The sequence below is a fragment of the Peromyscus maniculatus genome, chromosome 16 (genome assembly GCF_049852395.1).
Source record: "Peromyscus maniculatus bairdii isolate BWxNUB_F1_BW_parent chromosome 16, HU_Pman_BW_mat_3.1, whole genome shotgun sequence".
Taxonomy (NCBI): domain Eukaryota; kingdom Metazoa; phylum Chordata; class Mammalia; order Rodentia; family Cricetidae; genus Peromyscus; species Peromyscus maniculatus.
Window position 1 is genome coordinate 64,194,351 of NC_134867.1, and position 57,621 is coordinate 64,251,971.

Sequence of the window (57,621 nt, forward strand, 5' to 3'; positions counted from 1 at the left end):
GGAATTGAACTCAGAAACTTTGGAAGAACAAGCAGTGCTCTTAACCTCTGAGCCACCTCTCCAGCGCCCTGCCTATTTCTAAAGGGTAAGTACCCCATTAAGGACAATCTTGGGCACTCAGCACAACATCACTGTGAGGAGACTCATCATCTGATGGCTGCATTCAAGACCACAGTATAGAGACTGAAGACCCGTGTGTGGAAGAATCCATGTTCAGAGAGCACGCTCTTTAGTCTGCCACTGACATGAGATTCTCGGACAAGATCAGTGACAAGGTCAGACAGCAAGTGCAAATAGATCAGCTGTTACTTCGAGTGGGAGGGAGAGGCGCAGGGTCTGTGAGACGGGAGGGGACACAGGGACAGGAAGGTGCAGGGTCTGAGATGGTAGGACATGGGGACAGGAAGGTGCAGGGTCTGTGAGATGATAGGACATGGGGACAGGAAGGTGCAGGGTCTGAGATGGTAGGACATGGGGACAGGAAGGTGCAGGGTCTGAGATGGTAGGACATGGGGACAGGAAGGTGCAGGGTCTAAGATGGTAGGACATGGGGACAGGAAGGTGCAGGGTCTGTGAGATGGTAGGACATGGGGACAGGAAGGTGCAGGGATCTCTGAGGATGGTAGGTTGGGGGCGGGGCCAGGATACAGATACTCTATGTCTTGATTGTTTGGGTTCTGAAATGGTCCTGAAGTGAATGCATTTAGCGGGATGTAAATTATGTCAGGAAATCTGATATTAAAATGTAAGGCTCCCCTCTCCCAAGCCTTGCCAGTGAAGGGAGTGAGGCTGAGTTTGGCTCTGAGGCTGGGGAGGGGTGAGAGCTTTGGACTATAGATCTGCTGTGAGGCCTCCATCAGGAAGGCTGCAGAGAGTCTGGTCAAGTGGCTCCACTGTCTTCTTACCTTCCAGCCCTAAATGCCACCACTTAGGGCCCAGGCTGGCAGCTCTTTGTCAGAAAAGCATGAGAACCTGTCAGAGTCCCCAAAAAAGTGCCCACACCAGGAATCTCTCACAGGGAAGGAGGGCAGACATTGGAAATCAGAGGACTAAGATGCTAACTGCATTTGCAGTACCCGTGAAAGCATCACTCCAACCTTGGCTGTCACAGCATATTCTAAAAGGCCTCCATGCATCCATGGTGGTGTCAGCTTGAATCCATAGCTAACTACACTTCCCAAAAGTCATTTCTGAGGGTCCAGATAGCCATGCATTATGGGGAGACACCACCGTCTAACGGCACTCCCAGCTGCATGTGCAGTCTAGATCTTCTCTGGTACTCCATATACCCATGACCCACCCTGAGAACTCAAAAGAATTCCCGAAGCCTGAAACCAAACTCACTGCTCCCTCCCCAAGTGAGTTCTGGAAGGTGAGGTGTGCCTGGCTCAGCAGTAGGTGACTCTTGACTGTCTAGAAAGACACCTCAGAGTCACCCTTGAAGTCTTGGCTTTACGTCAGTTGCAGCAGCAGATCCTCCAAGCTTCCACTCAAGATTTTAACGCAAACGCTCCATAAGCCCAGGACCTTCTCTCTCCCTTCTACACCAGCCATCTAGACACGGTCCTCGCCTGCCAAGTGCACGCTCTGCTCCAACCCTGTCCTCCATAGTCAGTCTACACTCCTCAGAGAAGGGAGGTGAGTGGTTTAGTGGTATTTGGATCATGTGTACGTTTTGCCTTGGGGCCACCCTGATGCCTCAGAATGGAACCCTGCAGGATCACCAGGATTCATAGGGTTCACAGGGGAATGGCCATGCTCATAGCTCCACGTCCCGGAAGTTTCTTCCCTCCCTGTTGTTTTTAACCAGTCGTCCTGGCAACCATGCTACCCCTTGGGTGTGCTTAGCCCCCCAGACATGCGGCTGGCTCCTCCCCTCCCTTGGCCGTTTCTGATTGCCCTTCTGGCGAGAGCTTGTGTTCCCAGAGATTCCTCTGTAGCCTTTGTTCCACCTCAGATCTGTCTGAACGAGTGAGGTCCAGCCCAGAAGGACCAGGGCCTGTCTTGTTCCCCGCTGTCTCTCTCTTGTTTGGGGCTGGGCCAAGCAAGTAACAGGCACTGTTGGATCTGTTCAGCTTGAAAGAATAAGGGAAGCCGTGGTTGACGTGAAAAACTAGAGTGTGGGTTTTCATGACGCTTATCTCATTTCTGCAGCAATCTGTAGACCCGATCTTGTGTCAATCTTGAGTCGATGCAGAGATAGGGAAGGCAGCATCAACCTGAGGCAAACAAATTTTGTGATTTGTCATCCTCAAAGGGAAAGAGGTTTTGATTTGAAAAAGAAATGCCATAGATGGTCTTTTTGTTTGTTTGTTTGTTTGTTGTTTTTCGAGACAGGGTTTCTCTGGGTAGCTTTGGTGCCTGTCCTGGATCTCGTTCTGTTGGAGACCAGGCTGGCCTTGAACTCACAGAGATCTGCCTGGTTCTGCCTCCTGGGTGCTGGGATTAAAGGTGCGCACCCCAGCCACCCGGCCACAGAAGGTCTTTATACATAAGCAGTAGAGTTTCCAAGTGGAGGCAACTTCCTTCTTAACCTCTCCTTGCTGGAGACCCAGCTCATTTGCCACCATACTAAGGACCCTGTAGGCACAGCAAGTATCTTGTTAAACACAGCTTCTAAGCTTGGCAAAATCCAGAAGGCCATTCCAGCCCTTAGATATAGCTGAGAATATTAGTGGGTCATGTCCTAGTGGGTCGTGTATCAGTTTACAATTCCTTTGAAAGTGGACCCCTCTCTCTCTCTCTCTCTCTCTCTTACTACACTCATGTGGTACAGAATTAGTTACTTTTCTCATTTCTGTGACTAAACACGAGCAACTTGATAAGAAGCCACTTGAAAGAAGAAGGGCTAATTTGGAGTGACGGATTGAAGGTTCATCGTAGAGGGGAAGATGTAACGACAGGTGTGGCCCACAGCTGTGTCAGGGTGACCTTGTTCACATCTCAAATCTGGAAGCAGAGAGTGGCAAATCCTGTTGTTCGCTTTGCTGTCTCATGTTTCCCTTTTTATTTGGCCTCTGACCCCAGCACGTGGATAGAGTCACTGACATTCAGAGTGAGTCTTCTCTCTTCAGTTAAAGTTCTCTGGAAACCCAGCAGTCTCTCCTAGGCAAGTCCAAATGTAGGCAAGATGAGCCATCACGGGCACAAACTTAAGAAGCAGAACTAGATGCAAAATGGAGGCCTAAGAGATGAGATGCAGGGGTGGGGGGTTGTTTGGGTGAGGGACACAAGATCCACGGGGTGTTCACTGGAATGAAAGGAGAGAGCTCTAACACTGAGGCATAGACCAGCATGGGAATCTTATCTCTATGATGTATTGACTTCTTTGAGCCTCTGTTTTTCTCTTCTGGGATATGAACGAATGTGGCTACTTTAAAAGCACAAATTAGACACCTACCAGATAAAAAGAATCAGAGGAGGGGCTGGAGAGATGGCTCAGGGGTTAGGAGCACTGGCTGCTCTTCCAGAGGACCTGGGTTCAATTCCCAGCACCCACATGGCAGCTGACAACTGTCTTTAATTCCAGTTCCAGGAGATCCGACATCCTCACACCAATGTGCATAAAATAAAGTTAAATAAATTATTTTAAAAAAAGAATCAGAGGAGAAGCAGGACAGCTCATGTCTAAGTCATATTAAAGTATTGATACCACAGACCAGAGTTTTTATGGATCTAACTTGTCAGAAATATTGCTAAATGATCCCACTAAACAGCTACAGTTCTGGCCATTCCAGACTGTACTGCTAACGTGACAACATTTTCGGGGAGCCATCTCTTTAGAAAGTTGATGGGGGAAAAAATGTGAAATTCAGACATAAGGTGTGTAAGCATGTCTCCATGAACTTTACACTATGCCCAACCCAAAGAATCCCCTAAGAAGAAGATGTGGGTATGGGGGACCAGAAAAGGAAGGAAAGAACAGAACTGCTCCAAGAGGCAAAGCGGCCGAGACAGCAGACCTCAGAGTTCTAGTTTGGTTGTGTGGCGTTGCTGGGGGAGAGGGAAGGAGATGAGTCCATTCGTTGCCTTCATCTGAGTTTCTCCAGGGAGTCGGTACCTACGGCGTCTACGCAGAGACTCCACGCTCCCCTCCCCCAACGTCTTCTGTGTATTCAGTGAACAAGATTAACACCAGGGCCTTCCTTGTCTGGGGCAAGAATTGCCTCCCGACCACTGCTGCTGCTGAGGGCCACTTTCTACTCAGTGTGACGAAATGGAGAATGTAAGACATGTGGGCGGAAGTGCAGCCTGGGTTCCTCAAAAGATTGCTCATCTGTGGCTGAAGAGAGCAGAGGGTCTCACACTGACCGATGAGGCTTTCTCACCGTAACCCAAAGGGACCCTACAGCTCCCGTTCTCTCCACAGAAGACCCTACACTCCCATTGTACCCACGGGAACTCCACAGTTCCCATTCTGTCCACAGAGGACCCTAGAGTTCCTATTCCACTGACTGAAGACCACTCCAAAGGCTGGTGTGGCCCCGGGACACTAGAGTTCCCAGAAATCCCTGCTTCTTCATGAGGACCACACCTATAAAACAGAAGCGGGGGTCCTAGGTTTCAGCTAAGGCTGCACAGTCTCAAGGCCTAACTAGCCCAACTACTTCTTGAATCTGGCCTGTCAGAGGCACCTCATCTTGTACCCAGTGAAAGTGGTGTCTCTTATTTGGAGAAGGCAGCAATCACTCACAAGTGTGGGGCCATGAATCTCCTCTTTTTTATTCTCCAGCAGTCATTGAAATTGAGGTCAACCTCCTCCTGTTAGCAAAGCCCTCGACAGTGGAGGCTGCTCTTCCAAACAGGGGCTTCACCTGGAAGTCCACACCTTAGACCTCCCACCAGTGGGAGTGGGACCCAGAAGGTTCAGGATGCTTAATTTTTAAACAAGCTTTCCCACATGATTCTGATGTTAGCTCAATTTAAGGTTTTTTTTCCCCCCTTCTTAAAATTTAAGTCTCAGTTTGACCATTGGCCTACTTATACACAATTAATGTATACTATATTTAAGATGCTGGAAGCTTGGGCTGGAGAGATGGCTCAGTGGTTAAGAGCACTGGCTGCTCTTCCAGGGGTCCTGAGTTCAATTCCAGCACCCATATGGTGGCTCACAACCATCTGAAATGAGATCTGGTGCCCTCTTCTGGCCTGCAGGCAAACACAGAACACTGTATACATAATAAAAATAAATAAATCTTTCAAAAAAAGAAAAAAAAGATGTTGGAAGCTCACCGATATCTCCAACAGATCTAAAGCAACCACTTACTGCCTAAAAGCATAGATCACACCCTAGCAGTTCTCATTTCCAGTTCTTCCCTCCCGTGGCTTTTTTCAGACCTCCCTCCTCAGAACTTCTGTGCGATTATTTTCATGTTTACTTCTGTAAGCTATAAACTTCATTAAAATTTTAACTTCAAGCAATTATTTTTAAAGAATTAATCGTAAGAAAAAACAATTTTGGTACGCATTTTGTTTTTACTATTTCCAAAGCTTTTCATATTTTTGTACATCTACATCTTCATCTGGTGTGATCTTCCTAAAGTCTAAAGACAAGAACTTCACACTTCTTGCAGTGTGCCTGCCGGCAGTGAGTTACACTGTAGTTTGCTCTGTTTTCTGTTTGTCTGAAAGGATGATCTGAAAAGTGTGTTGTTTCGCTTTCCACTTTGAAAATACACTTGGAGTAGATACACAACTCCAGATGAACAGTTTATTTTTTTCTTTCTATAATTTATTATTTGAAAGATGTGTTTGCGTGCCTATATGTGATTGTGTGCATGTAAGTCCCGGTGTCCTTAGAGTTCAGTAGGGGAGCTTGGGTCCTCAGGAGCTGAGGTTACAGGCAGGTGTGAGTGTCCCTTCTAAGAGTCCTGGGAATGGAACTCCAGTCCTTTCCAAGGACATAAAGGTTCTTAGCTGCTGAGCCACGCCTCTAGCCCTTCCTCCTGTGCTTGAAGATGAATATTTGAATGCTTGTCTTCCTGGGTGTTTGTCTGTTTTCCATCTCTGATGCGTCCTGTGTTTTCTCTTTACCTTTGAGTTTTATGACGTGTCTAGCTTTTCTGGTGTGGTGGTTTTGTCCGGGTTGTACACATCTTTGCTAATCTTGCTGTCTTGACTTCCATTGTAACTGTCTTAGTTACTCTCTCAACATTTCTTCCGTCCTGTTCTTTCTCCTCTTCTGGGGCTCTGACTGTGGGTCTGTTTGATCCTTGCCACAGTCCTTGGATGCTCTACTGTGTGAGCCACCATGTGAGTGCTGGGAATTGAACTCAGGACCTGTGGATGGGCAGCTAGTGCTCTTAACCCTGGCTGTCTCACCAGCCCTTCCTCTACTGTGTGAAGGTTCCTTCATTCTCATTTACTTCATGTGTCATTTTATATGGCTTCTGTTGACCGGCCTTCAAGTTCATCTTTCTTCACAGAAGTGTCCACTGGTGAGTGTGCCAAGGAATTCTTTGTACCTATTTTTTAATTTTTATAAACCTTATTATGAAAAATCATTGCAAATAAATAAAAACATCACAAACCAAAATTAACCAGACTCAAAATCTGCACAACTCAGTGAACTTCTTTTTTTTTTTTTTTTTTTTTTGGTTTTTCGAGACAGGGTTTCTCTGTGTAGCTTTGCGCCTTTCCTGGAACTCACTTGGTAGCCCAGGCTGGCCTCGAACTCACAGAGATCCGCCTGGCTCTGCCTCCCGAGTGCTGGGATTAAAGGCGTGCGCCACCACCGCCCGGCTCTCAGTGAACTTCTATACAGTTAGAAATGACATTCAGAACAGGAACATTAAATTTTACACTTTCAGTATTGAATATATTTTATGTACTTATTCACCACCAACACCAAAATTCCACAACAGAATTAGAAAGGCAATTGGCTTTATATACCTTTTCATAAATCATGTCTATCACCTAAAAAGAAATCAAATTCCTTTTCTCTAGCATCATATTTTAATATACATTTCTCTTTGTGGTGTAATATCTCTACCTCTGCCTGAATTTCCAGTCTGTTCATGTATGCTATCAACATTTTTCCTAGATATTTTAACATATAGAATAAATGTTTTATACATTAGAATGTGTATCACATATAATTAGTATATATTATAGGTTACTTTAAACTCTATCATATAGTTCCAACATCTGGGGCAAATCTAAGTCTGAGGCTGGGGACGGCTTTATGCTCTGGCTTTCTTCAGTGAGCGAGTGTGACCTGGAAGCACAGCCAGATAAGCCCTTCCCTCCCCTAACTTGCTTTTGGTCATGGTGTTCGTCACAGCAACAGAAGGAAACTCAAACCCTTTTACGATGAATTTGTTTCTGATTGGCTTTGCTTTGCTTTCTTCACTATCATTTTTTAGAAATTATATGTAAAAATGTATTCGTTAACCATAACAAAAATACCCAGGGCAAATCAACCTTCAATGGGAAAAGCTTTGATTTAGCCTATGGTTTCGGCAGCTTCCGTTCAGGGCTGATTGGATGTAATGCCTCAGGCCTGTAGTGAACCAGTTCTATGTGGTGGGAGTGTAAGGCAGGGAAGAGCAAGAGGAAAAAGGAGAAGAGAGATTCAAGCCCCCACGGTGACCTAAAAGGATTCCACCATGTCTCAGCTCCTAAAGGTTCCGCCAGCTCCCGTTGGTGCCACTCAGGGGCCAATCTCATGGGCCTGTGGGGACTATTTCAGGTCCAAACCACAGCCTTAGACAAGTACCTTCACAATTACAGTTTATGATTTGTGGATGAATGGAGAGCTAAGTGGCTGTCTGCGTCGTCAGGAGTGGAGTTAGATCTGGGGTTGTCAGTCACACCTTCCTCCCACCAGTCTTTCTAGCCCCCTGGGGAGAGAAGGCTTCAGTTCATGCTGGACTGAACGGCAGGGGTTCCCCTCCTACCCACTCTGCCTTCTTCCCTCGGCTGTTCTAGGTTCTCTTGCACCAGACATCAGCTCTCTGCTGGTTCTGCACTTTCCCAGACCTGGCTGCTGCTGCTGCTTGTCCTGTTACTCCCTGATAAGCTCATGGCGTCGGAAGGAGCCATTTCTGCTGTCCCACATCTTTCACAAACCTCGGAGGACTCTTCTATGGCATGCTCACATCTCCTTCCTGTGCCCATCTTGGGTGGGAGAAAGTGTCCCTCCGAAGCTGTCTGTCAGCAGCAGAGTCCGAATTCCTCTTCTCTCAGCAAAGGGCAACATTTATAGCTGTCCCCTGGGGCCACTGGTCACCACCCACAAACAAGCCTGTGCAGCTGAAGAGGCGGAGTTCTAGGTTCTTGCACCTCCTCAAACTCTCTTGCCACCCCTGGGGACCATTCATTGAAAACAGTGTCAGTGAGAGTTGTTTCGGGTCCGAGGCCCCTCACTGGGAGCAGAGGCAACCCAGGTTTGGCTTCTAATGAGTCTTTGCATGTTGTGGAATAATCTTTTTGTACACTATGAAGATTTGTCCCTCATTTTGGTTTAATAAAGAGCTGAATGGCCAATAGCTAGGCAGCATTTCCATGCACAGAGGATGCTGGGGAGAAGGAAGGCAGAGTCGTCTGCCAGGTATGCGGAGCAAGCAGCATGAGCTTTATAAAGTAAAGGTAATGGAGCCACATAAAAGAATGTAGATTAAAAGACATGGACTCTAGCCGGGCGGTGGTGGCGCATGCCTTTAATCCCAGCACTCGGGAGGCAGAGCCAGGTGGATCTCTGTGAGTTCAAGGCCAGCTTGGGCTACAGAGTGAGTTTCAGGAAAGGCGCAAAGCTACACAGAGAAACCCTGTCTCAAAATCAAACAAACAAACAAAAAGACATGGACTCATTTAAGTTATAAGAACTAGTCAGAAACAAGCCTAAGCTATCAGCTGATCTTTTATAATAAATAAAAAATCTTTGTGTGGTGACTTGGGAGCTGGCAGGTGGGACAGAAAAATCTGCCTACATTCATGTCTTGGTTGCTGTGTTCCCATCCATGTTCAGCAGGCATCTGCTCTCCTTGGTGCTGTCAAATCTGGAACCAGTTGGACATCCCAGCCCCACGGCAGGCTCTCCTCTCCCTCCCCAACCCCCCGTGGTCCCTCTGGTATTCTAAGATTCTGATGTCTTTGCTCTCTCTCACCCCATGCTCTGGAGGGGGTGGTGCAGGAGAAGTTATAGGGTTGCAGACCACCCCCTTTCTTGTTAGGAGGAGCAAGGCTGTTTTGCTACTTCCTACAGAGTAAGAGAAAGCAGAAGCCTGGGTTTATAGTTAATCCTGAGCATATGTGGGCTTCCAGGTTTCCAATGTGGCCCTTCATGTAAACTACTTCCATCATGTGGATCTGCCTCTTTTCCCTCATTTGAGGTGGCAAGATCACCAAGAGGGTGGAAGCGACAACTGACCATGCTAAAGTTTAAGGGAGTCAGCACAGGCTGTGGGGTGGACAGAGTGGGCACATGGGGGAGGTCTGAGAACAGGAAACACTGGAAAGGAGTCCAGAGAACAGGGAACGCCCTGTAGATGCTAAGATCACAGTGAGGGCAGAGACATTGAGTCCAGGTGTGTCCTCGAGGAGCTGGGAGCTGGAGGCATGTTCTTAGGGCATAAGGACCAGAGGACCTGGTTTGAATGGGACAGAGCTTTATGTGTCTCCCAGGAAGTTTGGGGCACTAGGACTCTGTGCCCAGCCTCCTGGCAAAGCCTTCGGTGCAGGGCGGCATTGAGCTATCTTCTCGCCCATGGGGAACTTTAGCTGGGGTCATGAGAATCAAAGTGGAGAGGCAATGAAGGCCACGTTCCCTCCCACATCAGGCTAGATCAGGAAGCCACACTGCTCTCAGGTAGCACACAGAGACTCCCCTAAAGGCCACTCAGCCTGGGGACCCGAAACTGAGACACCTGTAAGGGGCCCCCTGGAACGAGTGGGGCTTCCCCAGAGGCAGGAGAAGTAGCGTGTTCAGAGCAGGGGACAAGCACAGAGTACACCAGGCTCCACCTGGAGCCAGGAGGAGTTGAGCATTGCTAGTGCCACAGCCCCAAGCTAACTGTCACTTGCTCTCTCCTGGGAACATGCAGAAGGTTAAATGTCCAGCCCCACAATGTTCCATTTAATATACATTTTCTAGCCCTCCCCTGATGATTGGAATCGTAAAAAATTAATTATTTGTGCATTGATGTTTTGCCTGTTATGTGTATCTGCATGAAGGTGTCAGATCCCCTGGAACTAGAGTTAGAGAGTTGTGAGCTGCTGTGTGGGTGCTGGGAATGGCACCCAGGTCCTCTGGAAGAACAGCCAGGACTCTTAACCACAGAGCCATCTCTCTACTCCCAATTGTTAGAATTTACCCTGCTAGCTACTTGGCTGACCCTGGTCATTCCCATTATCCCTGGGCCACTGGGGTTTTGGCCTGTGTATGGACCCTAGATAAGTACAGTCTCCTTCATGGGCCCAAGTCATCTGCAGCACCCAAGACACCCAGGACTCTCAGAAGGCATGGTCCTGGGAACCTGCCACATCCTGGAGAAATCTTAGGACCATGCCCTAGTACAGGAGGACTCATGCGATCTTAAACACAGGTCCACTCGAAGTCCTCATGGTGGCATTGTGGGAACACGGTCCACAGGATTCTATTGTTTTTCCCTTTCAGGTTCTGTACCAGCATTTCTGCAGCAAATGCCATGCACAAAACTCTTGCTGCCAGGACCATCACACACGGGTTCCACTACCAGGAAGAGTTTTCCCTCAACGTCAAGTTCACAGCACCCGATCTTTTTAAAAAGGTTTATTATTTGTGTGCATGTACTTATGTCTACGAAGAGTGCTGGTGCCATCAGAGGTTGAAAGAGGGCATCAAATTCCCTTGAACTAGAGTTAGAGTTGTTTGAACGAGAACCAAGCCCAGGACCTCTGGAAGAGGAGTAAGTGCTCTTAACCACTGAGCAATCTCTCCATTCCCTAAAGATTTATTTTATTGCTCTTAATTATGATTGTCTACACGTGGGTATGTGCACATGCTTGTAGGCGCCTGCAGAGGTCAGAGGCATTGGATCCCTGTGGAGCTGGAGTTATGGGTGGCTGTGAGCCACCGTGACATAGGTGCTGGGGATTGAACTTGGGTCCTCTGTGAGAGCTGTATGCTAACCACTGAGCCATCTCTTCAGCATTCCCCCAAGCCTGTCTTTGTCTGATTTGTTTTTCTTTTATTAGGAATAGAATATGCTATTCCTAAATGTCACTTTAAATTAGGCTACAAGTGATGAGTATTGTTTTGAATTTTCTGACAACTAAAAGGTATTGCCCATCTGACATTTCAGTATCATTATTTACACAACATCAGAGCTGGTCTGTGGTTGGGATAGATGATATGGAGTTTTCCTGTGGATCTAGGCTCAAGAAGCCCCCTCCTCAAGACAGGTTATGGGGACTCTCATTTCCTCTTGCCTTCTGCCTTCAGAGTCTCAAAAGGAAATTTCTCTGAACTATGGGGTGGTGGATTTCTCTGACCTGTGGGGTCAGTGGTTAAAGGCGTTTGCTAAGCAGATCTGACCCCGAGTTCAAGCCTTGGACCTATAGTGGGACGCCGTCTCTGATCTCATGTGTGCAGGGCTGTCTGTGGAACTCTGTGGGTCCACATGGAGACAGTGTGCTGCACTCACTGTGTGGGCTACTTGCTCCTTTTCCTTTAGTTAGAACACACTGATTTTACTATCTTTTAGAATGGGTTTTGGTGTCACTGAGTCTATGTTTTGTTCTAGTTTCACTGATTTTGGGGGCTCATGAACTTTACATTTCCTTTTTATAGTTTCTTAAAGCAGAAGCTTAGATTTTTTTAATTAAAATTTTTATTGAAAATATTTTTTGAAATATACTGATTACGGCTTCCCCTCCCTTTGCTGCTCCCAATTCTTCCCCAGAAACCTTTGCTCAGATTTTTTTGAACAAGCACCAAATGCCATAAATTTTCTTCCAGCACCGCTACATATTTTGATATATTTTCATCTTCTTTTCAGTTCAGATTTTATTTTCTTTGTGACAGGGTCTCACTGTGTAGCTCTGCCTGTCCTGGAACTCGTTCTGTAGACTAGCTGGCCTCAAGCTCACAGAGATCTGTCTGCCTCTGCCTTTTGAGTCCTGGGATTAGACGTTGTGAACCATCACGTCCGGCTCTCAGAATATTTCTAAGCTGTCTTGAGACTTCCTCTTTTCAGAATGGACTGTGGAGGTGCACTGTTTAATTCTCAGATGCTGAGAGATTTTTAAATAATACCCCAATCTTACTTTCTGGGTAATGTTTTCCTGGCACGCTTTCTCCATCTCTTTTTCTTTGTAAACATGTTATAATTTGTATGTCATATAACTCATTCATGTGAAGTGTGTGATTTGGTGGCTTTTAGGACATTCAAGAAAGCATTTTAGAATCTTTTCATTGTCTTTATGCTCACTTTCTGCCCCTCCGTCCTCAGCCCTGGGCCTGCTTCTCCCACTATAGAAATCATGTAATACGTAGAACTTGTGGATGACTTCTTCACTTAGTGTTTCTAAGCTTCAAGTTGTAGACTATGACAGAGCTTATTCATCCATCCATCCATCCATCCATCCATCCATCCATCCATCCATCCATCCATCCATCCATCCATCCAGGCTGCTGCCACCTGGACTATAAACATTCCTGGTCAAATTGTGTGTTTCCACTTGGCATGAGAATGCAATTACAGGTAGGTTTGTCTGCTCTTACAGTCACTCCTGGTTCAGTCACCTGAGGAAGGACTCAGCCAGTTCCTCACTGCTCTACTTCACACTCCCACCAGCAGTGTCTAAGGGTCTGCTGCCCATGTTCTTACCAGCACTTACCCGACTTCCCCACTCTGGCCATCCCAGGGAATCGGAAATGATGTCTCACTGTGGTGTGTACTTACATTCCCTGGTGACTCACGATATCCATCCATCTCCCCATGCACCTACTGGCCATTTGTCTATTTTCTGTGGGTAAATCTATTCAGATCTTTACTCATAATTAGGATACCTTGCTATTATTTTTATCATTATTGAGTTACAAGAGCTCTTTATATATTATAGATCTGTGCCATTTGATTTGCCAAGTTTTTCTTATTCTGGACATTGTCTTCACCTTCTTGACAATGTCCATCAGAGAAATGCATGACATTTGTGGTGCTGCTTATTTGGAGACAAATTCTTACTCTGTAGCCCAGGCTGGCCTTGAACTCACAGTAATCCCTCTGCCTTAGTTTTCCAAGTGCTGGGATTATAGATCCGCCATGTCTACCTACATTTACAAGTTTATTTTACTTTATTCCCTATTTTATTTTAGTCCTTGGACTTTGGGTAATTTGTCTAAGAATGTTTTTTTGTTTTTTGTTTTTTTTTGCCAAACACAAAGTTGTGAAGATTTATATTCATGATTTCTTGTTAAGTAGTTTAGTTTTGGTTTTCAAGGCTGTGACTCATTTTAATTTTTTTACATTTATTATTTATTTATCCATTTGTGTATTGTGTGTGGGTGGGATGGCCTGCATGCCACAGCATGCACATGGGTGCCAGAGGGTGATGTCCACAGCCAGTTCTCCTGCTCTGTGGCTTCTGGGGCTGAATTAAATTTTCAGTCCTGGTAGCAGCTGTCTTTCCTGCCAAAGCATCTTGCCATTCCTAATCCATTTTAAGTTAATTTTTTGTATAAAATGTGAGCTGAATATAATTCTTTTCCAGGTGTCTACTCATTTAATCTAGCTCAGTGGTTCTAAACCTGTGGGTCATGACCCTTAGGGGTCGCATATCAGATATCCTACATATCAGATATTTGTTACAATTCGTAATAGTAGCAAAATTAGAGTTATGAAGTAGCAACAAAAATTTTATGGTTGGGGGTCACCACAATATGAGGAACTGTATTAAAGGGTTGCAGCTTTAGGAAGGTTGAGAACCACTGATCTGGCATCATGATATGACAAGATTCTGCAGTACATGGCCTTGGTACACTAACAAAATCCATCTGGCTGTGGGTGTCTTGATTTACTTCTCCGCTCTCAATTCCACTTTGATCTGTATTTCTCTCTTTGTGTCAGTGCCACTATTTTTTTTAATTTACATTGCATTATGGGAGATTTAAAACTCAGAAAGTGATGGCTATGACTAAATCTGATCACATGGTCTTAGGCCTTTGGAACTGGCTTGTGAGAAGAATTTGGGAGTGTGTGGAAGCTGGAGCTAGTGAAGCCCTAAAATGTTGTGAGCAGAGCATTCTGGGCCATCTGGTGTGATCCTGAAAGGCCAGAATGAAATAATGCAGAAGTAATGAGTGGGTTCCTGGGGCTTCAGAGGGGAACAGGAGTCCATTGGGACGGGGCAGGGGTCACATTCCGGCGTGTCTTACCATGGCAATCTCAGTGAGGCTGAATTCAAAAGTAATGAACTAATTTGGTAGAAGAGATTTCAAAACTTAGTTTAATAAAATTTAGTTTCATCACATACTTTCTTTTTCTCTAGGCAAAAGTAATTCTATGTGATAGAGAATTCCCAATGCTGTCCACTGAGTATGCCACTTAAGGGGCGTTTTTCCTGCACCACTGGCCTGGATCATGGAATAAAGAGTCCATTAATTCTTTTAACAGCAAAAGAAATGTTAGATTCCTAGCATAGTTATTGTATTTTGGTAAACAAGAACTTTTGCCAAAATAGGAAGAGCTGGAAAATGTCATTTTTGGTGATGGCGACCCCCATATCCACACACATTCATGCTTATGATCTTATTCTCCTACAGTGTGTTACCCATTCAAGTAACTCAGAAAACCAAATCCATCTAACATGGAGCGTTCTCCATAAACTTGGATGCATCATTCTGTTTATCAGCTTTTCTTCCCTGTGACAGAATACCAGCTGTAACAACTTGAGGGGAAGAAAAGGTTATTTGGGCTTATAGGCTTAAAGGTGAGGCTGGGCATCATGGTGGTGAGTGTGTCATAGGTGAAGCTGCTCACATTTGGAGGACAGGAAGCAACTAGCAAAGGGCTAGTGTCTCAGTAGCCCCTTGAAGGATACACCCTCAATGACCCAACTTCCCCCCAACAGGCCCCGTTTTTCTCAGACGTTTCTTCTGACGTTTCTGCTCCCTCTCAGCGCCGCCATCAGCTGCAAATCAAGCCTGTAATACATGAGATGCTGGAAGATACTTAAGATGCTAATCCTTTTGTACACTGTAAAGATTTGTCGCTTATAAAAATCTGATTGGCTGATAGGATTTTCGGGGCAGAGAGAATACTGGGAGGAAGAAGCGTGGAGTCTGAGGGTCACGAGCAGATGCAGAGAGAAGCAAGATGGGCATGAGAAAAGGTACCAAGCCACATGGCAAAGCATAAATAAGAAATATGGGTTAATTTAAAGTTAAGAGTTAGTAACAAGGCTGAGCTATCAGCTGAGCATTTACATTAAGTTTCTGAGAGATTGTGAGTGGCTGCTGGCACAGGAAAACTCTGCCTACACATTAGTTATCTTGGCACTTACATGGCTTACAGACTCCGTTAGAAGCATGAGCTATCCACCACTGCCCCGAGAGCCATGTGAGGAGTGAACCACACAGTTCTCTCAGCACGTCTGTCAATGGCTAACTTTTCTGGTTGTTGTTTGCCGTTAGGACTGCACAGAAAAGATGTTTCTAGAAGATGCCCAGATGGAGCCTTTCCAGTACCAAAGGCATAAAGAAATGGCTAAAGAAACTGATTCAAAGAATGTCCTGGTACACATGAAGCCTGACATTCTCATTCTGATAAAATGAAACATTATGTAAGCTAAAATATAAGTAAAAAATTCAGGAATTGAGCACACTAGAACTCTGTTTCTCTCAGATCAAAACCAGATCAGTGAGTCAGTTTTCAAGTGAGGGAATTTGCTCCACAGTTTCAAGACCTGAGTGCTTTCCCACTGTGGCTACGCCAGGCTGCAGAGCCCTGAGGTAACTCAAAGGCCATAAGCTAAGTAGTCACTGACAGATGGCAGCCTCTGAAACTTAGTGGTTTCCATTAACACCTAAAGTATTAATTGATGACTGACATTGTAGAGGGTGGCCTTGAATTCACAAAAGAAGATAAACTATTATGGAACAATTTATTAAACAATTGAATTGCATCCTGAGCATATTGTCAATATTAAAGTTGGCAAATCTTCCATTTAAAGAGGGAATTGAGTTGGTAAGAGCATCCATCCTTGAGTGGCCCTATTAGGCAAGGCTATGGGTCAAGTCAGGACTGGGGGATGAGGACTCACTCAGTGCACCGCTATTGTGTGACAGGACTCACTCAGCAGGTACATTACTTCTAAAACCACACAGGTCAAACCACAGTGGAAACTTTGGCTGATCTGGAGAATAACAGCAAGATAATCTTCTGCACGCCTTCCTACTTGGGCACCGATCTAACGTGGCCTATATTTCTGCTCTGTGTGTGTACCCACGTATGCGTGTGTGATTGTGTATGTGTGGGAGGGCACATGCATGCTGTGGTACACAGGGCGAGCGCAGAGGCAGCTTTTGGTTCTCTTCCACAATGGGCTCTAGGGACCAGACTGAGGTCATCAAGCTTTTACCTGCTGGGCCCCTCTCACCCACGCTCCAGGTCACTTTCTGAGACAGAAGCTCCCATTAAATCTGGAATCTGTCCTTTTGGGGGCAGACTGGACCAATCAGGAAGCTCACGGGATACTGTCTCTGCCTCCCTGGTACCGGTGTTACAGATGCTCACTGCCACACTGAGAATCCAATTCCATGCTTGTCCCCCCCGCCCCACACATCCCCAGCCTCCTCTCCCACCTGCTCTTGCCCCAGCAGTCTCTGCCCAGGTCCATATCCACAGCCCTCCCTTCCCCCTCTTCATCCATAGGCAGTACAGTGAGCCAGATGAGCATTTACTTGGTTATTCAAAACTGCTCCGTTAAATACTATTTTCATCTGTAGGTCTTTCTTTTCATTTGCCTATTTATTTATTTTGGTGGACTAGGGCTCGAACCCAGGACCTAGCCAGGCAAATGTTTTACCACTAAACTATAGCCATAGCCTAAACAAGTTAATTTCTCCAATCTTTCAGAGTCCTCAGTGGAATTCAGCACATTCAGTGGAAATTTTTTTTTTAAAGAAGCTACTGTTTCTTAGGGCTCACTGCCAAATATTTTTGTAAACCCATGGTGATTTTTGTTTTTCTTTTTCAAAGAAGTGAAAAATCCCTTTTGATAAGCCGCCCCCAGGGCCCCGTGATTTGAAAGTGTGTGCAGGGTGGCTGACCTAGTTCGGGATCTTATGTCGGTGATCTTGCTTAGACGCCACAGAGCAAACAAAACCATGAAGCTGTTTTTGAACACTCTTTGAAGGTGAGCTTTGAGGACATCTAGTTCTTTTCACTGACTTTGAACACAGCTTTCCCAGATCTCGGAGGCCAGCCTGATTTCTCATCGCATCCTAAGCACCAGAGATTGATGGCTCCTCTGGCTTGTTCCCTTGGCGAATTCTAAGATCCACTGGTTTCTCTGTGAAGTCTCACTGTCCTTCACCAAGCATTGCCTGAACTGGCATCCTGCTGCCCATGGCCCCAGCTGAGGCCCGAGAGCTGATGCACAGCACCAACTAGTCATTTCCCAAGCTCTAGGAGTTCAAGCAGTCATTCGGGGAGAAGTCATGTCGTGGGGGGAAAGCGCCACTTTCCTGGTTTCACAGTCTGTGGGACCCCAAGAGCTAGGGGTGCAACAGCTCTGAGGAAGGGCTGGGGTCTAAACCTACTAGCCACAGGCTGTGGAGGGCACAGTAGGACCCAGACACTGACTGACTGCAGACAGTGGTCAGTCCTATCTCCCTGAGTACGCATTCATTTGACATCTGTAATTAGCAGTTTTACTCAGGGGACGGACACACACGGACACACACACACACACACACACACACACAGAGTCTGATTATTTGACCCACGCCTCACTTTAACATCTATTTTGATTAATATTTAAGGCTTCAGATGAAGTTGGAGACAGATACATGAATGTGATAAGGAAGTGGGGAACAGGGGGAACAGTCGTGAACTCACTGGCACAGGACTTTCTCACAGGACACTGATAGCAAGACAATGAATACATGGGACTTCATGAAACTGAAAAGCTTCTGCATGCCCAAGGACACCACCATTCAGACAAAGTGGCCTGCTACAAAATAGGAAAAGACCTTTACCAATTACATATCCGATAGAGGGTTAATACCTAAAATACATACAAACTAAAGATAAAAAAGCTGGTCATCAAGAAAACAAATAACCAAATTAAAAAACAGGGATATAAAACTAAACAGAGTTCTCAAAAGGTGAAACACAAATGCCTGAGAAGCACTTAAGAAGTGTTCAACATCCTTAGTCATCCAAGCAAGGCAAATCAAAACCGCTTCGAGATTTCATCTTACACCAGTCAGAATGACCAAGATCAATAAAACAAATGATAGCTCATGCTGGCAAGGATGTGGGAAAAGAAGAACACTCTTCCAGTAATGGTGGGAGTGAAAACTTGTTAATCATTATGGAAATCAATGTGGCGGCTCCTCAGGAAGCTGGGGATAGATCTACCTCAAGAGCCAGCTGTACCACTATGGGCATGTATACACTCAAAGGGCTCTGCATCCTACTGCGGAGACACTTGCTCATCATCCATGTTCACTGCTGCTCTATTCATAAAGGCCAGAAGCTGGAAACAGCTGTTCAACAGATGAATATGTAATGAAAACGTGCTACATTTACACAATGAAATATTCAGCTGTTATAAATCATGTAATTCTCAGGTGAGTAAATGAAGCTACAAAAAAAAAAAATCATACTGAGTAGGGAAAAAAGACCCCCAAAGATGGTATGTCTTCTCTTATACGTGGATGTTAGCTTCTAAGCTGTCAATGGGCACGCTACAATCCATATACCAAAGAGGTTAGAGCAAGGGTACAGACCAAGGGAGTTCTCCCAAGGAAGGAGAAACAGAACACACAGCTAGAGACAGGGGTCGGGGAGAGTGGGAGGATTAAACTGAGAGGGGGAGGGGAAGGGAGTAGGAAAGGGAATGCAGGGGACGCCTAACACCAAGGGCCTGTTGAGGGTCACATGAAAACCAACTAGAGTACATGCTTCTCAAATGTACACATGTTAATCGAAATGGAGTCACCCAATAACAGTGGAGACCAAGCCCCAACTTCTGCCACCAAGTGAAACTCCCGGTGCGGGGAATGGGTTACTTCTAGCTGAATCTTTGACCAGAAGGGCCCCACGGAAATCCCCAACAGCTGAGGCTATTGGTTGTCCTCCACAAACTGAGGGTGAGGCCCTGTTCCTGAAGACAACATTCTCACTGAGCACAGAGAAGCTGAGCTGGTGCCTGACTATAACCTCCCCTACCAACTAGTACCCATAGTACTGGAAGGTTCTCTGTAAGCCACCAGAGGAGAAAGGTTAAACACCAACCCAAACTATAAACCCTTCCATCTGCAGTGGTGAGCTGCTTGGATTGCCAGTCCAGCAGTGTCACAACACGTGGGCGGAACCACCCACTCTCTAACTGGACGTAAGGCCCTCCTAGGAGACGGAACCCATGCCTGACACTGCTTGGGTAACCAGAAACTGAGACCAGATAAGCCACGGACCTAGGGCAAAACCAAATACTGTAGTTCTACTAAAGGAACACAGCGACAAAATGACTCCTAATGACATTCCGCTCCACCTAGAGGTCAGTGTCCCACTCAGCCATCAACAGAGAAGCTCCCTCCTGCAGTAGATGAGAGCTATACAGAGACCGACAGCTGGACAATGTGCAGAGTGACAGACCTTAGAATGCTCAGTCCTAAACGGGATGTCTTCATCAAACCCTTTCCTTCAGAGCTCAGGGAAACATATGGAAGAGAAGGAGGAAAGATTGTTAGACCCAGAGGGGATGGAAGACACCAAGGAAACAGTGTCTTCCACACACAGCAGGACCGACACATCAGACACTCAGAGACTGTGGCAGCATGCACAGGGCTTGCACAGGCTCAAGCCAGATGTGGTCCCAGTGCTGAGAGGGGGAGTGGACATGAGCTCCCATCCCTAACCCAGAAGCTGTCTCCAACTGACCACGGCTTGCAAAGGAAAAGTTAGTTTCTACAATGGCGTCTCACTGAGTATGCACACCACACTAAGGGCAGGCCCCATGCCTGGCAGCCGATGGCCAATACAAAATGAACTCAATGGTGTTTTTGTACTTTTTTGCCTCATTGCTTTGTTAAAGCTTTTTTTTTTTCAGCCTTACTGATATTTTGTTTATATGGCATGATTTCATATGCTTATATATTGTTTTCATGGGGTTGTGTGTGTGTGTCTGTGTTTCTCATACTTTTTTTTTTTTTTGCCTGTTTTCTAAAGAGAAAGAAGGTGTGGTGTTGGATGGATTGGTGGTGGTGGTTGGAGATGGCTGAGAAGGACATGGGTGGAGATGAGGGTGGGGAACAGTGATCAGAATATATTGTATGAAAAACATTTATTTAAAAAAAAAAATTGGGCTGGAGAGATGGCTCACGAGATAAAGTGCTTGCTCTATAAACCTGACAACCTGATTTTGATTCCCAGGACCTGTGGTGGAAGGAGAGGACTGACTTCCGCCTGATCACCATGGCAATACACCCCAGGAAATAAATGAAAAAAATTAAAGCTTGGTGCACTTAGCAGCCTAGCTGCCCAGGCCTTAGCCTGGGGGAATTCTGTTGAACTAAATCTCTATCGTTCTAATGAAACTTGAGATTCAAAGGCTAGGGTGAAAACCTGTGAGCTTAGCAAGTTAGAGTAGCAACCGGCTAACTTTCTCTCTCTGCTGGCATCCGAAGTTCCTCTCCTTCCACTCTGCCCAAGTGAAAAAAACCATGCTATGCTCCTCCCCCTACTTCCTGTCAGCTGGTTGCTAACCCCGCCTCTCTGAGCTCAAGCTAATTTTATTTAGCTTATTACTATCTAATTTTATTTAGTTAATGCAAATGCAACACATCTTTACATAGTGAAACAAATGCAGCAGGATAAACAATCTTTGCCTAGTTAAATAAATATTCCACCCCAGCTTAGCATATCCGCATTACTGACTTTCTAAAGAATGGCTGGAGAGATGGCTCAGTGGAGAAAGTCATGCAAATGTGAGGACCTGAGTTCAGATCCCCAGTGTCCATCTGTCATCCCAGCGTTCCTATAGTGAGGTCTGAAGTGGAGACAGGATACACAGGGACGTGAGGGCCAGTCACCCACCCCAGTACAAACGACAGTGAACAAGAGACTGTCTCAAGCAAGGTGGAAGGTGAAGGTCGGTATCTGAGGATGACCTCTGACCTCTACACTTGTGCTCTGGCATGCTACACCAGCACTCACACATGAACATGCATGTGCATACAAAGACAACCACAAAAGTAGTGGTTCTGAGGTAATGGGAGGGTCAGTGAAACCATTTTAACATTCTTTTGCTGTTACTCATCTTTATTACCTAACAGCCTCTCCTCCATAGATAAGAGAAGGAAACAATGTTCCTCAAGCTTTGAAAGAATTCCATCCCGAAAGTCACTACCCACCAGTGGGCTAATGGATGCACTGGAGGTGAGGCTGGGGACCGCCTCTGGAGGTGAGTGAGGCTGGGGACCACCTCTGGAGGTGGGTGAGGCTGGGGACCGCCTCTGGAGGTGAGTGAGGCTGGGGACCACCTCTGGAGGTGGGTGAGGCTGGGGACCACCTCTGGAGGTGGGTGAGGCTGGGGACCGCCTCTGGAGGTGGGTGAGGCTGGGGACCACCTCTGGAGGTGAGGCTGGGGACCGCCTCCGGAGGTGAGTGAGGCTGGGAACCACCTCCAGAGGTGAGTGAGGCTGGGGACCACCTCCAGAGGTGAGTGAGGCTGGGGACCACCTCCAGAGGTGAGTGAGGCTGGGGACCACCTCCGGAGGTGAGGCTGGGGACCGCCCACTCTCTCCTGCTGCTACAGTGCCGTGCAGAACATGCCAGCCATCCTCAGAATCTGCTTCCTGTATACTGTCATGGTGAAGGGCGTCCTTAAATGCTCAGACAGCTATCAAAGTTTTCTTCCCTAAATCGTTTAAATCTAACTGAACAAACTTAGGCCATTTGTGAGAAACCACAGTAAGTGGCATGCCATGGGACACATGTTCAGGAGAGAGGGGAGCCTGGCACTGAGTGAGGAAGGGGTGTCCTCTCAGAAACAGGGTTGGCTAGGAAAATCAGGAGGGGGTCTCCTTCTCCACAGAGGTGCACTGTGGGAGCTCAGATCGCACTGAGGCTAGACGAGGAGTCCTCTTCACTCCATATGATCTTCCTTCCTTCTCTCCCTCCCTCCCTCCGAGCTGCCCTGGCTCACTTCTTAACCTCAGGCACTTTAAACAGTTACAGAAAGCAGCAGTCCCAGCAGATGCTGGGCTAGTTACAGGGCGGGCAGGAGCAGAGACATCTGCCAGAGGTCAGACCAAGAGGACTGGAGAACCGAGACGTGGGCTGTAGGCCCAGGAGCAGCCACTGAGGAGGTAACGCTCAAAGATAAGTTAATGATTTGGGGAATTACATTGGAAAGTAAGAAAATATTCGCCAAGTACAAATAAAAACAAAGAAACAGATCTGAGCCTTATAAAAAAGATATTCAAGTTGCACACATAAATTCAATATAACCATTCCATCCAAAACACTAAGAATAACCACACCAAATGAACCAACTCCATGGCATCTACAGGAGACGGTCTAAAATTCAAAGACATATCGAGGTTGAAAGGAAATGATACCCCACGCCAACAGGGCCAGGACAAGAATGGCTGCACTGTCACCAGAGAAGATGGACTTTAAATACAGTAACTAGTCAGGCAGGGTGGCAGAAGCCTGTAGCCCCAGCATTGACTTGGGGGCCACAAATATGAGGCCAGCCTGGTCTACACTGTGAACCCCAGGTTTTAAAGACCGCTTCTAACAGTGGGACCCTGGGAACGCTGGACTGGATGACTGGCCCAATAACACTGTCAGTACTGTGGACCCCAGGTTTTACAGACCGCTTCTAACAGTGGGACCCTGGGAACACTGGACTGTGTGACTGGCCCCATAACTGTCAGTGGGCCATGCACAAGGACGCTTTCTCTGTCGCCCCACTTTTTGTGTCTCCGCGACCCCCATACTCCTCACTAGGGACAATTTCCCTGTAGTGGCCCTCTGCATGTCAATCATAGATCACATAATCCAAGAGCAGCTTTCTGGTAGCTTCTTTCTGGCCTGTCTCCACGCACAGCCTCCCACCATCATCTCAGCCAAGCTTCTTCATACGGTGTGGCCGGCAGCACTGGTCTGCACCGATGTCTCAGTCACCATCACTCCGCTGCAGACTGAGTTAACTGGGAAGCTGAGTTTCAGGCACTGGGGTGGGCAGGGGCGCTAGGTCTTCAGGACTCACAGAGAGCATCCGATGGAGGCTGGTGACTGTCTTCACACCTGAACACACAGGTGGTTGGAGGGGTACCATCCAGGGCGAGCCCACTCTTGGGTGACACGGCCATTAGAATTTGGCAAGCTCATGGCAGAAAACTGGCTCCAACCTGAGCTTTGAAGTGGGGGAAGGCTGGCAGTGCCAAGTTGAACATGAGATGGGGAGGGTCCTGCAGACAGAAGACGGCAGTGTAGCCAGCCCAGGCAATGCCACAGTACCTCAACGGCATGCAAGGTCCAGGAACCAGTGCAGCTGGATGGGGAGGCAGGAGCTGTCCTTCCTATCAAAGCGCAGACCCTAGGCCAGAAAGACCAAAGCCTCAGACCACAGTAGAGGGGAGAAGAAGGGAGGAGGGGAAATACTCGCCAGCGATCCTCATCTCCAACGGCACGGTGAGCAGGAGCTGTACGTGGTAAAGGAAACTGCAAGTTGCTTACATATGCTGCAGTGAGAACTGAGGCTGGGGGCAGAGGAAAAGCAAGGGTTAAAATGGCAAAGGCTAGGGCACTAAGGAAGATGGACATGGTTGCCTGTAGCCAGGTATGAGATAACCATATTTCTGGGCCGGTGAGGTTGAGCTAACCGTAAGTCCTTACTTCTGAAGCAACCAAGTAATGGAACGAACAGCGAGACTCTCGCCTCGGAGAATACCCCGTAGACAAGGGGCTAAACGCGGGGCGATCCAGGGAGGCTGCAGCTACATCCCGGAGCTGGGAGTCCAGCTACAGGCAGGTCCCGCGAACGTGCGAACGAGGGGAGCAGTCGTAAGCAATGCCTGCAAGGTGGATGACGGCAAAGCTGGCAAGGGCTGACAGCAGCAGCCAGCTGAGGTCCGCAGTCAACAAGGCACAGAGTGAAGACGGAGAAAGGGGCATCAGCCACCCCAGCTGGGTGGGCAGTGCAGACAGGGCACGATCATGGCTCTGCTGGGTCAGAGGGACAGACACGGAGCATGCTGGACCTCCACTAGCTTGGTCCAATGACCCGGAGTAACCAGTCTCACAGTTATTACCTCAGCTTTTGTCCAGTTTCTGCCACGGTCCTATAAAAGCCCCCCCGACAAGGACGAAAAGCCCCAAGGACAAGGACTTTTCCTCCTGGAAAGCCCTCCCACTCGGGAGCGTTTCTCTCACTTTGACGCAGCGCCTTCTCACCCCCTCCCCTGCGGGAACCATAGGACCAGGCAACACAACACAGATGCTTCTTTGAGGCACTGAAAAATTAAACAGGAAACTCGTTGAGTGTGTAAGAGGCCAAACCAAGCTCCCAACTGAGATGCCAGAAACTAAGATTATATTGGGTATCCTATCCACTTACATTCGTACCAGCATGGACTCAGTCAGCTACAAGGACCTTCCCCTTCTTGGTTCCTGTTTCTTAGGAAGTTGGGCAGGTCTACAGGAATAAACCTCAGTTCACACAGCCGCCATGAAAGCAGGCAGACACGGACAGCACAACCTTCTAGAAGCTGTCATCTTTGGAAGTACATCTGCCCGGCAGGACTACAGTCTAACTTCTGTTGATGTGTTGATTTGACGCTGCTCAGCCTCACAGGCCCAGATTCATGTAGTTCCGGTAGCAAGAATTTCTAAGCTCTAAGCTATACCCACAAGCCATCTTCCTGGGAACCATTGCCTCCTCTGCGGGATCCTACCCAGGGGCATTCTGCTCTCCACCTAGCAACTGTTTTCCATGTCACTGCCTCAGTGTTGACCAGTTACAGGGAGTTCTCTGGCCAAGTTTCTCAACTATTCTTGTCATCTTGGGCTTTTTGTAAATAGAACTGTTTGAATTCATCTAAGTTCACAAGTAAGGTCATGGTGTCTTGTCAATCCACCTTCCAGCTCTCAATCCTAGCCCAATGATTTAAAATCCAAATTCACTTGAGAGCCAGCCCCAATGGTAGACATCTGCAGTCCCAAACACTTAAGAGAATGAATGGGAGGATGGTTTGAGCCCATGTAAAGGAAAATAAACAAACAAAAACAAAACCCCTACAGCTATGGCAAGATGGCTCAGCAGTTAAGAGCTCTTCCTGAGGACCTGGGTTCAAATCCCAGTATCTACATGGTGGCTCATAACCATCTTTAACTCTGACCCAGGGGATCCAATGCCATCTTCTGGCTTCTGTGGGCACTATATACATCTGGTACACAGACATATATGCAGGCAAAATACCCATATGCATAAAATAAAAATAAAAAAAATTAATTCATCTTCTTTAACAACATGTTTTAGGTAGAAAAAAAAGTCATCTTAAATCTAACTAGCTTGATAGATTTGACTTCATCTGCCCTGTACTTCATCTCTCTACTTCTACCTCCCTAGAACAGGGGCCTAGCAGCATGGCCTATTAATGTGCACAGGCAAAGAACCATGGGGACCACTTCCTAGTCCAGTGCCCAAAGCTGGGGCTGGGCACCTCCCTCTAGGAGAGCCCTGGAGATGCTCTGCTTCTGCCTTGTGCCAGCAGGGGGACCAGGGCTACGAGAGAGGGCTTCTCAATGTGAGGGCAATGACCACCTGGGCTTCAGTCCATCTGAGCTTTTAGAGTCAGACCTGCACTTAACAACCCCCCAGCAGACTCTAAGCTGGCAGGAACAGTGTCCCAAACTGTAGCATGGAACTTAGGAGGAGCTGCCTGGCCACTAAACAGCCCCTGCCTTCTGCAGTGCCTAGACAAATCCTTTTTAAAAACCTGTTTATGAAGTATATGTTAGGGTCCAAGTGCTATTTCAGGTAAACTAGTTTTTAGAGAAGTTCTTGCTCCTCTGGAGCTTTCCGACAACACACAAGGACACGGACCACTCCTGAGTGTGAGTGCTAGGTGGCTCCCTCCTAATCCAAACACTCCCTTCTGTAGGGAGAAGGCTAAGGAGGACCAGGAGACTTGTAGACTCAGGAAGTTTAGAAAGCTACCAGGCTGGTGCAGCTCCCCTCCCCAAGGTTAGACATGCGGACACAGTTGCCAGGGAGACTCTGCAGCAGAACTGCTCCAAGTTGATTGGGAAGCTCCAAGGATGCTGGAAAAAGCAGTCACGAGTGCTGGTGTGAGCCCCTGCCAATAGCCCCAATAAACTCCTTAGTTCACCGGAGTAGACTGGATAGCTTCTTTGGTCTGTTGTTGGTATCCCAGCTAGGGTAAATGACATTGTTCACATCTCCCATAACAATGAGAGAGAAATAAAACACAAGGATCAAAATCAACACAGTGTCCTCTGAAATCAGCCTTGTGTGGCTCTGCAGAAGCCATTTCAGACAGGAGGTGAGTACAAGCAGCCTGAGCAGGGTGGGGTGACTGGCTGCACAGCCTGCAGTCTGAGGTGGCCAGAGCAGAGGGAGGCAGGAGCCAGGAGAACCTCTGTACCGTGAGCCACCGCTGCTGCGGCATGAGGGCGAGAGTCGCTCGTCAAAACACAAAGTCCACTGTAAACACGGGTTACCACTGGCCAGCATTTTAATTCATTCTAAACCAAAGAACCCTTACTATACGCAGAACCTGTCATTTCACATGTTTACCGGGTTAACAATAGCTAAACAAGGAACACTTGGAAACAACTTCCTCCTTGTTAAATTTCACATTAGTCAGAATCATTCAGTACCTTTATGTAGAGCTGACCACAAAGCTGCACTTCGGCTTTTTCTCTCCACCCTCTCAAGAATTACCAAAAGGCCAGTCACTGGGTGATAGAAAGTGACAGACTTCACACTTGACTGTTGGAAAGTCTTCCTCAAATACAAAAAGCCACATCCTGCCACGCTCAGGTCAGTTCACTCTCTTGGAGTCGCCCACCCAATGTTAAAAGCACACTTGTGATCCAGACTCCAGAGGCCCACCAGCTCCAGCACTTTCCAGGACTGAAGAGAGGGCACAGGGTAATGGAGTTTCTAACTGGCAGACAGTGTCGTCGTCGTCTTCTAAGAGGAAAGCGGGGAAAACAGACAGCGCCATGTCAGGGCAGACTGAGGACAGAAATACACAGGGGCTTCCAGGCCGCCCGGCCCCTTTCTGTCCTACTTCCTCTTCATGTCTGCAGTTCAGTTTCACTTAAGTTTTCAAAAGCCAGGTTCTGCTGCCAGAGCCTGAATCTTCTCTACATTTCATTTCCTCTGCACTTACAGCCTGATGTCATTGTTCTATTAGCAATTATGGAATGGAAAGTGGTACTGATACAAACCACAGTTTCTGCTCACTCACTCAACATGGATGGATGATTTCTAATTTCTCTTTTTATTAATAAAGGTAACTTTTAACAGTCATAATGGAAATAAAATGTACCAAAGTTTCACAACTCCTAAATTTGACTTAGTGGTATGACTGTGCCTGCATAGGGCTGAGTTTCCTACTTGCACATTTAAACTATTTTAGCATTACAAATGTCAGTGGCCTATATCCCTGCAGTACTACATACAACAGCATAAATTAAATCTGCCAGAAATTCTATTATTGGCTCTATTTTAAAGGACTACAATGCAATTATATACAGTATACAAAGTTTGTCAAACTGAATATACATGGTCTTAGGCCATTACTACTATTTCATTCCAATTTGGATTTAAATATAATCAACTTACAGATCTGAAATAAAAGCACTGCTTAATGGTTTCAGATGCATTTTGGTATTGAATGTTTCAAGGCATCTCTAGAAATAATAAATTAAGACTGTAATGAAGTAATCTGTGTCTACAGCTGCTGACAGACAGCAGGATAAAATGTGACTTAAACGTTAACTGTTATCGACAAGTCTATGAATGAAGAGTCCTGACCACTTCTAGTTTAAAACAAGCAAAACTAATAGCACAGAGTACTTTAATATAACCTTAATGGTCTAACAAGCCTTCCAAATGGAAGGAAATACAAAATAAAGTTCAGACATCCAATTTAACTTGTACTGATACACTTTAGCATCACAGATATATCAGGTCAGCTCACCAACTCTGGGCTAACCCACCTAATAGACACCAAGTGAGTAAGCTTTCGGTGGCTAACGAAGGTTTCACAGATCTCTGCAGCAACCAGAGACATACAGTGACACACACTACTACGGCTGTACTGATCCCTCGTCATGCTCTGTAACACTGACATTTCAGGAGTTCCCTTGCTATAATGAGCTGGAATTCAGAAAATTTCCTTGGTGATATACATCAAACCAAATTAAGAATATTAACCTCCTAGACATGGGCTCATATAGGAAGTATTTTGTTTACTAAACTGAAAAGTTAACTTTAAAAAATATCTGCAGTCTTTTTGAAATGCAAGGCACCAGCAGGAGCATACATTCCAGCAAGAGTGACTGACTGGGACCATGGAGCCGACAAGTCCTTTCTCTTCTGTTGATCAGAATACTTCCTTTTCCTGTCTATGCAACGTCTTCCAGATAATCGGCAACATCGCTGAGCTGGGAAACAGTCAGGTCTTGTGTGAGGTCATCGAGCTTTGTTGTCCAAAAGAAAGAAAAGAATCAGTATAAACAAAGTCTGAATCCATGTGTAAAAGTATATTGTTTATAATTCATTTATCTTCTGTAACCTGTTTCAAGGGCCAACCCTGGACTAGAGCTGGCTAACAGGAGAAAGGGGACACCGAGTGAAAACAAGGTTCCTCTCCAGACTCTGTGGCCCTCACTCTCTTAGATCTGTTCATTTGGCCCTTTACATCGTCTCATTGTGCCATTCTTTGGATACAAGGAAATATTAGAGATAAAATCATTTTAAATAGATACCCTCCCTCCCTCCCTCTTGGTCAAACAGTAGTCTTGGTATACAACTATCTGTACTAAGACAATTACTGGGAACCTTAATTAAAGCCATTACATTTCTTTTTTTGCCAGGGGTAAGCGGGTTTTTTTCCTTAAGTTGGTTTTGCTCCCTTTGTTTTTTGTTTTTTTTTTTTTGTTTTGTTTTTTGAGACAGGGTTTCTCTGTGTAGCTTTGCGCCTTTCCTGGAACTCACTTTGTAGACCAGGCTGGCCTCGAACTCACGGAGATCCACCTGCCTCTGCCTCCCGAGTGCTGGGATTAAAGGCGTGTGTCACCATCGCCCTGCCCAAGTCATTACATTTTAAAAGAAGAAACTCAGAAAAGCCCAAACACTGAGACAATGGGTAAGACTGATACTTTGGATCTGTATTTACTCTCACCATTATTAAATAATGAACTCATTAAGGTATGCATTTTATTTGCAAAACAACTGAATGCATTATTAACGCTGATTTTAGACTAGAGGCAAGAGTGAGGAAAAACTGGATAAAAAGTGATCTTTCAGAATCTACAGTAGAGAGCAGTTAGCTGAGGGGTTTTCAGTTTTGATTTAAAGCAACAAAGACCACACAAATGGGGTTGTGCTGCTGTTTCTGTTTTACACCGTGCTGCCGGTGTGTAGCAGTGCTGCTGGGTTTTGTATGGTTTGTACCAATGATCAGTTAATCGACTCCTTTCTATTTCATGTGTATTTTGATCACGCTGGCTGCAAACAATGTCAATTTGATTTCTCCCTTCTCATTTGGATGCTTCCTCTTTCTCTTGCCTGATTGTTTTGGCTAGGATCTCCTGCACTGTGTTAAATCAAAGCACTGAAAGTGTTGAAGATTGTGAGAAGTTGAAAAGTGGTAGATGCTCTTCACAATTCTCTCTCCCTTCCCCCCTCTCGGCTAGTGCTACCTACAAGTACTGCAAGTGCTCACTGATGAGCAACCCCTTATCTGTTTTGACATCTGTGATTACCAAGAAGCTGAGTTAGCAGCTGACCTCCATCATGAATTCCATCACAAATGCTAAACGAACAGTCCTCAGTAGTTTTTAATAAGAGCTCACATTGTCTGCCTCTTATGGATGACAAACAGTGAAAAGGTGGGAGAAAGGCCCACCTTTTCACTGTATTTGCTTACACACTGGGCAGTGATCAGAGAGTATTGTCACTCAAGTAGTAAGACTTCCACCTTAAAAGAAACTGAGATGAAGCTGGGCATAGTGGCACACATCTTTAGTCCCAGCAATCGGGAGGCAGAGGCAGGCAACCTCTGAGTTTGAAGCCAGCCTGGTCTCCAGAGTGAGTTCCAGGATAGCCAGAGACCCTCTCTCAAAAAACCAACAAACACCAACAAAAACACCCACAAAAAGAAACTAGGATGACAGATTCATGTTTACCTAAGACAACTAGCATCTGAAAAGCGGAGGGAAGCAGGAGTCCTGGGCTACATACTGAGTTCAAGACCAGCCTGGGACTTAAACAAGGACCCTATCTCAAAAAAATCAAAGCCAGAAAACAAAGAAACCTAACACATTAGAAATGACACAACCCAGATTTTGCTTCCACACTTTAAACTACAACCTCTCTTAAGAGCTGCTTCCTCGTGTGATAATCTGAAGCCAGCCTACATCCACCTCCCTTGGAAGGCGGCAGCCATCTTCTAACTATGCTCACAGAATGAAGGCAGACCCACCCTGGCTGTGAACAAGAGAGAGGCCACAGCTCATCTCTCCTCTCTGCGTGAACAGCTGCAGGTGGACTTTGCTGGATTTCTGGCTTTGAACCTCAAGCCAAAGCCTTCTGCTGTGCTGCCTCCCACAATTCTGTCTCGGCCTTGCCTGGCTAGCCTGAGATGATCGATGCCCCATAGATACCACCTCACTTCTAACCTAAGAAAGACAGTCCTGATCCCCATGACCACCCTTCACCCAGGCCTGTCAGAGTGCAAATACCAATAAATGACAGCTGTGAGTCCCCCATATCCTTAGTTTTCTCCAGACTTAGAATAGGTAACTGGCATGAACTTTTTGCAATTTTCAATCATTTTTTTTTTTTACTAGTCATAAATTTACTAAGCCTCATAGCAAATCAACAAATGGACAGATGCACCCACAGAATGTGCTAGCTAGCACCTTACTTTATCACTGGTGTTGACATCATCTACTCCCACGGAAAGGTCTTCTTCGATTTCTTCACCGATACTTAACTCACTTTTTTCTGAGCGATGGCTAGCACTAATTATGAGAGGGGGAAAATGAAAAAGAAGTCTGAAGAATAACTACCACTGCTCAAATTTTCAGAGATTTTAATCCTACAAGTAACATATAACATTGAACGTAATTTCATATATACCATCTAGAAAAACTTATAAGGCAACAGTGGCAATCACACAGATCGCCACATGCATTCTTAACTCCAAAACACAGGACAATAAATTATTGTAATAAACAGACAGAAATTCTAATCAGAAGAAAACTGTCAAAATTCTCAGGCATTTAAAATTAAATTTTCTAATCATATCTATAACAAATATTATTTTCTTTAGTGGGCAATTCATATAAGTTACCTCCAACAAAATGTTAAGTAATACCACATCGAAGAAGGCAGTTTTTGAAAGGTCAAAACCACAAAGACAAAGGACATGAGAAAAATCAGGATAAACTACTGACTTGGTTTCATGACAGGTCAACCCCTGATATCATTTCTTTATCTTATTCTTTCCAACTCTCCCAATACAATATACATATTCATCTATATTCTAATGTAAGAAGTCATCACTCCAAAACATAATTTTGGATGAACATGAACAAGAGACTCAAGTACAAAGTAAACTCTAATGAAATTTTGCCATACCTGTATTCAGAAAGTATTTAAAAGATTTACATATTCACCTCAAGGTTTTTCTTACCTATTAAAATCATCAACATAGTCTTCATCTTCTCCAGTTCCTGGTAATCAGTTTAAGAAAAGAAATATGTTATTACACACTTACAGAAAAATATTTGTTTTAAATAAGTGTGTCTCCTGCCAAAACAAAACATTGAATGATATTATTTCATAAAAACATAAGTACCAAAACAATGTTTAAAATTCTTTTAGATTTACTTATTTTTATATGCACAAATATTTGGCCTGCATGTACAGTATGTATGTGTACCACGTGTGCCTGGTGCCCAGGGAGAAGAGTCTTGGGATCCTTGGAACCGGATGTCACGGATGGTGGTGAGCCACCCTGTGGGCACTGTAAAATGGACCTGGTTCCCTGCAAGAGCAACACACACCCCTAACCACAGAGCCACCTCTGGAGTAGTTTTACCACATAAAATGACTATTCAAGTGATTATACCACACGCTAAAAAGTGAACACCCTGTTTGTGCGCTGGGTTCAGGAAGGTGGCCTACTCAGGGCAGCTCACCATGATGTGCCCTGTGACCTACTGAAGCAGAGCTGGGGAGGCAGCGGAACGGCAGAGCATTTGCTTAGCACATTCATGGACCTGGGCTCTCTCCTCATCAACACACAACGAGAAGAAGGGACACACAACAGCAAGGCACCATCAGCTTCCGTGACTTTCAACTCAACAGCTTGTTCAAAAAGTCAGAAACAATCAGGTGTGAAGAAGTGACAGAGCATGTGGGCCCATCACCGGAAGGGGCCCTTGGTGCCCTTCCATGGGCATGTCCAAGTACCATCAGCATCTGTATTCCTCAGAATACCGACACTCTTGCCATGCACATTACAGTAAAAACCAAGCTCAAATGACTGTGCTGGGCCACTGAACAAGACTACTCATTTCTATTGAATCTGGTGAAGTCCCATACCCACGCTGTACAACCTACGGGGTGCCCTCAGCCAGCAGAGGGTGAAATGAAGCAGTGGCCTGCCCTCTGTTCTCTCCAACAGCTTGCAGTCAGAACTGTCTTCCCCAAAGGGGAATCCTCTGCAGTTTCACCTTATCAGCAGAGCAGGGAACCCACACTTTGATCAGAGAACAGGAGCAAGGAAAAGGGGAAGCCCAAAGGCTTGGCACCAGGTGAACCACCACAAAGTGAAACCATGTCAGAATGAAGGGGCAGAGCAGAACCTGAGGTGTCATGGCCAAGAAGGGGGCAAACACCCCAGGTGCAAGGATAAAGAGCCCCCCCTGCAGGTGTGATCACACCTAATGGGGAAGAAGCAGGGAAGGAAGAAGAGTTGACCACCTAGCCAGCCAGCCAGCAACCAGGAGGCACAAAGGGCCGGACTACTGGCAACTCAGCAGTTACCAGGATTCCAGGGCACTCTATGGAACAGGAATGCAGGCAGCTCAGGGAACATCTATTCTGCTAATGGGGAAGAAAGTGACACAAACAGCAAACTAGCATTTTAGGCAACCCCTTCCATGTATGTCGACATGTTTAAATCCTATTTAGTCTTCCAAGTACGGTTCATGTTACTGGACCCAATAACAGAGAAGAAAAGCACAGTTTATGCCAGGTCAGGGCCACAGCTGGGCTCTTCATGTAAACCTATCCATTTTTCCCCTGGGTCCTGTGCACTATATTGAGGGTGTCTGGTTAGAAACGAGAGGATAGTCTCTGCACTGTCCAGGACATGCCCACGTTCACAAAGTGCACAGGGTATATGGTACTTTCTCCCCAGCCCGCCTGAGAAGCAGCGCTCTCAGAACAGAGCAATTAGCACCCATCGCATCCATGAAGAGGACAGGAGACAGCCGAGAGCCCGGCCGCACCACACCCTTTGCGTCAGTGAGAGGAAGGGTCACCAGGTCCTCCTGCGGCAGCTGTCTGCAGCGTGCCCAGACACCGACTCTCTTAGCCCACAGGAACCTGCTGAACTGCATCCGCTCCAAATACCACAACAGCTCGAGGCTGTCCTCTCACAGGTCTAAGCCTTGCACCAGACTGACTCCCTGGGGTCTGTCGCTGCACCAGCCTCACCCATTCTCACTGAACCCTTCTTCGATACACAGCTCTGACTTGATCACCAGGTCTTGCCATAGCCTCCTCTGGTCTTCCACCAAAGCCCAGGCCAGAGCATTCCCTTACTACAGTCGGAACACAAAAGACAAAGGACAGTCCAGCTTGTTGCTACAGCCATCCCCCGGCACAGGGGTGAACTCTGGACGCATGCCAACTCCCCAACACCTGCTGAATGACAGCAGGAAGGCTCTCCATGTAGACTTTAATCTGGAGATGATTTCAACAATCACACTAGAACTGAAATCTAGTTACCTAGTCCAAGTGATCCAATTTTTTCACCGACCAATTTCAGATCCTTCAGGACTGTGCTTCCTCTTTTACCTGTAGGCAGGAAAAAGTACTTGCATGAAAGGAATTCATAACACTATTCTCTAAGCCACGCCAAGCTTTCTCTCAGGTGGGCTATCTATAGCCCTAGGAGTATAAAAAACCCTAGAGTAAAATTATAAATTGTAATCAATAGAGGCTAGAATCATGTACTACCATTCTCTGGCTATTTTTTTATTGGCAAAAAGCAAAGGATTCATGTGTTACAGAGAGAAACCAATTATACTATTCTTTATTAGAACATAATCACCAAAATAAAACGTATATAAAACCCAGTACTGTGAACTCCAAGTGGATCTACTTCTGAGACCTGCTGGTTAAACACTGGCTGACTGTGACAGAGTGATGTCCAAACACACTCTTGAAAGCCTTGGCCATGTTGTCCCGGGGTGGGGAGGATAAGATGGGGTGGGATGCCACAGTGCAGGAAGCTGGCTATCACCCGGCTTGCTAGCAACCTCTCCTCTGTGCCACACCAGACAGAAGCCTCGGATGGCAGAGTGACTATGATGATCACTCTATCACAGAACTTCTTTAAAAAATCAAGTTATTCCAAGAACTCACGAGACATGACTTACAAGTCAACAATGTTCTGTCTTGGGATGGGACAGCACCTAACACTCATCCTAGGTTGGCAATACTATAATCCAAACTCCACTGGGGCCGCCTAACCTACCAGCCATCCCAGACCAGCAGTACGCTGCAGAGCATGAGTTACCTTCCTTAGTGATCAGGTGGCTGCCCAGCATGTTGATAAAACACAGAGGGACATGCATACTGCAGCCAGAGAAAAATCAAATCTAAAATTTGAAGTACTGTGTATCACTTCTGTATAAATTTTAAAAATGTATATGTATACCTATCAATGTCTAAACCAGCTAAAAAGTCGGCTTCCTAAAAACACTTTGATAGCCTAGCAAAGGATCACAAAATGGTGGAGAAGAGTGACATTAAGAAATGAAAATAGCAAAATATTGTCTACCTTATCAAAATTAGGATTTTCTAAAAAAAAAAAAAAAAAGAACCCATGGTAATCATATCACATATTTTCTTTCTTTCTTTTTTTTTTTTTCTTTTTGTCAACCTAACACAAACTGGTCATCTAGGAAGACTAAACAATCACTGAGGAGCTGCTTCTGCAAGATGGGCCTGCAGCATAAGCCTGCGGGGCATTTTCTTCATTAAGGATTGATGTAGCAGGGCCCAGGTCACTGTGGGCGGTGCCACCCCTGGGCAGGTGGGCCGAGGTCATATCAGAGAGCAAGCTGAGTAACCTGGGGAGTAAGCCAGTAAGCAATGCTCCACCGTGTCCTCTGTTTCAGTTCCTGCCCTGACTCCCCTTCAAGAAGAACTACAACTGTCAGCTGAAATAATCCTTTCTTCCTCCACTTACTTCGGGTGATGGTATTTTATCACAGCAATGGACACCACACTTACTTAGAAACAAAAACAACAAAACTCTGGAGTATTCAAGTACTTACTCTCAGTATCTGTTAAAGAAGGGGCTCCTGCCAGGGAGCTGAGGCCACTCCTTAAGGGGGGTCTGTCAGAGACTGAGGCCAGACTTCCCACTTGCTTCCTAGGCTCACTTCTCCTAACGGGAAGAAACAAGTGACAATGAAATGTTAATTCCAGACCTTGTCACTACAGTCTTTTATTCTGTAAACATAAAAAAGCAATTTAGAGACATTTTAGATGCGTGTAATGGTTGGGAATGAACACGATTTTACAGACTGAAATCACAAAGCATACCTACAGGGCAGTGCAGACTGCAGATCAATCTGGTGACAAACGCACGATAAGTTTGTCAGTGAAGCTCCAGCTCCCTAAGTTTACAGCCATTTGCTATCTCTCAAGCCAAGTTGACTTTCAACACCTGTACTACCGAGGACTTCTTCAGAAGCCTCCTCCATCTCCCCAAAACACAAAAGACAGTACAAGAATCAACAAATAAACACTACCTCTCAAATGCACACGCTGTTCCGGAAGCTGCAGAGCCCTCCCTCTAACCTGAGGAACTGTTTAGTCACAGCTTCACCCATTCCAGTCAGCCGGCTCCTGACTTCCCAGACACTGCCATCAGGGCCTGCACTGGCCATCCTCTCCAATCTCCTGACAACTCCTCCCTGGAGTCCACCACAGGGCAGCACTCCAGGAATGCTGTTACCTCATTCTAACCCGCTGTGCCCTGATGCTAACATGCAGCTCCCATCACATGGTGAGTACTTGATATAGGCTTATCTGGTAAAAATGGCTTATACCCAGTACCTTCAATAATCCTGGCATTATTTTAAAATATATTAGGTTTTACTGGTACAAAATCAGATTTATGGATTCAATAATTATATAGTTGTTAGCAGATCATTAGGTGTAACACAAATCTTAAAAGGTCGTATTAATGAAAACAAACCCAGGGCCAGGTATTGGGGTGAACACTGGAAGATCAGAGAAGCAGAACAGGTCACAGCCACCTCACATCGCCAATTCCTCAGCTGATCCTGTTTCCTCAGACTAGAAGCTTCTGAGTCCTCATCCAAATGGATCTCAGCTGAACTGTGCTGCTCCAAAGCCTGAAAGCTTAACCAGATCTAGTTCCTGGTTTTCACACCTTATATACCTTTCTGCTTTCTGCCATCATTCCCTGGGATTAAAGACATGAGTCACCATGCCTGGCTGTTTCCAGTGTGGCTTTGAACTCACAGAGATCCAGATGGATCTCTGCCTCTGGAATGCTAGGATTAAAGGCGTGTGCTACCACTGCCTAACCTCTATGTTTAATATTATGGCTGTTCTGTTCTCTGACCCCCAGATAAGTTTATTGGGGTGCACAACATATCAACCACAATTAGGTTTAAAATATAAAATGAAAGCATTTAGGAATTTTGTTTTTAAATCATAAGTCAGATGATCCAAAGAAGTCTACTTACCAACCGTAAGTTTTTTCTGGCTTAGGAATGGGATCATCAAAGAAAGAATCTCCTTCTGCATCATCTTCGTCTGGACAGAGAGCACTTTTGTCTTTGGCATCTAAAGTGCTGCTGCTCAAGAAGGATGCAATTCTTGTCTCATGGGCACTCGGGGCCAGCGAGTGCAGGCTGCTCTTGCTCCTTGGCTCTGACAAGGAGATACTGGGCTCGCTTTGACTGGTCTCACTGCTGGTCTTCTAAGAAAGAGGAAGGGAGACGTCTCTGTGGTGATAAAACTTCTAAGGTATCTTAAACAACAGTCAACACAGGGGTGTGTCTGTGTGTGTGTGTGTCTGTCTGTGTCTGTGTCTGTGTCTCTCTGTGTGTGTGTGTGTGTGTGTGTGCCTGTGTCTGGCCTTTCAACAGCAGGAGCTGCAGTGTAATCCTATGCTTTCCCACTTTATCCCCAGGCTTCCTGACATAGGCAACTTTCAAATGGCAAAATGTTAAAGAAGATCATTACACCATTTCTTTCCTTCTTTTCTAAATGAAAATGTCTTTACCATGCCTATCCCACTTAGCAAGTTTCTCATTTATAAGTAGCTTTCCCTTGTCATCCTATGTGTATGTCACTGTTGCATAAAATATCTTTATACATTTTCAATCGGAAACCAGGAGAGAGCACTAAGTTAATTAGACCATGTCACTAAAATAAACTAAATTATACTATTCATCAGAAGAGAGAGCAGCTTTCTACCCAGCACCAATGAAAGGTGAAAGACACAGCCTTCGAATGCTCACATTTCCAACAAGCAGATGCTGGACAAAACAATTACCTGAATTCAGGCTTGCTGGGCTACTTACTAGCCTGCACCTCATGTTCACGAGGAGGCACATAAATCCTTTATGTATCTTTAAACTCCTCCTGAGGAAGCACTTCTATCCCCACTCCATAGTAAGGTTAGCGTGAACTATCAGTGTTTGGGTTACTCTGACACCACAGCATAATTCTAGTCTATACCTGGCCCCCCTGCCCCTTTTTTTTCTCTGTGTAAGCTGTCCTAGAACTCACTCTGTATACCAGGCTGGTCTCAAACTCAGATATCCACCTGCCTCTGCCTCCCAAGTGCTGGGGAGTAATATCGCAATAGACCCCTGTGATGCTCCAGAAAAAGCACTCATCTGAAATAAATCTGGAAAGTGCCTGTCCTGGGTCATTAACTGTGTGATCTTAGGGAATGTTTTCAGACATGAATTTTGTCAAGAATTAAATGAGGCCAGTTACAAACAGGCTGGGACAGAGCTCATTAGCAGCAAGGCAAGGAGCTGGGCCATACAGAAATAGAGCAGACTAACACACAAGGCTCTGAGCCAGAGCTGTTCTATTTGTCCGCACGCAGAGAGCATAGCATGTCTTAGGATGCACACTTATGTTTTTAGACTTGAGGCCTTGGTTAGTTGCCAGAGGCAAGGCATATATTATGTAAGTTTTAGGAACTTAGATGGGGCTACACAGTCTATGGGCTATCAATAGTGATAAACTAATGATCATGAAGAGATATCTAGAAAATAAATTAAGCTATCTTTTTTAACAATATAGGAAACTCTCAAGGAAGTACATAAAAAATTCCCTTATAACTTTCTTCAAGTTTTCCTGGTACTGTGAAATACAGAAGTATAATATATTTAAATACACCTAAATTAGATTCACATCAGTTTCAATTTCTGATTTGAAAATGTTTTAATAACCGAGTTTTTCAAAGACCCTGCAAATAAATTCCTGAGGCTTATGATATTTATTCACTCTCGCCTTAGAAAGGTAAACAGGGCCGAGGCAGAGTGAGTCAAACACAAAGTAACATCACAGGTCAGTGATTACAGGACATGCTCTCCTCCTGGAGTTCAAATCACCAGCTCCAGTCCACACACAGATGACAGGACACTGAAGAGCTTGGTGATTAATGCTTGTCCATGATTACTGTTTTACTGACATTCTTACTAGTGATGCAAGGCACAGTTTTAGGAAGATGAGTTTCATGGAGAAGGACATGGTATGACAGCACATTTTTAAAATAACAATATTTGTTTTATTCTAAACATCAGTTCTATCTATGAAGTGAAAACAAACTTTCAAAATAGCTCTGCAACTGTGCTCAAAACCAATTCCTAAACCACACAGAAGTACATCAACAAAGACAAACAAATAATGCCAGAGCCTGTGTGAGTAAGGAGGCAGAGACTACAAGAGTGATCCATCTGGGAGGCAGAGGACATCCCCAGGTTTGCCTCCCACCAAAGGAGGCCAAGAAGATACCTTTCCTTCCATTCTGCCTTCAGACTAGGGACAGGCCATGTCTCAAGCTCCCAGTACATACCATGGCATAGAAGCTGAGAAAACCACAGCTGTTATAGTATAACACTTAGCCTTTGTCATTTTATAAAAATGAAGGGACTTACTGAACAGCACTGCATCAGCCATTCCCTGCGATGGAGCTCAGGATTAACAAACTGTATGGTAAATTATGATAAAAAATTTTTCAAAATTTTAGTATAGATTAATTTTTCCAGTAAAACACATAATTAAAACTTCAATCATTTAAAAAATTAATAGAAAATGAGCATCAGAGAAAGGTTTCACAATGAAAAATACTATTTGTCTAGTAGCCAAAAATTGAATTATTGCTACAATGTCTTTAGGAACTGAAAAGGGGCTTAGGTGTGGCTCAAATTAACAGGACTTGTCAGCACAAAGGCCTCAATTCTCAGCACTGAGGGAGAAAAAGGATAATATAATTTGTGTTTCCAAAATAAAAGCTTAATGTGCACTGTTCATAAAAGACAAAATATTCCATTTTACAAACATCTTCAAGCATCTGCCTGCAGTATTTCTTTGCCCACCCAGGCTCTATCACTCTCACCTCCTCCTCTACTCTGTCAAAGGCAGCTTTTGATTCATGACTTAAGAAGTTCATGTTGAGCACTTATTTATTTTATTTGCTATTCCTAAATATTAAAAAAATTTACTATTAAAATGGGCACTATCCTTACAAAGTTTAATTTGCTCCCTAAAGACTAGAACTCTAGACCACCACAACCAATCTTTAAACCTCTGGTATTCCTAGAGAAGCGCTCTCTGCACCGACAGCCAGCAGCCATCTGAGTCTTCCACACACCCAGCAGAGCCATGGCCTTGAAGCTGTCACAAGACAGGTGGCTGGCCCCTGCATGGGTGTCAACCTTGTTCCCTCAGGCCTCATGTCCCTAGCAGCTCCCAGAAGCTCAAGAGATAGGGATCACTGGGCTGGGTAAGTAACTGCCAGTTTCCAGCTACCTACCTACCATTCACCCAGCATCATGTTGGGGAATGAATACGGAGAAAGATAACACTCAGTATAGAAGATCCTGAGGTGACAGCCACAGACTCAAACATAGCCTGAAAGACACATACAATGATTGTGACCAATGTCCAAAATCAACATAGAGTTGAATATATTCAAGAATTCTGAAAATAACGACTTATTAAGGATGGAAAGCGAAGTGCCTCACTATTCATTAGCCTGGAAACTAATGAAGGATAACTTCTCATATAACATTAGTGGCACAATACAAGGCACTTCATTCTAGAACTGGAGGTGCTTCCGCAGGAAAGTGACTACTCAGCAAACCTGAGGCCTTCAAGTCCGCCCCCGCCCCAGTGCTGCCAGAAAGTAAACAAAACCGTTGATCTTGGTTTGCATTTACAATCAGATGGTAAAGACCCCGGGAGCAAAGCTTCTGCAGAAGTCGGCTGTAATTACTAATTAGTTATTAATAATTATCTGCTGAGTTTCTGAGACAGGGTCTCACTATATAGTCCAGACTGACACAGAACTCACCACATAAGCCCAGACTGGCTTTGGATCATCAATTCTCCTGTCTCTGCTTTCAAGTGCTGGGAAACAGGCACACACCACTACACCAAGCTGTTCTAGTTTTTTACATTATTTTTTAAGAGACTTTTTGTTAATTCTTTTGAGAATTTCATATAATGTATTTTGAACACATTCACCCCTCCTCCCATGCAAATGAGTTTCCTTCTCCCCCACCGCCTGCATCCAGTCCAGTCTATGTTGTCCAACTAGTCTTGGGAGCAGGGATTCCTCATCTTAATCTCTCAGACAACTGAGAAATGATTTGGCGAGACAACAAAGATACAATCACAGGTGCTGCTTTGGAGATGTGAGTAGATGGCTCCAAGCCCCCCTTTATGCCCAGTGAGATGTCTCAGCAGGCAAGCACCTGACCCAAGCCTGGCATCTCGAGCTCTATGCCCAGGATCCACGGGATGGAAGTGCCCAGTCTGAAACTGTTCTCTGACCTCACGTGTGCTTGGTACACGTTCAACTACACAAATACACATCATATAGTTAAATGCAAAAGAAAATCTAGTTTGCTGTGGGTGATTGATTGATAAAGTGCTGACTGGCCAATAGCCAGGCAGGAAGTATAGGTGGGACAAGGAGAGAGGAGAATTCTGGGAAGTGGAAGGTTGAGTCAGGAGACCTCCCAGCTGCCGCTGCCATGAGAAGCAAGATGTAAGGTACCAGTAAGCCACAAGCCACGTGGCAACTTATAGATTAATAGAAATGGGTTAATTTAAGATATAAGAACTAGATAACAAGAAGCCTGAGCCATTAGGCCTCACAGTTTAAATAATATAATCCTCTGTGTGTTTATTTGGGTCTGAGTGGCTGCGGGTCTGAGTGGGACTGGAGAAAACTCCAGCTACATTAGTTCATTAAATAACTCTTCATTAAATTTTTATCCTCTGTATTCTGAATCTATTCATTCTATTGTTTCTTTTTTTTTTTTTTTGAGACAGGGTTTCTCTGTGTAGTTTTGCACCTTTCCTGAACTCACTTTGGAGACCAAGCTGGCCTCGAACTCACAGAGATCTGCCTGGCTCTGCCTCCTGAGTGCTGGGATTAAAGGCGTGCGCCACCACCGCCCGGCATTCTATTGTTTCTTAACAACAAAACCAAAACCTTTTTACTGAAGTTATTGCTTGGAAACCTTACACATATCAGTTATGCATGCACACATACAAGCACACAATTTGTTGGTTTGAGACAGGTTTCAGTACTGTAGCCCTGGCTGGCCTCAGACTTGCAGCAATCACTGGCTTCTGTCTCCAGAGTGCTGAGATTACAGAGTGCACAGCCACACTGAGATTATACATGGAGAATTCAGAAGTGTACTCCCAGGATTAACAAGGGCTTTGGGCCTCTGAATCAACAGCTGCCTACAGCCTGTCTCAGAGTTCCAGAGCTCAATGGGAAGTACCCTGGACTTCCTTGTCTTTGCTCAAGAGCCCTGAAACACACACACAGCATGCACACTTCATGTCTGTGGATCACACGGATGAGGCTCCTGCAGCTGCACACACTTGGGAAATGTCACTCACCTGCCACAGCAATGGCCCCCACTGGCATTCTGGTAGGCGTAACCCCAACCACTACATGCAACTAGGTATCTTGATTGTGCTGTTAAGAATGTTCTGGAAATTGAAAACTTAATTGCATGCAGAGGGCAAAGCAGAGAGGCAGAGGAAGGGGAGTGAAGGGCTTAGCTATCTAAGGCTGGAAAGAGGCAACACTGAGATCCACACTGGCGACAAAAGCAATTCAGAAATAAGGTCAGAGAAGAAAAGGGAAAGGATATCCAAGTGACTGGGAAAGACACTCTGGACTCAAGATACGACTATACAGCAATAATGAAACAGATGGAACTAGACTAGTCTGCTATGAGGCATGGGCCCATCAGAGTCTCAATTCCCCTCAAGTCAGAGAGCACTTGAAGGCTAACGTCTGGCCCCACCACAGCCATGTCACATATACACAGAGTGAAACCACGTCTCTTAGTATGCGCTGGTTTTATATACTAATTTACTCGAAATGTTTTAAGTTAGAGACCTAAGAACTAGTAAGGTTATAGAAACTCAATACTATGAAACATGCATTTAACTTAAAAATTCCAAAAGACCAAGTCAATGAATCTTAACAACACAAACCACAGGTTAACACACTTATATAGTCTCAAGGTGTCCCACCTCTCCAGATAGACTGTGAGTTCCAACAAAGTCACTTTCACTATGCAAATGTTCCCAAGCACTTACTGGACAATGGGACATCTTTTCACTGAATGCTGCATGAAGACAGTGAACAGAAAGAGGGCTCTGCCTCTGAAATCACCACAACTAAAAAGCCAGTCAACAGAGAAATCTAAGTTGTTTTTGTTTTTAAAGCCTCTGTTTTAACTTAGGCAACGTCTGTGCATCTGACTCCCTCAGAGACCTGACAATGACTCCCGGTGGGTGCCGTATTCTGAAGGAACGTGTCTTACCTAGCTGAGACTGCACGTTACTCTACGCCAGTGTGCTTCCCACACTCCTGCGCCTTGTTTCCTGCTCTCATTACTGAGGACCAAACTCAGTGTGTGCTGGTCCAGCGCTTGACCACTCACTGGTACCCCAGGCTATTCACTGACTAGTTTTAGACAAGACTGCACTCAACTGTCCCGGCTGCCTTGAACTGCAGTCCCTCTTCACCCTCTCAAGTAGCTTAGGTGACAGGCCTGTGCCACTAGGTCTGGCTCTCATGGTCGGCTAACAGATGACAGTAATGCTTAAAAAGAAAGCTTAGAACCCAGGCCAGCAGGAGGCCCCCAGGAGTCTGAGGCTGGCTCAGCACAGGCGGCTTTTCTCTTCTGCTCTCATGCATGTTACCTGGTCACCAGACTTCCGCCCGCTTGTCTTCTTCTTACCTTGTCCTTTATACCTTGGTATCTGAGCATGAGAATAAAATGACATTTTACCATAAAATATAAATCTCTAAAAATAAACTAACTCATTACCAAACTAATAGAGATTCCTATTAGACAGTATTCCTCTCCCACACCTGCTGCTTTGGAAAGCCTTCATAACTTTCTGGCATGTCCCAAGTTTTAACCAGTTTCCAACAGGTTCCTGGTCAGCCACAGGCACTGGCTATCCATCACCTGTCAGCTTCCTACTGTGTGTGCAGTCCGGTCCTTTCACACCACATGTGGGTTCCGTTCTACACTGACCTGGAGTGAATTCTAAGCAGCTTGCTGAGGGCTTGTCTAGCTTGATTTGACCTTCCTCAGGAGCACACAACACTGGTTCCTAAATGCTGACTCTAATCCTTGGCTCAACTTCCCAGTGTCCCTCACACTTACACTTTCACTCTGTGGGCTCACAGGTGGATGAGGGCTCATGGGGGGCTGGCAAGGAGAAGGGGAGAACTTTAGGTATATAATGGAGTTGTATTCTAAGTGACAAAGCAGGGGTGTATTTTTTAAACAGACCCCAGCCCGGCCAGCTAGCAAGGATCTTAGGTATTTCCTAAGGGGCTACTCCAACCCCAGCTCACACAGAGACTACATGAGAAAGAAACGAAAGGTGGCCGACATGTGCTGTCCCTAGTCCAGGAGACACAAGCCTCTCTCTACACTAGCCTATGGGACTGTTCTGCAAGAATTTACACAACATTCCTTAAGACTTAAAACACTCAGGAGGATCATCACAGCTCTAGAGCATGCAGTAACAGATTTTATTACGGTTTTTCTTGAGGATATACTTTACATGGAATGTCAGTACCACTTCTAAAAATACTTTATGAGGAAGTGGATTTCCAAGCAGCTCAATGCTTCAAGTATTGATAAGTATTTTCAGAATATTAGTTTCTTTTTCTAACATCAGACATTATCGTGGAAAAGACGTTTCTTCCACAGGCTCTTTTTTCATCATTTAAAGGAATTTGTAAAATTGACTCATGACTTGCTCCGTCATCAGGGTTATAGCTTCCCATAAGCACCAGGAAAAGACAAACCTCTTTAAATACTCCTTATCTGAAAAGGTCTGGCCTTCTCAGGGGGAGCCACACTAGCAGAATAACCTCTCTGGCTTGAAATATAAAATATCTTCGGCTTTTGAAGTTTACAAATGAACAGATAAACAAGCCATAAGTAACAGCAGTGCCCTGTGCCTAGACACTTAGCAATGAAGTACTTGGCAGTATAAAGTATAAACACATGCTCCAAAGGTCACCTGATCTAAGATGCCAGTCTGATCTATAAAATTCATGTCCCACCCTGAACCCACATGAAACCTTGTGCTTGGATGGACTCCACACCATCTTTCTGTCCCTATGGAAGAGTCACAGAGTGCAGTGCTGACCTTGGATGAACTACAGAGCTACACCTACCCACCCTCCTAAAAAAAACCGGTTATGTAAATCCCAACCCCTAAGGTAATGATAGTATTAAGTGGGGCCTTTGGGGAGTAATTAATCAAGAGAGTGGAGCACCTGTGTATAGTTTATTGTGCTCCCCTTCCCTATCCCACTACATAAAGATATGGAAAAGGTACCAGGACCTAGGCCCACACCAGACACCAGGCCTGCCAGTACCTCAATCTGTGAGAAATCAATGTCTGCTGTTCATAAGCCATGCAGTCTGTGGTACTCTATGACAGCAACCTAGGTGGACTACGATAGGACCCCAAACCATTATTTCACAGGGCCAACTAGAACCAATCAGGACGTACTCTATCCAGCCACAGAGACCATCACTTTTTCATTAAATCTTCTATTATGAAAAATATTCAAGTGTTCAACTCCACATTTTTCTTCTTCATATAGTATTCCTGAAATCAGGTCTTATCTTTAACACACACACACACACACACACACACACACACACACACAACCGTAGTACACTTTCCTATAAATCTTGTCAACACAGTTCACTAATATTTAAATACCACCATGATTCCAAATCAACTATAATCTTTTATATTCTGAGAGCCCATGCTCTCCAGCTCGGAGTTTATGCAAAGTAAGGAAAGCCTTCTTATTAATGCAACATAAAAATAATCCAACTATCAATGTCCTCTGAGATACAAAATTCAAGACATTACCAATGACACAAAAGAAGCAACTTAAAAAAAAAAATCACCTACTTAATCAAGAGGGAAATGACCTTTAAGAAACTTTGAAATGACTTGTCACAAAAGAACATTCACAGGTAACAGGTAAGAACAAAGAACAGGGCCCCAGGTGTCTGCCACAGCGCCTGCTTCTCTGTCCAGCGCAGACTCACCTTACTCGGGGTGGAATTCCCACTTGTTTTTCCTTCAGGGGACTTTGACGGAGGATGTCCATCTGACAGATCCAAAGCACCCTAAAAATTACATTTTAAACTGAAACTAAAACATGATTATGCCAATGATGCTTCAATATTATTTTAGCATTTAAGAACACTATGTTGACATTTCTTCACAAACACCTATACTAGATTTTCCTTTAATTTGAATACACATATCCCACCCAGATTCAAGTTACCTGCAAATAATTTCCCTTAGCCACCTTGAACTGGCCACCCAGTCTACACTGTGGGGCCCAGTCCATCTTTCCATCATGACTTCCTGGAGACCCATCTCCCCTCCTTTCTCAATTAACATTAATGACTCCGTGATTCTCAAAGGTTGGTTTCTCCTTCCCTTCTTGGGTTTGCTTCCCTGTTTCATTTTATGTCAAACCAAAAAAGTCCAATTACTCATGAGAAGCAACCCAGGGAGAATGAGGAGTCCTCTGACCCACGTGCAGACCAGCCTTCCACACCGCGTTAACAGTAACAACACTAGCCGCGAGTGCGATGCTGCCCACACTCAGCGCCGTTCCTACTTTCCCACTGCCTCATTTCATAAACACCGTCAACAGCTGGTCAGTGAGGCGCGATCGTTTGTTCCAGTCCGTCCTGAACAGAACATTCTGAGGACCCACAGCAACACAGGTACACAGGTATACCTGCATACTGTAATTTTCACTGAAATACTTAGCTGCCATCTCAGTTCGTTTCATTTTAAGGAGCAGCTTCTTTCTATGCAAACCTCAATTCATTACACATGTACTAATCTCCACGACTTAACTAAGTTGCCAATTACTAAATAAGCTAGAGAAGGGTAGCACAGGATACTCACTTCTCCACTGGTAGGTCCTTTTTCTTTCTGTTGACAGCGTCTAATCACTTCTAATAATAAGGGTCCACCCACAGTACCTTCTGCTTCAATGATACCTAAATCTCGGGCTAAGTTCTCCCGACCTTCAAGACCTTGAAACTAGAAAAGAAGTAAGATTTAGGGGCAGAAAATGTAGCGAAGCAGTCAGGCATGGAAGGGAGTACTTGAGGACCTGAAAGCATCTCTACGTTCAGAGGCTAACTGTGGTGAGCGACTTCTGGCTGTTTTATAAAGAACATCTACACGCACGGCCTCTCCTGACAGCTGCAGGGCAGCATCTTAGCAGGATCAACTCTACAGTAGCATTCCTTTCTTAGCAGCTTCAAGTTACACAAGCAACTCAGATGGCTTGTAGAAACACAATCTAACACACACACACAACAACTAAGTGTGAGCAACTGTGAGACGTCATTAATTTTCAGAGACTTCAGACAGATGTAAAACCATGTTTCTTACTGTGCTAGTTTCAGGATGGAAAACAGCCAAGGTGAAATCAAGGTTAAAAAACTGAAGAAATTCTGCCACGAGACTAGCCACTAAACGACCTGTAAAGACCAAGAGAAAGACTTGTGAGCAAAGCCTGAAGAACCCCAATTTTCCTAGTGACCTGAAGCATGCTAGGGGAGAATGAAGTGTCTAAGTTCTTTAAAATCACATATTTCTTCTCTGAATAAATCACTTAAGTACAAAAATCCCAATCTTCCCTTTTTTTTTCCTTTAGAATCAATCTGCAAGTGTAAGACAACACAGTATTTCAAAAACAGATTTCAGTGTCTCACTTTCTAGACTAGGCCAGACATGGTGGTATACTCCTATGTAAAGTCAGCCTCAGGCAGGAAGATCACTGAGGGTCAGAGGCCAGCATGGACCACAGAGGTAGACTTATTCTCCCAAATATTGACAGGATTTTAAAATTCAGAGGCAGATAAACACAAGAATAACATCTTACCATCTTTTGTATTTAAAAATTTTTTCAAGCTCTCATTGACCAAAGGAGTTTTGTTCTGTTAAAAAATAAAAGAAATATTTTAAGTGTTATATGTTTATCCTAAAACAACTAAAAAGCATACATTAAAGTTCTCTTTTTCCCATAGCCAGAGTTGATTATTAGTAAGTGAGCAAATTAAGTGGAAAGTACACCGTTCAGAGTGGAGGGTAGACAGACCAAGCCAAGTACAACAGCTACATTTATTTATTGTGGCAAAGCTATAAAGAATATATACATTGCCATTCATAAAAATCATGGTTTTATGAACTCCATTTCACAACTGTTTACTTAGCATAGGACTTGCTTTGTGCTATTTAATAACTTTTCAAGTTAATGAAACCAAACTATACTCGGAGACATTTATCTTCAACTTTTTAAACCATTTTTTTACACTGCTGGGGATTGGACTCAAGACCTTGCACATGACAGGCAAGCACTCTACACTTGGCTATACCACCAGCCCTTCAACATTTTATAATTTAAGTGCTTCGAAATAGTTTATCTACAAATATTTGTGTGGTATTATTTTAACTCTGTATTTCAAGTACATGAAATTTGAAATTTATCATCTTAGATATCTACCATTTGCAACATATACATTTGTAATTCCAAATTAATCAGGAGTATATGACATGACTTTGTGTGGCCATAGGCCAACTTATTTTTTGGATTACAGATCTGAACAAACGTAGTAAAAAACACTTCTTACAAATCGAGCCTGAGGTGACTATTCAGAGTGAGGCTAATGTAGGTAACACATGATGGGCTTCCTTAAGCAGACTCACATCTTGCTGATGGCAGTACAAATACTTTGGAAAATAGTTTGAGGCTGTTTGTTTTAAGGTTAACATTGTCCTCAGCATGTGAGCTAGTTGTTCTATTCTCAAGTATTTTCTCAAGATAAATCCCAGATCCCAGCGAAGATCTGGACATGACCATTCACACCAGCCTCATCTACAAGGGAAAAGCAGGAACAACCCAAAGATGGCATCAAAGGGTAGATGATTAAGCAAGTTATGAATATCCACTCAGTGACTAGTGGAATGACCCAGAATTCCTGAAATCGGGATTAAATACAGGAGTACAACATACACTACTGTATTATGCTGAATAAAAGCTCTCGGATCCCATGTGTGTTCTACATTTCCATTATGTGGTTTTGAAAATGATTATGATGTTAAGGCAGCTCACAAAGAAATAAGGAAAATTTGAAGGATTGTAGGTATATTCTCTTCTTGGCTGTGCAGTTCACATCCTGTAAATGCTAAGTTTATCACACCTGACATTTTAAAGTGTGAGTTTACAGAAACAATTATACCTTGTTAAAATGAAAGAAAGAGAAAAACCACAGAAGTACATGGTCTAGAGAATTTATGACACTTATTAACTGAACTAGTCAAAGAAAATGGAAGAGCAAAATCAGGTATGTACTACCAATGGGCAACCCAGGAACAGTGAAGAGAGACTTGAAATGAGGGGCACGAACGAAGAGTGAAGAGTGTAAGTACCACCCTGGAAAAGCTGTAAGCAAGCCCAAGAAAGGCAGGCAGCAGAGGACCCTCCCACTGCCAGGAGACAATGGGTGAGGGTGGGACAGGTCTGGAGAACTGGGAATGTCAGTCTCCAAGGCACACTGGTCTGACTCAGGAGGGAAGGGAGCTATGTAAGGAAACAAGGATGAAGTTACCAGTGGAGTCAGGGTGACCGTGGGGAGGCTGCCGAGTAAGTACTGTACAGAGACAGCACACCAACCCTGAAGTGGGATGAGCAGGAATGGGGTCTCACCAAAGAAACTGAGTGGACAAAAGAAAGACAGAATCGGAAAAGGCTCCCAAATGCCAAAGATTTCCAAAAAGGAAAGCGAAATCAATGTCAGATGCTGCAATGATCAAGTAACGGTGAGAACTAACGTACACTCAACTGGAGGAGCCTTCTCGACTACAGCAAGAGAAACTCCTGGGGTATAGCAGTAGTATACTTAAATTTTAATGGAGTAAGGGATACCTGGCAATAAACAACAACATGAGACATATTCTTCCAAAGAATATGTTAAAAGAAGTAGGAAAAAAAAAACAAGTAAAAGAGAACTATTTTAAGAGCAATTAAACATTTTTATACTCAAAAGAGCCAGGAGAAAAGAAGTCAAAGACCCAGTGATTAACTAAGGAGATGAGAATACATGGAGGACTAAATCAGACAATATATTTGGCAAGATGGAGCCTTTTCTCCTAGAGCAGGACAGACGGGTTCATGTACAGACATGGGTCACCTTTCCCTAAACTGACAGGTTGGGGACAGCAGCCAAGGACAGTTAGGACCTAGTCACTTCTATTCTTCCCAGAGGAAGGACAGGTAAGAAAGCTAAGTGAAGGCGACCAGATGGGCGCACTACGTCCCCGCTCAAGTCAGCATCCACCACTCTGTGACTTCAGGGGTCACGTGGTTAAGTGACTTTTCTTTGGCAATGCTTATGCAGAAACGGTAGGAGATAGTTTGCTGGGATCAAACGATCATCACCGTGTAACTAGAGAGCAAAGAAATATGGGTTTCTGAGGTGTGGACAATGGGATCTAGCCTAGCTGAGGACACACAGAAAAGATGGTGCAGAGACAAAGATCAAGAAGCAGGAGGCTGAGGAAGTTAAAGAGTAGATTCGCAGTCCACAAACGTGGAAGGATGGGAGGGCATGGACTCAGGGTGGTTGCTGGGTCTTGGGGTAAACAGAAAAGCCAAGTTACCATTTAAACACACGGGTTTTCCTGGATTTTTTTTTTTTGAGACTAAGTTCAGAGATGCTTTTAAAATAATTGATCAGATTTTTTAACCCACCAGTCAGAATCTGGAGGAAAGGTTGCATTCTACACTCCTTACCACCAAGACATTCAGAGCGTACTACAGAGTAACCCTGCAGGTATCTGGAACGCTATCAGGCAACTCCTGTGACTGAGATCTGGCTACGGGCCTGTCAGAATTACTTTAAGGCCGCTCTCCAACGTGCAAAAATGATATAGAAAACGAACCATGGTGCAGAAATACAACCCGTAACCGTTCAGAATCCCAGTTAAGTCACCCCGCGGTTTCGAAAGGGCTTGAAATCTATTAGAAATCAGGCGTTAAGAAGGACGGTCCTATCAAGGTCTGGGGGTGGGGATCTCTTACCTCTACCTTTTCTTGTTCTTCGAGCGCTAAAAACACAGCCGCTCTGAGTTCAGCCTGCAAAAGAAACACACACGCACACACGCACACGCACACGCACACACAATTCAAGTCAGTTCCGCACGGACCTGCCATCTGAATGACAGGGGCCGGCTCGAGGCGGCCCGCCCGCAGGTGCAGCGTGGGGCGGTCACGGGCCGCTCGGCGGGCGCTCGGCCCCACACCAGGCCTATGATCCGGATCCCGATCTCGGGCCCCACGGCCGCGCGCCCCGCCCACGCCGCCCCCGGCGCCCCGCCCCGCCCCGCCGTAGCCCCCCGCGCCCGGGGAAGGAAGCCGCCGCGAGGCCCCGGGCAAGCCGCCCCGGCCAGGCCGCAGCCCGGCCTCCCGCCGCACCTTGATACGGTTCAGGACGCCGCTGTTCTCCAGCGTCTGCACCAGCAGGTCCCGCAGCTCCGTGTCCTCCTCGGCCACCACCGCCGAGGCCGCCGCCGCCGTCGCCGTCGCCGCCGCCATCTTCGTTCTCCAAGACAACCACCCAAGCCGCGCTAACGGCCAGCGGCGGGCGCGGAAGCCGCAAGGGCGCGCGAGCGCGCAGTCGCAACCCCGCCCCTCGCGCCGCGGGGGGCAAGACCTAGGGGGTGGAGCCTCCCAGGCATCGTGAGGTAGGGGGCGAGGCCTCCGGGTTTCATGACGCCAGGGGCGGGGCCTATTGAAGGCGGGGCCTCCGACTCCGGGGGCCGCCTATGGGCGGTGCCACGGGGGGCGGGGCGGGAGGGGCGGGTCCTGATTTTGGCGACGCCCCCGGTGGCATAGTAACAGACTTGTATTAGAAGAAGCGTCATTAAACTGCACTGAATTTCCCCGTTCCGGCGAGAGGAAAGAGTCCACCGAGGCTAACCCTACTGGCCCAAACTTTTAACTTCGAGGGCGGTGGTGGAGCAAGGGCTCTGGGTGGGAGGACCGAGGCGAGCCTCGGGGCGGGGCGGAGACTCCTGGTGGGCGGGGCAAACTGCGGGGCGGGGCCTGCCTGGGACGCTTCACCTAAGAGTGAACAGCGTGTACGTGTTCTGCATTTTGTCTCTGTGAGCGTGCACACACTCATGAGTCCGTTTTGCCGGGCGGCAGGGTGTGCTGTCTCTGGTACCTTTGGCTCTGGTGAGTTCTTTTGGAAGAGCAATTGGCCATGCTTCGGGGTAGATGGGAAGCTTTGGAACTTGACAGAGATTCGGGACCGGTCGGTAATAATTTGGGTTCATTCCCAACCAGGCAGGTGGCCTGTGCATTATGAATGCAGATTTACATAAGTATAAAGTTAAACCCCTCCTACGTAGCTTTTCAGTTTATGGGAGAGAGTTGTGTTTGTTTTCCTGAATCTTCCGAGAAAGGAATCATTGAGAGGTTAGTTTTAAAAACTGGCCTTAAGGAGAACAGTTAGAGGATAGAAGGACATGGGTAAGAGGGGGCAAAATGAAGGGACTCGGACCAGCTTGAGCATGGCGAGCATGGCTCTGGCAGGCTTCCTCTGCCTTGCTAAAAACCGTCAGATGACATTCCTAAAGCTAGCCACCAAGGTCTGTTCCCTTACTTGGCCATTTCCTCCTCCTGAGGTTGACTACTAACGTGCAGCTATCAGAGTATTGAAGTCCAGAAATCAAAAGCCCCCTTTGGCTCCCTTAATTAACATGCCCAATTAAAATGAAACACCTCATCCTAACACCGGGGTTCTCCTTTTGTCTTTTAAACTAACATCTTCCTATGGGCCTGTCTCCTGTCTATCCAGAGGCAGTTCTTTGTCCCTCTGGGACAAATACCCGCCCCCTTTCCCTTCCCAGCTTCCCTGTCATCTATCTCCTGTCTTTGTCCCTTACCTCTGTCCTCTGTCCCTCCGGGGTAACTAAATCTTTGTGTTGAGACTCGTTCTTGGGGTCCTGGGCTGATACAGATCCTTTTCACAAAGAGTGCTTCCATGCTGGCATCTGATTACAATTTGGGCACATGACAAAAATGGGGTTAATAGATCTGGACAAACTGAGAGGCATCCCTGGAGTGTGCAAACTTCAAGCTAAGGAAAGATGAAGAGGAGAGTGCTCCGGGCAAGGAAGAAGCCTGTCCGTGTGGTCCATGAGCCGTGAAAGCAGCAATGGTGTGGTTGGCAGAAGGACAGAGGACTCAGGGAGGAGCTGGGAGGAGCTGGTCCGATGCAGATAGTGACATGCCAGTTTGGAGAACAGAGGGCTTGAGGCATCAGCTGATGTCTAGGTTTGGATATTCAGGAAGGTTTGAAATGCATTTAATCAGCACTTTTAAACCGAGTGCCTGCTTAGTTCTACACTCTAAATTAAGTGGCTTGGAGTGGCTGTTTCCCACAGCCAGGCAGCCATCAGTCCTGGAACTCCGATAACAACCTTTACAGCAGTGTGACACCTTGGAGTGAGCCGTTGTGGGGAGGACAGGAGAAAGTGCAGCTAGAGGGCAGGAGACTGGGGGTGCTCAAGACTCTGAAACTGTAACCTGTATCCAGTGTGATTACATTTGAAGATGGGACCTGCACAGACTAGTAAAGGTTGGGTGAGGTCATAATCAGTGGGCCAATGTCCCGAACTCTCCCAACCCCGAGATCCACAAAAAGGGCTTTTAGCGGGAACTGAAGAGGCCGACAGACCATCTTGAACTTCCTCCAGAATACTAAGATCAGTTTCTGTTGTTGTACACACAGGTCTGTGGTATTTTGTTATGGCAGGTTGAGCTGCCAAAGCCAGATGGCTTCCCCGAGGAGGTGATGCTGAACAGCTGTTGTGCTGGGCGGCTTGCTGGTGAGTGAGGAAGAAAGGGCACTCCAGACAGAAGGAACTAGCCAGAGTGCAGAGTCAGGACCCAAAGGCAAGATTACTCTGTACAGGGGAGTAGCAAGATGCCCATGTATGTACACACACACACACACACACACACACACACACACACACCTGCACAAGTGCTTGGGTCTGCAGGGTGAGTTGGAAGCTGGAGACCTAGGAAAACTGTCGCTGAGCCAGCAGGCTCAACACCCTGGGAAGTTGTTTGAATCTGAGCCTGAAGCACCCCACCCCCACCCCATGCCCCAGTGTAAAGGCCAAAAGCAGGAAAGACCCTCTTATTGGCGAGAATAAGTCCTTCAAAAATTAGAGGTTGGAGAGACGGCTCAGCAGTTAAAAGCATGTGCTGCTGTTGCAGAGGGCTCAAGTTTGGCTCCCAGCACCTACATTGGGCAGCTCATAAATGCCTGTAACTCCAGTTTTGAAGGATCTGATGCCTCTGGCCTACTTGGGTGCCTACAAGTATGCCCACACCCACTCTCTCACACACACAGAGACAAAAATAAACCTTTTAAAAAATTAACATAAGGACCGGAAAGATGGCTTGGTGTTAAGAGTACTATTTGCTTTCCCAGAGGATCTGTGTTCAATTTTCAGAACCCACATGGCAACTGACTACCAGTCCCAGAGGGTCCAACGCCCTCTTCTGGCCACTACGGGCACTGCACACATATGGTGCACATACATACATGTAGGCAAAATGCCCATACACATAAAATAAAAATAAAATCTTCCCTGAAATGTAAGAAAGCAAGTTTTAAAGTGAGAAAATGCCACCCAATTAGAGAAAGCACTATGCTTTACTTAGGCTACCAAAATTTAAACTGCCTCCCAGACTGGATGCCCATGGCCCAGTCAAGTTAACAACTAAAACTAGCCAGTGTAAGGCTGGGCTTCGTGGTGCCCGTCCTGTGATCTGGTGGAGATTAGGAGAAATAGGAGATCAATCTTATCCTCGGTTACATACAGATCTGAGGCCAATCTGGAGTACATAAGACTTGTCTCTGAAACAACTCAATATATTGAAAAAGCCACATGTAACTATAAGAACAATCAGGATCAAGCAGGGGAAAGTGCCTTCTCAGCCCCCACTTGAATTCTCTTGGACCAGAATATGTTGTTTCTTTACTACCAAGAATGTGTCTGAAAGCAAGATTGTCTTTCAGTCTGGACACAGGAGTACTAGCACTTTCTCATTAGAAAGGTCTGGGGAGGACCAGGCCGGTAGAGAACCATGTTCTCTGTGGCCTGTGAGGCTCCATGAATGTTTACAGATTGTGTGGGTGATGCAGCCTGCTGGGGAAAGAGGTGGCCTCCACTCTTCCCCTGTTAGAATATTCATCAGAGTGTACTGAAATTGCTCAGTTCATTATCTGCACAAAGATTTGCCACTAGGTTGTGGATAGTGGTTAAAGTTTAGCGTGGGCTTTGTGGCCACGTTGTATGGGTTTCAACACGCTGTCAAGTTGTATTGACTACAGCAAGTTACCTGGCCTCTGTGCCTCTGTTCCCCATATGTGTATGCATAGAGATGTGTGTTTTGTTATTGGTAAATAGCATTCAATGTCTGAAACAGAGACAATAAACTATTAAAAATTATTCATTGTTTGAGCATTCAGCTCCACTTCATTTTCTTTGAAAATCTCTGATGCTGTGAGCAGATTTCATGGTTTTGTTTTCTTACTAGCTTCATGCCCTGGAGAAGATAAGTGGTTTGCCCATCACACACAGCCAAGATGAACTCATCTGGAGTCTCTCTCATCCTAGCCTCCTCCTGAAGGACCTCGGGGTTCACTTTTACACATGAACTTAGTGGAGAACCTTTCAGCCACAGAAGTACTTTGATTAAATAAAATTAGATAATAATAAAATCATTATTTTATTATTTATTGTGAAATAGGGCACATAAAAGCTGAATAAAGGAAATGTGGAATGAAAGACAAGTGGGCCTTCCCAAGACCAGTTCATACCCATCACCACCAGGGGGCAGTGTACAGCAGAACAAGAAGAGGGCTTTTCCATTATGTTCTTATTACCTGCTCAAAGATGTGGTAACTGGAGTATGCCACACCTTCTGATCCCCTCAAATGCCACCCCTCCTCCACAAGACCCACTTTGGCATACGGACTATTTTGAGCTGAAGGCAATTTAGTAGAAGCAGGTATGTATTTTTAAAACGCTCTCTGCCTGCCTGCCTGCCTGCCTGCCTGCAGGATGTGCATTTACAAAGGGATCTACTTGTCTCCCTGCCAGGCAAAAGGAAAGCCAGTAACCTACCTATGCAGCCTGGGAGGTACTGAGGGATCAAACTCCACTCGCCAGCCCCTCCCACCACTAGGTCTCTGGTGTGCACCTGCCCATGTTTCCTGCCCTGGGACGGAGCTTTGGTCCAATGTGCCATCACTTTCCTAGGATGTGAAGGCTCAACTTCTCCGTTAGTCGCCCTCCCGACAGTGCCTCTGGGCACTACACGGCACGTGGGGTGTGCTTTTGTCTGCTTTTCCCGTAACCTCTTGGCCAGACACTGACGTGGGTGGAGGGAAAGCGCCTCTCCTACAATGCAGAGGTGTGCAGCCAGTGTTATCAGTGAAGTTCACGCCTGCCCTTAAGTTAGATTTTTTTTTCTGTGCTGTGCGAAGAACCCAGGGCCTCCCACATATGTGCTCCATGGCTGAGCTAAAGCTCCAGCGTGCTTAAATGTGAACAACAGGAAACGGCTTTTGAGTGTTTTGTTATTTACTTCTGCATTTTACTTCACACTGCCTAGCTCTTTTTATAAACTTAATTATCTTGTTGCTAAGTGCATGTCTATGCTAAATTGATTGGTTCAAAAGTTGTCACCATGGTAACGGAGCAATACCTGGCACATTCGAGCCTGGGAAGGCACGTTCTCAGTGCTGCATGGCTGTGGCTGAAGACTCACAGTTTTCAAAACTACTTCGGATTATCACTAACCCGCCATTTTAATCCATTACTTCAGTGTATTCCACATTTATGCTTAAGAGTCTGGCCAGATCCTAAGACACAGTGCTGAGATAAACAGATTAAATGGGTGTTAATATCATTTGATTTACTTTTAACTTTTTAATGATTTTTTGTTCTCATTCTGGGGCTAGAACT

At 45.6% G+C, this 57,621-nt stretch overlaps 1 protein-coding gene and 1 long non-coding RNA gene across 5 annotated transcripts; one reads left to right on the forward strand and one right to left on the reverse strand.

The window, feature by feature from the left end:
• Positions 1-27,672: 27,672 nt before the first annotated feature.
• On the reverse strand, positions 27,673-52,376 carry Cep43 (centrosomal protein 43). 4 transcript variants are annotated; one of them, XM_015994839.3, is made up of 14 exons: positions 52,043-52,376; positions 51,650-51,703; positions 48,452-48,506; positions 47,959-48,047; positions 47,464-47,601; positions 46,584-46,664; positions 44,188-44,247; positions 39,882-39,932; positions 37,446-37,681; positions 36,000-36,112; positions 34,444-34,512; positions 32,117-32,156; positions 31,346-31,442; positions 27,673-28,895 (listed from the first exon to the last, which is right to left on the reverse strand). In XM_015994839.3, the coding sequence occupies exons 1-14, from the start codon at positions 52,160-52,162 to the stop codon at positions 28,821-28,823; spliced, it is 1,278 nt and encodes a 425-aa protein (XP_015850325.1). In that variant the 5' UTR covers positions 52,163-52,376; the 3' UTR covers positions 27,673-28,820. The 4 variants fall into 4 exon arrangements, with proteins under 4 accessions (XP_015850325.1, XP_006975971.1, XP_015850326.1 ...); XM_006975909.3 differs by lacking the exon at positions 39,882-39,932 and having other exon boundaries at positions 52,043-52,263; XM_015994840.3 differs by lacking the exon at positions 44,188-44,247 and having other exon boundaries at positions 52,043-52,261.
• A 292-nt stretch (positions 52,377-52,668) lies between these two features.
• LOC121823293 (uncharacterized) lies at positions 52,669-56,261 on the forward strand. Its single transcript, XR_006064708.2, has 3 exons — positions 52,669-52,804; positions 54,366-54,462; positions 56,189-56,261. It is a non-coding gene; the product is annotated as an uncharacterized LOC121823293 (long non-coding RNA).
• Positions 56,262-57,621: the final 1,360 nt, after the last annotated feature.

Coding starts and splice junctions, on each gene's coding strand:
- Cep43 (XM_015994839.3), bottom strand. CDS start 52,162: ATGGCGGCGGCGACGGCGACGGCGGCGGCGGCCTCGGCGGTGGTGGCC. Junction 44,248..46,583: donor GGAATTCCACCCCGAGTAAG/GTGAGTCTGCGC, acceptor TCTCATGCTCAG/ATACCAAGGTATAAAGGACA. Junction 31,443..32,116: donor TATGTTGATGATTTTAATAG/GTAAGAAAAACC, acceptor TCTCATAATTAG/TGCTAGCCATCGCTCAGAAA.